This window comes from Amblyomma maculatum, chromosome 1 (assembly GCF_055883805.1).
Source record: "Amblyomma maculatum isolate TAMU_Amacu chromosome 1, ASM5588380v1, whole genome shotgun sequence".
In the NCBI taxonomy this organism is placed as follows: domain Eukaryota; kingdom Metazoa; phylum Arthropoda; class Arachnida; order Ixodida; family Ixodidae; genus Amblyomma; species Amblyomma maculatum.
Window position 1 is genome coordinate 242,130,081 of NC_139344.1, and position 72,089 is coordinate 242,202,169.

The window sequence follows — 72,089 nt, forward strand, 5'->3', positions numbered from 1 at the left end:
TCGTGACAGTACTACGAGAAATCTAATCTTTATCCTTCTCTTTGTCGGAATTCTCTCAAAGTTCGCCCGGATGCGTGTCTTGCGCTCTCTGTAAAGAACAATTTCTGAGAGAGTGACTTTTATGGTTATTGTGATAGCAATACTGCGCCAGGTTTCGAGCCGTCGCATGGTACCGGCGTAGGCCACGCTTGACCTCGAATAGCCGAGGAGGAGGAGCAGAAGAAGAAGAAGACTGGTAACTTACGCCCTCGCGTCATACTCATAAAGGATGAGCTTAAGTGTCCCCAATAATGTAGTACCTTACACTGTTAGGGTGTGATATGGGAATAATGTAGCAGGCAAAAGACGCTTCCACCGTTGATATCACAATTCAACTAGGGTTAACCAGAGTTAAACCACAACTAATTTTTTAAATGTTATTCGGGGTTATTGCAGACAGGCACGCATAAGTACAAAAGAAGCGTATATACTGCACGTTAGGAACACACAGTTGCATAAACATGTGTACAGAGCACTTCAGTATATAAATTTATTTTACAAAACTGCTGAATAATGGTATGTGAACAAAAACAAAATATAGCGCAGTTGTTTCTTTTGGTGGCGATCGTGCTTTTGGACTTTTGCTTTTGGAAATGCTTTTGGAAGTGCCACGTCAGCAAGCCCTGGCTTACCCATCATATTACTCACTATAGACATCTTAACGTGATAGCGTTAGCACCCGCATGTTGAAAAAAAACAATATTGTCCGTCGGTGTCGACTGTCCCAAGCCTGACAGCCTTGTAATATTACGAGTATGCTATCTGAAATGCTTTCAATGCCAGACTGACGGCAAAAATTGGAAGGGAACGACGAAAAACAGCGCTTACAGACATCACAGGAGAGAAGGACGGAACACATGCAGTGAATATAGCAATCAAATGGTTTATTGCGAAAAGATGCCAGGAACGTAAATGGGCAGGCGAGTTAACGCATACAAAACCACATTTGGCGGCGAAATCATAATTGCGCCATACATACTTAGGCCTATAAAAAAACAGTAATCTATTAAGAAATGCAGCTCTTGTGAGGATAGAGCCACCGAAGGTTGGCTGACACACGTGTCACCGAATTTATGAATGTGAAACGCTTCTGATGTCAGATGTGAGGCAGTTCGAAATGTGTGCTTCTCTCCGCTTTCAACTTATACATCTTTGAATATGTCGGCGCCTAATTTTTATATGTGCTGTGGTCTGTATATGCCGAAATCTCAGCCGTAGCAGAAGCCACATCTATAGCACTGTCTATAAAACACTTTGATAACATCGGTTCCCCTTCCCACATGATCATCGACAACAAGCTTACAGCGATTACAGGACTGGCCGGCCACCCACAAGAGCGACGATCATCCTAGGCTCCCGCTTCACTGAACATCAACACATTGCGTGGACCCCTGGCCACGGGGGCCTCGAAGAGATAAAGAGGGTCAGCGCTTTTCTTGCTAACAGAGCGGAGCTGTTTACATCAAACGTCGTCTCTATACCCCACATCGGATTTATCCGCCATCCCATATAGACTCCCCGAGAAGAGGCCATATACGCCTGCGTAAAATTATATCGCATTGCTTTCCAAACTTTTCAAGACCACAAAATTCACCCCACTGAATATATAAATGCTTGTCCTTGGTGCAGCGCTAGGGCGACACTCTTTCATATGCCTTGAGGGTGCCAAGATAAAGCGCAATATTTACAGACAACGAGCTCTAGCTCTCGCAGGTATACAACTGGCCAGCGTCATCTTAGAGAGCCAGCGAGCTCTCATTAAACTGGTGCTTTCTTCGGCGAAGACCATCCTAGACTGAAGACTCAAGGGGGTCCTGCAGTGAGGACTCCAACACATAGCTCAGTCAATATCCTTTTGCGTGGTGCAGTAAATGTTTTTCCTCCTCAACATCCTCACTCATGTTATCTATATGTGAATATACATGCAACCAGCATCTCATTTTAGTGCTGAGTGTGAGTGCAGAAGAAGCTCAAAGGGTAGTAAATGGATGCAGTTATAACGATATTATAGAAGCCTTTAACACGGCATCAAAGTTCCTGAGGTCAGCAAATTCGCAAAAAAAAATAAAAAAAAAATAAATAAATTTCGGTTAAAACATTGGTAACTGCAAAAACTTCGCACGTGTTGACGAGAGAACCTGTTTGCGTTTCTAGTCGTAAGTATTGCGAATTTTTATTGATAGAAGTCTGCCCCAGTGTTTGGGCAGCAAAATCTGCACCTAAAAAGGAGTGCGCTAGAGAATAGTTCACTCCCTTACTAGGTAACCTTTCTTTACAGCATTTCACTGTCTTAACCACCGCGCCCACTTCAGCATCACCGCGTGCATGTACAGCCAATCAGACCGAGCCTAAGGCAGTATAGAGCGAAACTGAGGCGACGGGCCAGTTACCGACGGGCCCAAAACACTCTCTCCGCACTTATTCGTGAATCGTCCAAGAACGAAATCAGGCGGCACCAGCACGACTTTCTTCACAACGTTCTCCATTCCCTCCCCAGCCAGAGGCGCCACGAAACCTCGAGCTTCGCTCTCGACCACACACTCCGGACGTCACCAAGCACGCACGTTTACTTTTTTTTTTTTTTTTTTTTTTTTGCTCCCGGCACTCTGATGGCCCTTCTGCCCTTCAAGTAGGTCCCACCTGAGCAACATATGCTCAGTGTCCGTCGGGTCCTTCTTTCAGGGCAGACAGATAGGCGGAGTGATTTTTAATAACTTGCTAAACGTACAAGGAAAACGTATACGAGTTTGAACACTTCAAAATTCAAACATATTCAAGCCTTCAGGTGTTTCTCCCTACTGTTTCCACAGCTTATCCAAAATATTATTTTGGACACCTGATCCCCATTTTTAGAGGCATTCACACTTGCGACTCGCAGCGGTCGCCTCACCGTTTTGGTCGAAAAGCGACTGTCGAAAATGGTCGCATCGGTAGAAAAGCGACCGCCGCGGGCCGTTCGGGCACTGCTCGATTGCCAGCCGCGCGACTGCTGGTCGCAAACCGTTAAACCAATCAGCGGCTCAGCTGACGTGAACGTAAGTTAGCTTTATTCTGTGCGGTGAACAGTCAAGGTAGGCACGCACGACGTGGAAAGCAACCTGCAAGTCGCATTCGCTGACGTGAACATCGGTTGCGCTGGGCCGCTCTCTGGTCGCATGCGATTGCCGGTTGCGCGCCCTTCGCGACTCGCAAGTGTCAATAGACCTTGTTGCAAGAATGTAGCGGTAACCCGGGCCAGTTGGTACATGCATAAAGCTAACAGCGCAACAGTCAGCTTCCTAAAAGCCAGCACATAAATATATTTATTTTTGATTTTATTGTTTTCGATGGCGCAATGATGCTTGTCTGCGCAACGCACCGGGCTCTTACTTGGACCTCATCGCACGAAATTATTTCCTACACGTTGTGTACATGGCCTGTTTCAAAAACCTTCGTTCGTTTCCTGATTGCGCCCCGAAAGGATTTTGCAACCACATTGAGCTCCAAACCCCGCCTCTACAATCAGCGACACACCGCTGACAGGTGACATCCCTGCGGAGACGCGGAGGGAGCCTTCATGTAGGGACGAGGAACCGGCCGCGCGGTGCTCAGTCAATATCCTTTTGCGTGGTGCAGTAAATGTTTTTCCTCCTCAACATCCTCACTCATGTTATCTATATGTGAATATACATGCAACCAGCATCTCATTTTAGTGCTGAGTGTGAGTGCAGAAGAAGCTCAAAGGGTAGTAAATGGATGAAGTTATAGCGATATTATAGAAGCCTGTGGCGGCGCCCAGCGGGTGCAGATTGCATATACAAAGATTTTGTGTTGCGCATTGTGTTGTATTGTGACGAAAGATCTTTTAAATTGCATATCTGGCGTGCCTTGTAACCAACCTAGCTGTTGATCACGACTATCTATTACGAAGTTAAACGGCTGTGTCACATCTGGGTCGGTATTGCAGAAAGTGAACGCGAACTGAACGCTTTTAGGCGCGGTTCAGGTGTCCACAGAGCAAGTGTGACAGATACTGCGCCTTTCCTTTCCTGTGAACCAATTATTATTAACTGAACGCTTTTACGTCACCTGATACACACTTCCGGTGTGTAGTTTTGCCGAAGGGAAGAGATGCCGTGACGTAAAAGCGTTCAGTTATCTGGTGGAAAAAAAAAGTTACGAGGGAATGATTTATAAAATTGATTGATTTATAGGAAGGGAAAGGCGCGGTAACTGTATCACTTGTTTATGTGGACACCTCAACCGCGCCGTAAGGGAAGGGAGGAAGGCGGGAGTGAAAGTGGAAAGATAGAAAGAGGAACCGTAGTGGAGGGCTACGGAGTAATTTCGGCCACCTGGGGATCTTTAACGTGCGCTGACATCGCACAGTACGCTTTAGCAACTAAAGTAATGAAAGGCGAAAGCTCATCTTGTCTAGCGTTCCTGTCATCTGCAATCCCACAATTGAACGCGCGCCAAGCGACAGGGCAGATACTGCGCCTTTCATCCAGAAGTCTCATCGTGTCTATAGCATTCCTGCCACCTGCAATCCCACACTTGAACGCGCGCCAAGGAACGCCACGCGACAGCCGCCGCAAAAGCGGGACACACTTTGTTCACAACAGTATGAGCCATTAGAGGCTTTCGCCTTAATTAAAATTTGTTTACAGGAAGGTAAAGGCGCAGTATCTATCACACTTTTTCCGGCAAGTTTGCCTGGACGGTGCACCATCGCTCCTGTCGAGTGGCGTTCCTTGGCGCACGTTCAAATGTGGCATTGCAGATGGAATTGGGACGCATCCTGCCTCGGCCAATCAGAACACCTCAAAAGCGGGACACACTTTGTCCACGACAGCATGAGCCATTAATGGTTTTCGCCTTAATACGCCTTAATAAAGTTGTTATCACATCACCTCCGAGGCTTTGAGCGGAAGTGCTTCCAACCAATCACAGAGCGTTCCGAAACTGAACACTCTGTGATTGGTTGGTCAAGGTTGCTATGTGGAGCTGCGCCCCCCCCCCCCCCCCACCGGCGCAGGTGGTTGCTAGGGAGATAGGAGGAGTGCGTCGATAATGCGGGGAGAGGCCACAGCTGGCACCGTTCCAAGGAACGGACGGACGGACCTCGCGTGTATGAGCCAAAAACAACAGTGTTCCGAGGAGGTGTGAAGGGTGGATATTCCTGGCCCTACGGGGCTGGGACAGTAAATCAACGCCGCTTGCGGCGGAGGCTAGCCAGCCACCAATTTTATCTGTTGTAGGCCGTCATTGCACCCGCCACCGCTTAGGTTGTGGACGACGGCTGTTGCGGCACGCGTCTTTCTCTCCCTCTTCTTTTTCTTTTATTCTCTACCTACTCGCTTTTGTCTGCACGAGGCAGCGGAGGTGGCTCAGCTACAGAGCCAGTAGCAGGCCCGTGCATTTTCTTCTTCTTCCTCTGACCTTTTTTTTTATTTATTCTCATTACTCACTTCTGATCACTATCACGCATTTAGTTAGAAACACATCCACTTCGGGTTGGCGCGAAGTCATATCGCTTGGAAGTCGGCTGTTTCGACGTCTGATTGATTTTACTTTTACATTTTTGGCTCTAATTAATCATTTTTCTGTACCATCCACACATCATCTATCGATTACAACCATACGTTTGATCCTCTCCTCTGAGAACGACACAATTGCTTCTGACATGTTCTGTACACGCGACCTTGCCGACATAGTCTAGCTAGGCTTGTGCCTTAAAAATGGCAAATGAGTACAAAGAGTCGCAGGGAAGGCTTTCGCCTTGCCGCTAAGTGCATCCAATGAATGTTTTGAGCCTCGGTATCTTCGCAACCTCAACCGAGCGCCGCCATCTTGTGCTTGGAGGAAAACTTGTTTAAATGCGAAAGCTTTGCTAGCCTCGTCGAACCAAAGACATTGGCTGGATAAACTTGAACTCAGGCGCGGCGTGAGGAACCGCCACCGCGCGCTTCTTCTTCTCACGGACGGTACGCGGAGCCGACGGTTGGTTGGTTGGGAACTTTGGGATATTCACGGGGGGAGGGGGGGGGGGGGGACCGGACACGGGTTATGCCGGCCTAATGTCGCGGCGGCACTCTTGGTGTCCGGGGGATGGGGAAGTGGGATGTTGGGAGGGGGGGGGGGGGGGGGAGGGAGATCGTCTTGTCGTCGTGGCCCGCACCAAGCAAACAGCCCGATGAGCGTCGGCAGGTCGGTGGTCCGGTGCGCAGCCTCCGGTGCAGCAGCGCTTGCGGGTGGTCCAGGCGAAGCCTGGTACTGCACAGGAAGGACTGCTGGTTACAGCAGGACACCACGGCGATTGGGGCAACCGCCTTAGCAGGGGGAACCGCGATAGACTGCTGCCAAGGCAGCAGTGCGGCGGGTGGCGCTGTGGAGACCGTCCGTAAACAGCGCGCCGAGGCCCGCGAGCAGGGAGCCCACGAGAAACTGTGTCGCTGGAGAATCCGGGCGGCAGCAGGGAGGACCGCTGATTTACCTCTGCCGTGGCAGAGGTGCGGCGGTTGACGCTGGAGAAGCCGCTGGCAAGGCGGCGCGTCGAGGGCCGTGAACACAAGGCCCACGGGAATGCTGGCGAAGCAGCGGGGGGACCGCAGGAGCGGCAGGGGACGCGGGTGCGTCAGGGCCCGCGGACCGTGAAGTCCGCGGGAGACTGGCGGTGGCCAGCAGGGCTGCGCCCGCGGAGGAGCTGCAGTAAGCCGCCACAGTAGCCATGAGCCCGGTCCAACGCAGGGGCGCGCCGCAAACGTGGAGGCAGCGAGGAGTGTGCCGCGGGGAAATCCAGGTCACCGGCACAGCACTGGGTCGACGCCTCGAGGGCGGAAGGGGCGCACTGTGAGGGTCCGGTGATCCCGGAGTCGGTTGCAGCACTGGGTCGCACCTCTCACGCTGCAGCTACGAGGTGCGCGAAGGAAGTCACGGGTCCGGGGCACCACGGCAGCAGGAAGGTTGGCAGAAGCCAGCGAGATGGTGACGATGGCCCAGGGAATATGCACCAGCGGGCTGGAGCAGGGAGGACTGAACCCTCGAAGGGGGCGAGCAGGACGCACGAATACGTGAGGGACGGTCAAGGCTGACGAGAGCGCGGCGAGAGCGGGAACGCACAAGCTCGCCGGAGCGAGCGCCGCACGCACCCGCTCTCGCCGAGCTCTGAGAGGCGACTGACGCGGAACGCGCCTCGCTTCTTCTGCTGCGTCGCTTCTTTTACTTCGAACGCCTACTGCTGCTTCTTCATACATCTCGCAACCTTTATTCGTACCGTTACATATCTCCACATATGCAAAATTGCCTGACACAATGCCACAGAGCCTTCCAGTCCCCTGCCTACCCTCCCCCTCCACCGTCATCGCTGACCTCTGGCTCGCCTTTTTGGACCTCGCTTTCGAATTTCCGTCGACACCCTCATATGGTCTAGACGCGGCTATGCTTGTCCTTACGGTTCGCAAACAGCCACGGAGGAGGCGCGCGCTGGGAACAGTAATTCGGCTGCGTTTCATTGGCGTTCACAGAGAGCTGTAGAGGAGTTAAACCAAAGAAAACTATGTCTGACCAAGCTTAATCGACTTTCCACTTTTAAGCTAGATGCAGGGCTATACGTCGAACCTGACTTAGCTACACAGCATAACCAAACATAACAAAGCCTTCGCTTGCATATCCGGGTTTAGCCGAACTAAGCCGCGCCGCTATTTTAGTGAGAAAGCACTGTTACGGACACCCCAACAAAGCAAGAGGCTTGTCAACCGTCGTTGTGCCTGACTCCCAATAGCCCCTCAGATCGTGACGCCACAGTGCACGTGCCCTGGCGCAGGTAATTCAAACAGTGCTTTCGTACGCATGGTATCATTGGTCTAACCAGATTAAAAACCGATCAATGTATTTCAGCTTGAAACCTCGAACTCAGTTAAACGCGGTGAGCAAACACGCTAATGGGAAAAGCTTGCAACGTGCTGAGAGATGACCCTCAATGCACTCGCGGCTTTTGCCCTTTGCGTTTTCACTTTTGCGCGGGCGCGCACACACCTTGGTGGCGAGGGCAGATAAATACTGACAGCGGCCCAAACTTATACTCCCAAATTTACCCGGATAAGTACATTCGTATATGTGAATTCTGCCGTCATCTAGTTAGCCTTGAGTATATGATGTGGATTACCCAGATCTCCCAAAAGACGCAGTGTCGTCATTCAAATCAGCGGTGTGCGGCACTGATGATCAACTCAGGTAAAGCCGTAGAAGTGGGAGCTTGCGAGTGGGCTGCGAAGGACGCTGGGCTCAAGGACTTCCGTCTGCCTGATGCTATCAACATTCTTCTTTAAATCTATGGGAAAATAAAATCTTTAGCAACCACAACAAATATCCCTCCCGTTCCTCGGTCGCCTTTTGCTTCCCGCGGTTGCCCTTAGCAGCAGACGGAGTTTGCGCTGGAAACGATAATGCGGCGTCTGCTCTTGCGCCCGGTTAGCTAAACCTGTTCGTCCAGCGTTATTGTGCTCGTTTCTAGGATCATGGCCCGTCACTTCAAGACACAGTTGGCTAAACGTGGTAACGGCTTGCCAAACAGACGGTTGGGGCAGCTTGGACCTGACGCTTCCTAAGACGTCGCCCATATCTTGGCAGCTCTCCTAACAAAACTTCGTCTGAGACGGCAGCTCCCAAATGTGAAACTCAGTTGTTGCCTGCGCCGCTGTCGCTACTGCGAGGCATCGGTAAAAGGCATCTGTAGGTACTAGGTAGAATACCTTGGCGGACTTTACATTCGCTTCCCTGCTACAATAGCGCCACTGGATCCTGGGTGCGGCACGTGAGGACAAAATTGCCGGCGCCATGCCCTACTGAAAATATTGTGCGAGGCTCTGCGTGATTATCTGTGCGTGGTTATCGACCCGCACAGCGCGAGTTTGTGCGTGCGAGGATGTGCGATTCGAGAATGTGCGAGCGAGGATGTGCGATGTGTGCACGGTGGGAGAACGTGCAACGTGTTCACGGCGAGAAGGCGTGCACACTGTGAAGATTTTTGTACCCGTGTGTGTGTGGCAAAATTTGTGCATAGCTATCAACATTCAGAGTGCATGGATGTGGGCACTCACTTAAGGCCCCAATATAGTCCGACGTAACGCGCGCGCACGTCGCCCTCCGCGACGTTACGTCGGCGAAAAACCGAGGTCTATAGTCCAACGTCACGGCGTGATGGACGTAGCGAGCGCGAGCCGACGCGGCCCAACGTCGCTGACGCGCAAACAGAATCTCGCCTATTTCTCGCCGACCGCCTCAGCCGCGTCGGCCATCCATCCCAGCATTCCTCACGCGCAGTGAAGATGGCGGCTTGCATGTAGACAGAGACTGCGCTATAACCACGCGCGCATTTCAGACACTGTTGCGGAAAAGCTGCTAGAAGGAATTCGAGGGCAGCCCTGCGTTAATGATACCAAGCGGATTGACTATACACAGACGTTCAAAGGAAAGAAAAATGCCTGGGATGCAAACTGTCAGTAGTGCGGCTGGGCACAGCTGTGAGTTCTTCGCTGCGGTGTGTGTACCATGCTCGTTTTAATGCATTGCTCTAGAAGGTGTAACGATGGTGTTGTTTCACTTATCTGCAGTACATTCATTGGAAGAATACCAAAAACTGCGGAAGCGGCTTCGCACAGAGTTGTGACCGGTACACGCCGGAATCGAAGGCCGTACTCGATTTGGCCTCACGGAACGTCAGCGGCTCAACAACCAGGGAATTCGCGAAATTTATGGAATTCTACAGGAGCTGCAGCCAGCCGAGAATGTGATCCTCATTACTGTGTAATCTCTAACTCCTCTGTAATCGTACATACACTTAAATTTTGATTAGTTTTCAGTAAAACACGCACGTACACAATCATCGTTCCGTCTGCAGCCGTCGTCGACGCGGGCTCAGGCCGTTGCTGGGCTGGACGTCTCCACGGCTGCCTGTAAATGCTTTGTGCCATTTGAACATTCGCAGTAAACACATCGCGTCATTGCCTTCATCACAATAGTAATTAGTGCCTTGATAGGCTGCAGCCAGGTCCCTGTAGGTGCCCTATCGTCTGCTCGAAAATGCACCCCAAAAATGTACCAGCCCTCGAGGGCGTCTTGTGCGCATGCGCGCCGCGGCATCGGGCACGCCAGCCGCGCCATCCTGTAGAAGCGGCAGTTTTTTGACGCGCCTGTCATGGCCGACGTGCCGTGGCTGACGTCGCAGACTTAGCCAGTTGCGTCGAAAACGTCGGACTATATTAGGGCCTTTAGTGCAAGGAATGAGTGCACTCTGAAGGTGCAAGACATTAGTCTGATCTCAAACGATGAGACATTCGGCATGGGAATGCTACCATGCTATGGTGATACTCTGCATGGTTGCAAGGCTCCTACATCACACCTCATGTTTGTGTTGTGCATAACACTAATATGCCAGCTTTAGGCCTTGTGCAAGGCCTCAATCAGTTTCTGCTACAGTTATGACACAAAATGTTTTGCAGAAATGATGCTCTCCATGAGATGAGTCTCAAGTGCAAAGAATGCAAGCTTCCAAAAGATACATGTGGTCACCTGGATTGGCTTTATTGGCTGATACAGTGTGGTCACAAAACATCTGCTTTCGGTCCACCAGGTTCGAGCTTGGATGCAGGTTTCCTTCTTCAGCTGCTCTTGGCCTGTTGGATTCGAGCTTGGATACAGGTTTTCGCTGTGCGACATCTGCAAAATGCAAAAAAAAAGCAGGACTATATTCCAAAATCCGAAAATTCAGCTGTCTTTACAAAACATTCTGAGAAAGGGGTAATTAGGTGCTCTATTTTTAACTGATAACAATTCAAAAAGTTTCGATTCTGAACTACAGAAATATGACGAACTGACACAAGAATACAGGCGTTCAGCATCAGTCCATCACAAAATCTAATACCTTAGTCGAACAGATATTTCAAGGGTCTTTGAACCATATCCTATCAATCAAAGACATCTGAGCACTGCTTCATGGAAAGCTACAATAACTAGAGTGAACAGAGCAGTCCAGAACTGGAGACTGGACTTTGAGAAATAGAAGTGTGCATTCTAGATATGGCTTAGCACACAGAGCTAGGAATAAAACCAAACCTGAAATGAAAGATTATGCAATTCTACATATATGGTCATAGAAGAAAAACAAAATTGCACACAGAACAGTACGGAAAGTATATCATCATTGCAACTTGTACAAAAACAGTTGATAACACATCTTCAAAAGTGCACGAGTATTACTTGAGCCCAGCAGCGAATTATCAATGGCAATAGCGGGGTACAAGAGCTTAGTGAGATGATAGAATCTTTCAATGGTGATCGAGAATGCCATGTAGAAGTGGCACAACTCTCCCCAAGTTTACTAAAAGCTTGGTTAGGATTCATGACGGCCCCTCAGCCTTCCTTCCAATAAGGTCGAGAAATACCCTAACCACCCGAGGCAGTGGAAACAGTGCATAGGGATCAGGTTAACTGATATTCACAAACATGCCTTGACTAACACCTTTACTCCAAGTGGTCCTCGAGGCCCTTTTTTTTTTTTTTTTGAAATGAAGCTCCACTTGAATTGCTCCTCGAGTGCATGAGAAAACAGAGCATCTATAAGTGGCAATGACACTACTATGGGGACACCTAGACTTCCACTTGCAAACATGGGGCATCGCAGCTTTCACACACTGTGCAGACTTCGTTCTACTGCATACCAAGCCTTTCATGAAAGTGGATACAATAAGGATTCACAGACCCACTCTCTGAAGCATTGGCTCCGAGAACCTCAATCTGACGCGAAAATACTGAAACATCGTTTCAAGTACGACCAAGAAAAGCCTCCCAAGTTTCTGCGGCTGACGTTGAGCATGGATAACTATCGTCAGTTGCAGATTTCAATGCTGTAGTTGATCATCGCATTATGCTATTGTGGTGTAAACACATTTCAAGTCATCACCAGATACCTTAGCAACATTTCAGAGCACGCCGAGTGCCAAGTTGCAGAAAGCATTTGATGGCTAACAGCAAATGAAACATGTGCAGTGGTTTCTGTGAACCACTGTGGACAGTGGTGCAATCGTGGGGAATGTCATATTGTAAATAGGAAGACAGCGAGGTACCGGAGGTGCAGTTGTGCCATGCAACACCTGTGCTGCACACATCAATGGCTTTCTGATTGCCTCAAATATACTTGTATGTCTAGATGCAGTGCTAAAGGGGGGGGGGGGGGGGGGGGGGGTCAATTCTGTCTTTTTAGCTGTGGAGAGATATTTGCAGTTGGTGGAAGGCATGGCTTTTCAAGTGCGCTTAAAATTAAAGCTCCTAGCTTGCTTGGAAACAGAAGCGGCATTTGCTTCTGGAAAGACAAATTTGTTGGCTTGGGTGCATGCGCTATAACATGCTTCTTTGAACCTCACATGTGCTCAACGCTCGCTGCTGAGCACTCAGAGGGCAAATATGCAACTAGGTCACTAGAGTTCACAGCAGTTCGAGCAGTTCTCAATGCCTAAATCCTGTTCTACATCAGCCATATGTCACTGGCAGTGAATGTTGATAGATGTGAATTGTTTTCAGCCATTTTTCACAGCTGACTTGTTCATGCAGTCTGCAAAACATATTTTACTAGGCTGCGACTTTTTTTTTAACGTCCAAAAGCGACTCAGGCTATGAGAAATGCTGTAGTGGAGGACTGCAGAAATTTCAACCACCTGGAGTTCTTTAACGTGCAGTGATGTCGCACCGCACATGGGCGCCTTGCTTTTAGTCTCCATCGAAAAGCGGCCGCCACAGCCTACTAGCCTGTGACTCTTGAGGCAGCTTGTCGATGCTGTTCACAAGGACTTGGCATTAGAAAATGAGCATGTTACACGAAGTGGCATGCACTTTCCGGGCCAAATTTTGGCCTTATGGCCCATTCGGTTGGGGGGACGAGAGCAGAGGTGCCGAGCAGTACAGAGAAGTACAGGAGCACGCCGAGCGAGGGTGTAATTTTCCTCCCACGGGAACGCTCTCTGCGTGTCGAGAGCAGTACGCCACGACCATTGTGACCGCACTTCCCTCCCCAGCATTCTCCGCCTACCCGCAGTAGCAGCAGTTGCAACCCGAGAAGCAAACACTCCATGTAGAACTGCTTTGCATGCCTTTGTTCTCACAGCGCGGGCGATCTGCCTCCTTTGGCCCTTTCGATGCCAGCAGTGACTCTCAAACCTGAGCAATGCTTTGCAGCCACCATTTAGAGCGTCACCAACTTGAGAAAAGAAAAAAGATGGTGCGGATACACCGCTTTATGTCATGTGACTTCCTCTACACTCGCTTTAGATGAGGGAGCAGCCGGGAGTGCATTCAGGTGCTCTCAGCAAAGGAAAAGACCTCCTCCTCTACCATTGGAAGCCAGTGATTCTACTCCTGCTCTACCACTGGAGGGCACCCACTTGTCTGAGAGCACTTTCGAAGTGCTCTCGAGGGCGCCTGCTCTCCCGCTCGAATTCGCCATTAGTCTTGCCCCGTATGCCACTTGTGCTGTCTGGAGTGGAGAAATATTTCTGAAGGGTAAGTCGGAAGAAATGCTGAAAAGCATTCAAGAATCTGAACTGAACCTTAAGTAGAGAAAAGACTGTTTTCTGCACTTTATGGAGCTGAGGTAGCGTCGAGTGGAGACATGTTTTTGAATTTGGCCACAAGGGTAAAATTTGAATTAACTATTCCACACGCAAAACACTCATGTCCTAATGTCAAGTCCTCTGAACATTCAGAAGCAAACTCGATATTCACAGGCTAACAGAACGTTTCCCAGGCTGCATGAAAAGGCAGCTGTGAAAAACAGCTGAAAACGCTTAATGTTAGGCAAAATGTCGCTGCTGCTGTGATATTGTTCATGTAGAGCATGACATATGCATTGAGAAATGCTGTGAAATTTAGTGACCAAATTTGTTTATTAAGATTTGATTTGAAGTTGCTGCTACACTTGATCTTTAAGCTTGCAGGGCTCAGGGGAGAGGGAAGAAAATATGCGTGCTTCTTCGCTACATATACACCCCAACCAACGAATTCAACTCGCTGATTTCAGTTTCCAAACAAAGCTTGGAGCCACAATGGTCACTGCACTTGAAAAGCCATGCCTTCTGCCTACCGTGAATACGTCTCCACAGAACAAGTGAACCAACCGCTTTGACAGCACCGTGTGTCCGTAGAGTACATAGTACCCTGATGTGACAAGCAAGCCATCGATGCCTGTAGCACAGATGTTGACATTGTTCACAAGGCTCAATCGCGCTACTAGTGGCCCCAGCTTCCTTTACACGTACTTCTTCATCATCATCATCAGCCTGATTATATCCACTGCAGGGCGAAGGCCTCTCCCATATTTCTCCACTTAACCCGGTTCTGTGCTAGCTGCGTCCACTTGACCCCTGCGAACTTCTTAATCTCATCCGCCCACCTAACTTTCTGCCGCCCCCTGCTACGCTTTCCTTCCCTTGGAATCCAGTTTGTTACCCTCAGCGACCATCAGTTATCCTCTCTTCGCACTACATGTCCTGCCCATGTCCATTTCTTCTTAATTTCTACTAGAATGTCGGTAACTTGAGTTATTTCTCTGACCCACTCTGCACGCTTTCTATCTCTTAATGTTACCCCTACCATTTTTCGTTCCATAGCCCTCTGGGTTGTCCTCAACTTAAGTAGAACTCTCTTGGTTAGCCTCCACATTTCAGCCCCATAGGTGAGTACAGGCAAGATGCAACTGTTGTATACTTTCCTCTTGAGCGATACCGGTAAGCTGCTAGTCATAATCTGAGAGTGCTTGTCAAATGCGCTCCATCCCAATCTTATTCTTCTTATTATTTCCTTTTCGTGGTCCGGATCTGCGGTTACTACCTGTCCTAAGTAGACACATTCGCCTACTACTTCCAGTATTTCGCTACCTAATGTAAACTGCTGTTCCTTCCCGAGGCTGTTGAACATTACCTTAGTCTTCTGCATACTGATTTTCAACACGTACTTGCTAAGACCAAAAATGGGAAGACTGCAAAAATGGGGGGGGGGGAGGCAGCATTTGTGTACAAAAGGGGGAGGCGGCTGCTACTTTCAGGCAGTGTCTGATGCGTCCTAATCTAAACATCCTAAGCATAAAAACATGCAGCAGCAAGCATGCAATGCATGTCTAAAGGTGTGCGTCCGTCGAGATATCTGCAGGCCGCCACCAAATGTTCTCACTACGTCTCTATAGCCAGCGCAAAACTGATCTGCATGCCCACCACCAGTTTTCTCTCAATACCATCGGAGTGCTGTTTAAATTTTTTAATGCAAAACCATAACTAGCCCATTTACACGTAATTTCATCCGTGACCGTCGTTGGCTGCGTTGGTTCCGAAAAAAAAAGAGCAATCACGCCATTGCTGAGCATAGAGCAGCTTAGTAACATAAGACATGCGGCTGAGCTCAATAAGAAGGATCAGATAACATGACATTTGGGCAAAGCCTTTAACCTCAAGTACACTGAGTGGCTGCCCTTAGCTGAGATCGAAAGCAAAGCCAGCACAGCATCTATATCTACTGTGGCTGCATTAGCTGTGCATCACTGCCTACAAGAAGCGCAGTACACCAACTGTTCGCAGCCAGCGACACCTACTCTTGCTCGGCTAAAGTCTGTTTTGATTGATTTCCTGCTTAGCCAATGATGCCGATGGTGCTAGTGTGGCCTCTGATGGAGATGCTTGAAATTATAATGCGGCTGCTGATTCCTCGGTGCTGGTTCCGCAAAAGCCATTCTTTGCAGGCAGAAGCCCCTTATCGGAAGATTTAGGGCAGTGATCGTGCAATCAGAAAGTTTGGTCAAACATCTGAAGTCTTCTAAAAAGTCGGAAGGGTTGGCTGCAGGTATGTATGCAACATGCCTTCCCCACAAGTGTGTCCTTGTCTGTGGAAGCCACCAAGCAGAGCAAACTTACTATTAGTCCTCAAATTGTGTTGTGTTGTGTTGTGTTGGGTTTTATGGCGCATAAGCAACTAAGGCTATCATGCGCCAAGAGCGAGGTTAATGTATGTTCTGGTTGCAATAGAGGAAATGGATATGTTTAATCTATAGTTTATTTAAAAAGCTTCCTTCTTCTAGGAAACTGAGAACAGATGCTAGGTTTACAAGTGCTCTTTCTCCTAAAAGCAAGGTGGGATGGAATGGGATGGTATGATTGTAAAATATAGTAAAATGTTTTCTCCGTAGTGCCTCAAGTTTTGAGCATGTAATTAGAATGTGGTTTACAGTGAGTATCTCGTCGCATTCTTCACAGGTCGGTTTGTTATGTTTCATTAGCAGAAAGTTATGTGTTAGATGTGTATGTCCAATACGAAGACGGCATACTATCACTTCCATAAAACGTTGTTGATGTGTGCTCGATTGCCATTCTCCTAGTACAGGCTTTATGAGACGCAACTTATTATTTTCTTGGTTGTTCCATCTGGACTGCCATTTATTCATCTGTTTATGTTTTATTAATTTCAAGCAATCACTATGTGGTATGTTTACTTTCTGAATCAATTTGTTGTGGGCAAGTGCAGCACATTTGTCTGCTCTTTCATTGCCGTCAATGCCTACGTGACTAGGGACCCAACAGAACACTATGTTATATCCTTGTGTCGTGATCATTTTTACATTATGTATTATGTCACCGATTAGAGGCATGGCAGCATTTTTGTGATTTAAAGCCATCAGTACACTCAACGAATCGGTGTAGATGACACTGTTCCCAATGCCTTCATTTACTATTTTTTCTACAGCTGTCAGGATAGCATAGGATTCAGCTGTAAAGATTGATGCGCACTGAGGAAGCCTAATTATTTGTTCCCAGTTCTCTTCAACTACGGCACAGCCAACATAAGTAGAAGTTTTTGATCCATCTGTATAAAACTCTGTATAATTACTGTACTTTTCTTTTATTGTGCGAAATTCTTGTATTATATGCTCTTTAGGAGTTTGGCTTTTGTTGAAGTGTGTTAGAGTGAGATCACAGACATTTGGAAGTTTGTACCATGGGGGTAGGGGGCTGTTTTTTGGTGCAGTGTCGGGCAAGGTGTCCAGAATTTCTAACTCACTGCAAATGTTTTCGAAACGCATTATCAGTGGCCTCGTCGCTTGTGGTTTATTTGTGAAAATTACTCGTGAGCGGCATGTTGAGACTATTGGATAGCAGAGGTGTTTTTTCTGTGACCTTATTCTAAGGACATAAGCACATGTAAGTGAAGCCCTTCTATCTTTCAGCGGAGGCTCATTCGTCTCTGCATACAGACTATCAACAGGGGATGTTCTGTAAGCGCCACAAGAAAGGCGTAAACCTAGGTTATGTACCGGGTCCAATTTCCTTAGGTATGATGGTCTAGCTGACCCGTAGACTATGGACCCGTAGTCCAAGCTAGACCGCACAACAGATCGATATATATGTAGAAGACACGCCCTATCAGACCCCCAGTGTTTCCGAGAGAGAACCTTTAGGATGTTTATGTGAGGCAGGAATGTTAGTTTTCTGTCGAACGTTACACCCAAAAATTTATGTTCGCTCTTTACTGGCAACTCAATCCCATTTAAGTGTAACTTGGGATTGATCTGTATACCTCGTTTCAGCGAGAACATTACTGCCACGGTTTTCTGTGGGGAAAATTTGAACCCATTTTTAAAAGCCCATGAGTCTAGTTTATTTAGTGTTAATTGTACTTGTCTTTCACAAATTGATATGTTTGAGGATGTGCAGGCTATTTGAAGGTCGTCGACATACAGCGAGAACATAATGGATTTTGGGATTACCTTGCTAATAGAATTCATTTTTACAATAAACAAAGTTGTACTTAAAATGCACCCCTGAGGTACCCCATTCTCTTGAATAAAGTTCCTCGAGAAGGTGGTACCGAGACGTACTTGAAATGAACGACCTGATAGAAAGTCCTTCAGAACATTTAGCATCCGGCCTCGGATGCCAAAATCTGCTATATCGCGTAGGATCCCGAACCTCCAAGTCGTATCGTATGCCTTTTCCATGTCAAAGAAAACGGCAAGGCAATTTTGTTTATGTATGAACGCTTCCCTGACAGTATTTTCAAGACGCACTAAGTGGTCGGTCGTTGCACACCCTTTTTTAAAACCACACTGATGAACATTAAGAAGTTTATGAGATTCTAAGATGAAAGTTAGTCGGATGTTTAAAACACTTTCAAAACATTTTGCTAAACAGCTGGTCAGAGCTATGGGTCTGTAACTGCCCGCTGAGGTCGGCGGCTTTCCTGGTTTCAGAAACGGAACAATAACGGCTTGTTTCCAAGCCTCCGGGAGTTTACCCAGAGTCCAAATTTTGTTAAAGAATTTCGCAAGTGCCTCTACAGAGGATTCGGATAAATGAGCCAGCATTTCGTAATGAATTTCGTCAGGACCAGGCGCAGTCTGTTTTCCAGCAGCAAGGACGTTCTTTACTTCTTGGAGTGTAATAAAACTATTATATGATTCATTTCTGCCACCACTTGTTGGGAGTTTTTGTTTCTCAGCTATGTTTTTGTATTTTAGGAATGTTTCTGTGTAGTGTGACGAACTTGAAACGTGTGCGAAATGTTCGCCTAGTATATTGGCCTGTTCTTCTATGCTAGTCTGAACACCAGGGGCTGTGAGGATGGGAATTGTAAACGGGGAAAAGTTTCCACAGAGTTTACGAACTTGTTCCCACATTTTCTTAGACGTCATTGAGCTATTTATTGACGTTACATACCTCTGCCACGATTCTTTTTCAGCCTTTCGACGAATAAATCGTGCTTCTGCTCTCGCCTTTTTAAAAGCTATAAGGTTTCCTTGGGTTGGGTACCTGCGGAAAGTTCCCCAGGCCTTATTTTGTTTCTTTTTTGCATCCCGGCATTCTTGCGTGTACCAGGCTTTGTTACTGCTATGCACAACTCCCGAAGACTGTGGAATAGCTAGTTTTGCTGCACGTATTATGCAATTAGTAAACCTTTCATTCAATTCATCTACAGTGAGCTCCTCTGAGAAAACTTCTTCCAGATTGGCTTTGGACTTGAAAAGTGGCCAGTCGGCTAAATGGAGCTTCCATCGTCGCGGTTTGCTTGGGGTGACTTTTGGTGATGATGACATGCGGATTAGTACTGGTAGGTGATCACTCCCATATGGATTCTCTAAAACTTCCCATTTAAAATCATTAAAGAGAGAAGGTGAACAAAATGACAGGTCTAAAACACTCATCTTTCCCGTGCTCGGAGAGCAGTAGGTCGGTTTACCCGCGTTTAGTAAGCAAATGTTGTTAGATAGAATAAAATCTTCAATAATTAGGCCTCGCGCATCAATTTTTTCGCTTCCCCAGAAAGGAGAATGTGCATTAAAATCACCAACTACCACATAAGGTTCCGGTAGTTGATTTATAAGGTTTTCTAAGTCATTGAGAGCTATTTTTCGATGTGGCTCAACATACACGCAGCACACCGTGATTCTTTTAAATGTAAGCAAGGTGGCTGCCACTGCTTCAAACTGAGTGTCAAGTTTGTATTCACTAGCTGCAATATCATTCCTTACAATGATAGCAACACCACCCGAGAGCCTGCTAACGTGCTCTCGGTCGCGGCGAAAAACTTTATATTTTTTTAGTATGTTTTTATGCTGCGCACCGAGATTGGTTTCCTGAACGCACAGCGCTGCGGGTAAGAATGAAGCAAGAATGTCTTTTATATCGCTGTAGTTTCTTAAAAGTCCTCTACAGTTCCAATGAACTAAGAACGCCATTTTATATGAGGAAGGTAGAGAGACTAAGTTTTTTCTGGCCCGGTGATTCGGGCCTTTTCTTTTCTAGTTCGCTCCAAGGAGCTCCGTCGCCTGTCAGATGTTGACGGCCCCGGACAGTCGTCGTTTGTTGTGTCCATTGCGTCCTCGGACGTGCTGGACGATTGTGCAGACTGCACAGACACATTTGTGGTAGATCTCGCCGTTACTGGAGAGACCTTAGGGCCAGCTGACCTAGAGGCCCGCGCAGCCTGCTTTGGGGGTGGTGGAGCAGCCCCAGCTACTTCCACCGGGGACGTAGAGGTCCCTGCCTTAGGTGCACCGTGTGTCACCTGGGCAGGTTCCAAAGACTGTTGTGACGCCGCCCCCTTTTGCGTCACAACAGAATAAGTTGGGGTGTGAGTGGACGTGAGTTTCTTACGTGCCTCCCTGTAAGTGAGGTTTTCTTTGACTTTTAGTGTGATGATATCTTTCTCTTGTTTCCATGTTGGACAGGTTCGTGATTAAGCAGCGTGGCTGCCCTCACAGTTGATGCAAAGATGCGTTTCGGATTCACAGTTCTCAGTGGGATGCTCGTGGGAGGCACACTTCGCACATGTAAGTTGGCCTCGGCAAGTCTGTGAGCCGTGGCCATACCTTTGGCATTTGAAACAGCGACGCGGGTTAGGTATGTACGGTTTCAGTTTTATCTTCGTGTACCCTACCTCCACAGCCTCGGGCAGTGTGCTCGATTCGAAGGTAAGGACTAAGTGTCTGGTCGGTATCTCTTTGTTATCCCGTCTGATTTTAATTCTGAACACATTGATGACATTTTGTTCTCTTAGTCCTTCAAGGAGTTCTTCTTCACTTAGGTACTTTAGGTCGTCATCTGAAATGACTCCCCTCACCATGTTTAGAGAGCGGTGTTTGGTGACATTAACTGGGCATTCCCCAAAGCTGGTTACTGTAGGAAGTTTTTCATTTTGATGATGGTACATAATTTCCAAGAGTAGGTCGCCATTTGGAAGTTTTTTGACATTGTATCCTTGGCCTATTGCTTCAGTCAATGTCTTGGTCACGACAAAAGGAGATATTTGCCTAGCTGTTTTTTGAGGGTCTTCACTGTGCACCACGTGGAAGCGTGGGAATCTGTTTGCATTCTTTAGAAAGAAGTTTGCAGTTTCATCGGTCCGTCCCCTTTTTCGGGAACGATCATTGGAGAGCAAAGAAGAAGCCATGCAGTAAGTTTTTGTTCAGCCGGGGTGGCGGCCACCCACCATGGAGCCCAACGAGGGGACGGGACAGGAACTCGCAAAGCAGACCTGCCCGCGCCAGCCGTACACCCCGACTATAACCAGATATGGCATAACGCAGGGTGGTTAGCCACACAAGGTTAACCCTCGCCGCCTGGAAGTAGGAAGAAACGAAGAAGGTAAGAGAAGACAGGACAGTTGTAAGAGAGAGGATAGGAAAGTGAAAGATGGAGGGGAGGACAGGAAAAGGCGACTGCCGATTTCCCCCGGGTGGGTCAGCCCGGAGGTGCCGTCTGTGGGAAGCGTGGGCCAAAGTGGTGTGTTGCCTCCGCCGAGGGGCCTTAAAGGTCCAAACACTCGGCATCGGCTCAACCACCAGGATCCCCTTTTCCCCAGACACGGCGATGCCACGCACGGCTAAGCGTGGGTGCTCGGGGTCCGTGGTGTCGCACAGTACACGCAAACATCTGCTTTAACAGATGCCCCCTGCGGGAATTAGTCCTCAAATTTGTACCGTAGCTCTGCACTAAGTAGGTTCTGAAACACTGCTCATATACAGCGACAACTTAAAATGTGCAGCACCACAGAAGTATGTGATGATCAACTACAGCACTGGAGTTAGTGATAGACCATGATTATGCCTACTTGGTGTCAGAAGCTGGGATGTCAGGAGGAATACCAAAGCCATACCCAGAAAAAATAATGTGCTAGAAGTTCTAAGTTAACCAGGTTTGACTTGGGCTGTCACTCAGCCAATGCTTCAGAGAACAGATCTGTGCATACTCACTGTATCCACTTTAGTAAAAAGCTTGTAAACCCGCAGAACAAAGCCCACAGAGAGAACAAATGATAAGATGTCAAGTGTTTACAAGTTGAGTGCCAGTCTATGAGCCCTCAAGGTCACATAACTGCCAATAAATGAAAAGCAGGCATTCAGGGCTACGTGGAGTTGAAGTCAATGTATTCTTATGAAGTCAAGATTTCCTGTCACTATACTCAATCTCACAAGCTATCTGCTGCACCTGGCCCATTCGAGATCATATAGATCATAGTAGGTAATTGTGCTCTTAGGTGCCTCTCACCCCTTGAATTGACCAGGGAGAAAGTAGGAGCACAATGACCTACTTGGACCCTTTGCAAAACTCAATGCGTCACCTATATTATATAGCAAAATCTTTGTGGGAGAATATTTTTGCACATCTTGGGTGCACAGTCACGTGATAAATGGGTGATGTAGCCTATATGTCACATACACATATCTCCTAGATTTTTTTTTTTTACAGAGGCATGCTGCTTAGTCAAAAGACGCGATGCGCGGGAGTGTAGTGCGCACCGATTCTGTGCGTTTGCAATTTTTTGTTTTCGTTCTGTTTCTTCCGATAGTTTGGTGGAACGGCTGGTATGCAATGCGATGCGGGATTCTGGAGTCGTGAGTCTGTTTTTTCAAAGCATGTCACCGGGATGGTGCGTTTGCTTTCTGCAGTCTAAAAAAAATGTGCAAGAGTACTTGCCGTGTGCGGGGCTGCATATATATTGAGTACCAGAGTGAGAGTTATTTGCACACACGCATGCCCATACGTGCCCATACACATGCAGTTTTGTAGTGGCGCAAAAAAAAGTAATTCTGTCAAGACAGAGCATCTTCTAAAGGGCACGTAAACTTTGACGTTTGGATTAAGCAATGGAATTATACAAGATGTTTCACATAAGGTTTGCTTTATGGGGTTTAACGCCCCAAAGCGACTCAGGCTTGTATCACATGGGGGGCTTAACTCAAGGTACAAAACCAGCCCATGTGCGGACACAGAAGCAGTCAAACCTTCGGTGCTACAAAAAAAAAAAAAAAAAAGCAAGCATGCACACTGCTCTGTGCTTTGCCGAGGCAGCTCCAAGCCATCACTCACTTGAAACCGTGCTGCCTGCGTTGGCCAGCCTGGCCCCCCCCCCCCCCCCCCCCTCGATTCATTAATTTTTTCCGCACTGCTAAATAAAAAAAAAAAGAAAGCATGCATACTGCTGTGCGTTTAGCTCGCAGGACAGCTAGACTCCCCTCCCATTACCTCCACTCCCCCTTCCCACCCGCCACTCATTTTGAAGGACCAACATCCCAGCACCCTTGCGTCCTTCCCGCACAGACCAGGCAACCCTTTTCTCACTCTCTCCCAGTAGAATGAAAAAAAAAAAAGCCCATGCAGGACATGCAGGAGTGACATAGCCACGTCACTTTTGTTTCAATGAGGTTTGGGTTGCTTTGACCTGAGCAGCAGTATAGGGAGCGCTCAAGATTTGATTGCTTCTGTGCGCAGCACGTTAGAGCACAGGGCTCGATCGGCCACCCTTGTACCTTAAGTTAAACCCGTTGTGTGAAACGATAGTGCCGGAAAATTGTTGGTTCATAAGCTAAGCCACATCTTTTATGAATTTACAACTTAACTTCAAACACCAACGTTTATGTGCCCTTAGAAGATGCTCTCAGTCTTGACAGTTATTTCTTTTCTGCCACTGCAAAACAGCATGTGTGTGGCGTGCGTGTGTGCAAGTAACTCATGCACTAGCCTTGCATGTTTTCATTACAATGAGGAAAACAAATGCACAATCCCTGCAGCGCACTGTGAAGAAGAACACTCTTGACTCCGTGTCCTTGCATTGCTCGAATACCACCAACGCCACTAAACCACCGGAAGAAAAAGAATGAAAGCTAAGCAAAAGATAGCAAATGCACAGAATCGGCGCTCACTCTAAATTCCCTTGCATCATGCTTTTTGACTGAGCAGCGCTTCTCTCTCAAGGAAAAAAAGAATACAAACTCCACAAGATATGTGTACGTAACACATAGGCTATGTCACTGATGTATCACATGATTGTGCACTGAAGACATGCAAAAATATCCTCCCAATTCCCTTTGGGGCAGAAGTTTGGTGCAATGCTGAATATTTCTGTATCAAACCTCATGTTATGCACGAATCTGACGAGAAGCATGCCTTCACTATTGAAAACCAGAAGGGCGGAAGTGGGGGAGGGGGGGGGGGGGGGGTTATGAATTTTGTTACTGAGTGGAGCAGGTAATGGATGTGGTCATTGTCACAAGAAATGTCTCCTGGCAGCCACCTATTTCTGACCCCAAAACAGGTTTGGCCGCCACAGTGAAGGGGTTTGCGCTGAGCAGAGAAGCATTGCAGAAATATTCTGCCAGAAAAACCCCATACTTCATTCATGGTCTATGATTACATATGGCATAGTATTATCAATAACACTCCCCTGTTTTCTCTTTTCACTTTACATACAAATTATATTCGCACTCAGTTTAGCTACCAAAAAAGTGCAGGGGGGCCTTTTAGAGAGGAAATTTGTCAGAGCTGATTTATAAGAAAGCAGCCATCAACGGGTCTAGTTGAAGACAGGAAGACCAGAAAAATAACCCTCCAGAAAGGTCTTCAAGGAGTTCCAATTTGAGAAAAATTTATTCACAGTAGTTTTGCATAAATGTGTGAAATTTAGGAAAACAAAGACAAACATGCTGAAAAAAAGAAAAATTAAATAGGGACAAGAGAGGTGGCAACTGCGAAAAAGAGAGCCACCTGTAACCATGGTCTAGACGCATGCCAGGCTGTCACTTTGGGTTTATATTATATAGGCTCATGCTCTCTTCGATTGCTCCCTCTGAAGTGCACTTTTAGTTTTCATGTAGGCTTGCTTTTAGAGAAAAACCATGCAATTTTTTTGAGAATTTTAAGCAGCAAATAATTTCAGGAGTTCCAAAGCTCCTTGAAATAGTTCCTGAAAACCAAGCGTACTCAATGATATCAAAGACCTGGGTAAACCACACTCCATGATCATCATATTGAAGGGAATGGCTTACCAGCCCAGCCTCTGGGGCCTGTGCCCAATAAAGTATGGATGCATCATGTAGAACTTATGAAATCAGCTGGTAATGACATCTGTTTCAAAACTTCTGGCTTTTCCTATCTTAAAGTAAGCTCGCATTTTCAGTAAGTAGCACTTTAGTGGATAGAATGCAGTAATTTATAATAAAAGACAGCTTCAGCTTGTCCTCAATGTCCTTTTATTACTCTAAAGCTGAACATGAGCTATGAGAGACATCAAGAAGGAGGGCTCTGGGTTAATTTCCAGAGCCCTCTTCCACAAAAGTTCTTCAAGCTATGCAGTGGCACCAAATGTGGGCAGGCAAATTTGCATTTTGCCTATATCAACAGGCCACAGGCACCATTCCACTCCGCATTCTCAAACTCAACAGCCAAATGTCATAGCCAATAAGCAACGGCAGCAAGCAAAGAAAACACTGAAGAAACCTAAACTACACATACTGAAAAATGTCTTCAGTACTTACATCAATGTCCTGCTTCTTGCCCACCACAGCACAGCACAATTCCGGCAAAGGGTATAGAGCTTGAAGGAGCCATTGCTTACGAAGCCACATGGAACTTGCTGCAAGGTAAAAAGTACCATGACCCAAGAAATTAGTGAAAACGTAATATGGTGCAACACGTACATGCAGAGGCTTTGTGAGCAAGAAATAAAGGCACAGAGTAGGAACACCACAATACTGTTTTCTTTTCTTGAAATGATGCACGACAAGCTGGTGCAGGTCACTGCATGAAATTTGCCTCTGCCTGCTAAATAATCTTAAATTATTATTTTTTTAATTCAAACTTTCACTTTGGGATTCAATTAGTTGAAGGGCGATTGCCTACAATGCCATAGAAGAAACAATGTTGACATCACCCGAGACATACCAACAGTGAAATAAAATAACTCCTTTCACTCCATCTCGTCGCCAGCCTGGCAAAAGAGCAAGTCAGGTATCACAGTGCCCCTAGTTACAAATAAAAAAGCATTTACTTGACCTTAACTGCAAGTGCATTTTAACAGCCTATCCATAATCCACCAGTTCCCACTAGGTTCGAGATCAGACAAGCCCTCCCTTTCTTTATGCTTTACATCGAGCGAGCACCTTAATTGATACTGCAGGGCCTAATACATGCCTGCGACTACAATACTACTTTTCTAAGAGATGTGGAACTTCATTAAAATTCATTTTATGACCGAAGTAGCAAAGATTGTATTTTATCTTGAAAGAAGCAGCAAGAAAAAACAAGGGTATGAAAGGAGACAATACAGGCACTAGCTTACAACTAATGTTTATTGAAGCACACATGAAATATATAGAGAAGACGAGCAACAACGCAAACCACTCAATCACTGATAAGCAAAAAGCAAGACATGAATCACTAAAATTTAAGAACAGTTCCCTATCTAGATAACCCAACTCACTGCATGGTAACATGATGGATGGCTCACTAACACATTCATTACCTAGTTGTAAAATATGTCTAGCTTCAATGATTTCTCAGCTGATTTGCAATGGATGACAGCCAGAATGTGCACAGCAGAAAGAAACTGAAAGCAACCAGTGCATTCTTACAATGCACAGCCAAGTTGACCTCTACCTATATCTACTCAAATGGAACCGTTCGGAAGTTTTAGTGATTCATGTTTTGCTGTCTGCTTATTGGTGACTGAGCGGTTTGCAGTGTTGCTTGGCATTATATATTTCTTATTTGCATCAATAAACATTAGTTGCGAGTTAGCATCTGCTTGCTTCTTTTCACGTCCTTGTTTTTTCGTGCTGCTACTTTCAAGATGACACCTTACCAACTCACCCAAATTACATCCTTATGATTGTATTTTAGTCAGTGAAATTTTACTTCATGTGACACTAATCAACACACATGACCACGTTTCATGGAACTTAAAGCCAATCAATGAGAGCCTCATCATAAAGCATGAAAGTTGGCTCAGATATGCAGCTCTCCATGCCAACACAGCTTGCACAGACATGATTTTCTGTGGTAAACAAAACACTGGGCTGCTGCAAGGGCGGTACAGAGCAAGCAGAGGGTGCTCTGACACTGAGAAGAAATGTGGCATTGAATCTTGCTGTACATGGAGGCAATGTTTTGGGGCTATGCAGCCGAGTCTAGGTACGAAAGAAAAGGAGAAAAGTTTCTGTCCCCTTGCCGTGAAGAGTGGTTTGCTCACTATTTGGGCTAGGAGTGTACTGGGCTGAAGTGAAGGGAGGAAGTTGGAGAGTTAATGCAAGGTCACTAGGGCTGAAGTAACCCACTCTACATGGCAAGGGGAAAGAGGTATGTTGCCTCTTCCTTTCTGCCTAACTTCAGCTGCATAGCCACAGTTATCCCCGAGTATAGTGATGAGCTACCGTGATCAAGACTTGTAGAACTGAAAACTGAAAGTAACAAAGGGGTATGGCATGATTAAAATATCTATGGTGTCCAGGTGAATAGCACGCTGCACTCCAGGGTTGCTGACTGCGCATTTACTTATTTTATATTAAAAAAAAAAACAGTAGTTAGTGAACCATAAATATAATACTTCTGCTATTATCAAGATTCCACAGCTCTGTAAACTGCATGAAGAAAGTGAAACTCAATAGCTTGCACTGACAACTCACCAGGCACCCACTGGTGAAATAAAAGTGGAGCAAAATGTCATCTGCATTCACCACATTCATCATGAAGGTATTGCAGACACTAAGCATAGCTCACCATCATAGCACTTCTGATATCATATCCAAGCCATCTATAAAGCTACCTAGCTTGTTACATGAACATATCAACAGATGACTTTTCAATGGTCATATGACTGGACCAAATTCTCATGAAAAAAAAAAATGTTTATGACTAAATCAGCACTTTTCTCAGAGTTCACTGCATGGGAGTGAGTTCGTCAACTGCTAGTGTTTCAGAAAAAGGGGTCATCAAACTGTAAGTAACCTGAGTTGAGTTGCAAACAACAAAATTTCGGAGAGTGGTGAGGAGCAGACTTTGTGGCATTACGAAGGTCATCTACTAACGCTAACAGTAGGCAACCTTAATTTGATGACAGGGTTCAACATGCCAAAGAAACTTAGACAATGAGGGTCAGCAATAGTAGGTAGCTCTGGATAATTTTGACTATCTGCACTTCTTCAATGTGCACTGACACTGTACAGCACATGGGGACTTAGCGTTTTGCTACCACCGAAATGTAACCACCCCGGCTCAGACCGAGCCCGCGTCACCCAGCTCACTAGTCAAATGCCCTAAACACTGAAACCACCACAGTAGGGTGCAGGCAGCCTTGAAGAGGGTTACATTTGCAGGCATGTTTTGTACAAGCCAAGCTTATATAAGCTGGGTATGGCCAAGCTGCGGCTAATGAGTAGCATGAGGCTCCTTGCAAAGTGCAGATACCGACAGCTTGGCACCTGTCCACCACCCACCATTTGCAGTATTTCTGCCTCTACAGCCAGCTTCTCTGTTCTTTCTCTTTTAAGTTCCAAACCACCTATTGTTTAGAATTCTTTTGAACAATGAAACAATATGCCACCCTTATGGACATACATCTAACAGAGCTGCTCATGACTGTAACCATGCTCATTCGAGAATTTCAATATGCTTGCTTTACAAATGGGGCAGTAGAGGCATATTAACAATCGTGGCATGAGTTCTTCACTGTGACCACCAGCTTTGTTAAATGAAAAAAAAAAAAAAAAAAAAAAAGTCATTATCATTTACTTTGCTCTTTGTAAAATGATGCCTTTTTAGTCAAGAGTTCTCATTAAAGGTATGGCAGCAGTTGCGTAGGCCCATAGCTAAAGAGCTCTCTGACATATGCCCGCATTGTATTAGCTTGCTCGTACATTGAACTGAGCCTTAGCAAGCTTCGCGGTGATGCAAAGAGATGTTTGCCCATGCTAACATCTCGGCATTTCCATAATGGCGCAGATCAGTGTCTTCACTCTACTTGTGCTATGAGCATTCCTGTCATTAGCACATATTGAAAGTAAAAAGGATGACAGCAGGCAATGCGACATATGCCAGCAGAGACACGTTCACCTGCTTTTCCTCTGCACATACAGTGAATTACAATCCCAGAAGTGAAGTGGTCTGCCTGCTCCGCAAAAGAGCACCTGCATCCAGTACAGATTGTGTCCCCATTGCGTTTGGAACTCATGCTTGCGCAAGTAGGTGGTGCCCATGAACTGACAGAAGAATTGCCTGTTATTCTGTGTGCTAGCCCGTGCTTCGTCTACACGTGCCAGCTGTTTTTAAACCTGTAATAGGTCTGCATTTCTCCCGCTGCTTCTTGGGATGGCATTGACATCAACAGTTTATGCCATTCTTTCGTATAGCCGAGTGCGGGCAAGCAGGGTAAAATTTCTTTGGCACTATTCTCAAATAAAAGGAAGTCGCAGTTCACCATTTTCACTGTTTCAGAGTTCAGGAATGGCTTTAAGATCATGAATAGCACATAAAGATGATTTCCGCACAAAATCTTCTAGTCACACTCCGAGCTGAGGTCTTTAAAAAAGATTATTGCATAATACTGCTACTCTTAGACTTGCTGTCCTCAAGAGTAAGCACTAGTTCATGACAGCAATTTGCATTCATAGCAGTGGCAAGTAATAATCATCTATTATGGAGCACAGAGGGCACAGTCAGCACAGCAGAGCATGCTACTGGAAATAGAAGGTGCAACTGAACAAATACTCAAGCAAACTTCTAGCCGGTTCTGTTGATTTCGGAAGAGCAATCCACTGCTCCAGGGACCGATCTTGGCTCAGCAATCGCTCCCCATCTGCATTGGGAAGATGGGACCTGTGTTCCGGATCTGCATTTGGAATACAGTTACTCCAAAAAGAGCAGAAAATAATGTTCTGTAAGTCACTAAACCCTGTGATTGGAATTGACTATTAGTAAAGTCTTGTCATCTATCACCTCGATCTGCTCATAATTTAAGTAGCATTATAAAAGTCTGCGATTCTGCAGGAACCTCTGATCTCACACCACAAGAATTCAGTGCCCATAGCAGGCACAACACGCATCTAGAGATGCCAGGTAATGTAACTCGAAAGAAATGTTATGCTAACTCTTCTTTACCTACTAAGAGAGCAAACAGTATTTCTGTCATCGAACCTTCTTTTAAACACTATTTCATGGCAATGGCAAAAGGCATTTCGAGTCAACTGGAGGTCTAACCTAGTACAGTGGCGATGAACGAGCCCCTGAGCCTGCCATGTGCCAAGGTGTAAATGCACTTCACTGCAATGTACGAGTAAACAAGTGGAAGGCTGGAAGCTTGAACAATCTGTTTCCAGTAAACAGTGACGTTTGGGTGGTTAGGTTGGAATACCAAGCAAGCACTCTGCCCATAGCTTTATCTACTAGATTTCCTCTCAAAGGTATAACCAGCAAACAATGCCTGCAACTTAAGCCAGGAGTACAATCCCAGCATGTTCTGAATGTTCTGAAGACTTCGATCATCACATTTACTTTTTAATCATGCCAGTCACCTCAACATCAAATCAAAGCAATATATGTGGCAGCTTATGGAACCCTCGCACATACAAAACGCACAGAGAAATGCAAGCCAGTCAGTCTAAAGGCAGCCTATCATCAGCATATTGTTCATGGCCTTCACAGGGCCACCAAGTTTGCTCCCTGACCACCCTATGAACATGCAGTGTTTGCACCCCAAATCGGGTTACAGAAAATGTGGCGGCTCTTTAAATGAAATAGGAGCAGTGCACCAAGAAAGGCAAAAGTTCGTTCCTAGCTCCCATTATGTCAACTGAAGAATGTGCAGAGTCAGACAAGAAATATGGATTTCTGAAAACATGTATTCTGTATAGAAATATGAGTGATATCTAGGAATCTAGGAAGATAGTGGTACCAGTGCAGTAAGCAGTCTGCCCCTTGTGCATCATGAAGGGCCAATGCTCTCGAACTTCCCAACCTTTTATCATGCCAAAACATGCTCACCCGATCAATTATGAATTGTGAAAGGCTACACACTCTAAAGTGGAAACAGTTCCATGCAAAAAAGTAAAAAGAAGCCAAATGCAGAATGTGATGTGACTGTTCAAACAATGTCTGGAAGTGCATGTGGCAACCAAGCAATTCATAAATGTGGTAGCCATTCATAATCTAGATCCAGACACAACACTAATTCCATATCAACATCTACCGTTGCTTCTACAAAACATGCATAAATTTAAACAAAAACACCACAACTGAATGATACTTTAAGCAAAGGCTTGCTTTGCTTGGAATTCTGCATGCACTCTTCATTTTGAAACTTGCATGAATTTCATATTCTCACATCTGTGATGAATCAGTGGTATACTGAGTACAGAAAAACTGCACATTTTGATTCACATTTCATATTAGAGAAGATGAAAATGGGGCATCTCAGCACTAAGATTTTTTTTCGCTTCATTTGTAAATAATTAAACAAGAAAATCAATACTATTGGTACTGTTGAATGCATAATTACCTTTACACCTTACTGACATTTCTGGACTGAAGGTCTGAGTTTGGTGTCTGTCATTTATATGCGCTTAGTAGTTTTTGGGGATTACTTCAGTCACGACCAAAGTATGAAAAAGAAAATATCAAGCCCAATACAGGCGAAAAAATTCAAAATAGCTCAAAACTTTTTTTTTTCCCCTTCTGCTACCCAAGGCTCGACAATGGAGTTTAAGTACGGTTGCTGCTGAATCATACTGCCGTCGCATGGTCGCCGGCTCCATATCTCGTCATCCGCAATATTTATGGAACATAAGAATAATGATCTAGCCCTGTTGTAACGCAGGTAGGTTTTACCACTTATTCAATCCGTGTAGTTGCAACTGCACAAGCGCCGGATCTTCAACTGCAACGCAACATAAGGCCCGGGTCGAGGCACTTGGAACTGGCCCATTCTAAATTCTTGCCGAAGGCTGAATTGCAGTAGGCGCCAGCATCGTGCACCCCGCAATGGTCTTACGAGTGATGATTTGTACGGCATATTCTACTCTGAGCGTGCAGCCCCTGGCACTAACTGTCTCTTTTCCTAGACACTGCAAACGCATTCACCCTTCCCTCGTCAGAAGCAAACTACCGTATGTTATAATGACATGCGCGTCTTGATGTTTACGAACTAGCGCTGTGTTGGCATGCATCATCAGTTCTGCGCAAAGTTTTTAGGAGAATGTACAGGGAAGATGGAAATTAACTTACCTCCGAGATGTCAAATGTATGCCGAGTGGTGGCCGCCCTCCAATAGTCCCGTCGTCAGCGTAGTGTTTGCAGTGAGAGCGCACAAAGGAAACGCACTACCTGTCGGGCACGCGAGCACACTTTTTGCACAGGTATGCACACAACCTTACCACGCTTCTGCACATCGCACGAGCTATTTTGTTCTGTGCCTCGTATATCTCGAAATAAAGAGCCGCCAGCAGCAAGGCCCCCAACAACACACAAGAGAAAAAGGCGCGACGCCACCAACTCATAATGGCTACGGCTAGCACTTCGATCCGCTTCGGCTGCCTCGTCTGGTTGGCCGTCGTTGCTGCGACCCGGTTGGAATAAGCTAGAAGCTTGATGCAACCGGGTGAAAATAAGCAAATCGTTATTGCAACCCATGGATTGGCTTGGCTTTGTTTATTACTTTCGGATTGGTGTTTTTGCAGGCCGGCGTTGCTGCGACCCGGTTGGAATAAGCTAGAAGCTTGGTGCAACCGGGTGAAAATAAGCAAACCGTTATTGCAACCCATGGATTGGCTTGGCTTTGTTTATTATTTTCGGATTGGGTTTTTGCAGGAAAGCCAAAGGCAGATCACGTGTCGTGTGTTTGTAAACGACGTTTGGAATGTGTGGTCGTGTGAATCGCGATTTTTGCGTCGTGCACATTTCGTGCCTCAGTGCTCATTTTGAAGTTTCTTCATGGATTACGTTAGTAACGACAGAGGCGATAGACGCAGTAGAGGCTTCGTGCATCCACGGAAGTTGAAAGAGTGCTCCTACCTGCGAACCCCGTCGGTCTCTCCGTTCATTCTGCAACAAATCATATTTGCGTGTTGCTTCACGAACAGGGCGTCTTGGATTTATTTTTGAAGCATGAATGGTGCACAGTACTAGAAACCAAGAGCGTATGTAAAAGGCCTGTGTTGGGGGATCGTGATTTGGTTTGTGCTGCCATGGAAGAAGAATATTCTCAACGTGTAGGTGGTCTTGGCTTTCGTTTTGAAGGTTGCGGTGTTTATGTAATCACCGTATGTGATCGCTTGGCTGATTCTGGAAGGGTGTTTATGTGCTCTTTCTTTTGCAATGCCGGGCACTCCAGATAAAACGAGTCTTTTCGAAGCTGCGAGCAGTTCTCCCAAAACTGCCTTAGCGAAGGGACACTTCTATTTCGCGTTATTCACGAGGTGTGCGCGTTCGCGTAGTGTACAAGAGTGTGTAAAAAATATTTAGCATTCACCCGTTCCTACGTTCCCTGAATCGCACAGGGTATAGGCACTAAGATGGAGCCGAAATGGTGCCTTTCGCCCTCAATATATCCCAATATTAACTTCGAAAAAAATATCCAGCAGGTTCGGTACTCGATTTTCTTTTACCGCTTTTCCCAAGTTGCGTCGTCTGTGTGCACGCATTTTTCACGTTGCCCGCATTCTGCTGAAGCTGCCTGAATTGAACAAACCTCTATCCACTAGTTTGATCCAAGGCTTTCTGACCGACCGCTCGCGGTTTGTTACTGCTAATACCCAGTCCTCTTTTTCAGTTTTCTTTCAGCTATGTGTTCCACAAAGCACTGTCCCTTACTCTTAACGATCTCCCTTCAGTAACTTCTACCATCCACATTTTAGTTGACTGTGTACTTCGCTGCTCTGTAACCAACTCGTCCGACGCTTCTGCCTTATATCTATATCTAATTCGCATACAATAGTGATGTACTATGTGGCGTCCGTCCCTGAGAAGCTTTAGACTGTTGATTTCTTCTCACCACTGCCAAAACAACACATCCTACTTACAAAATTAACACTAGTACTACTTTTTCAAAGAATTTGTTTAAGTATCTTGGTGTTGACCTCACTAATGGCTTAACATTGTCTTGCCTTGTAAGCCATGTAACTAATTACTCTAATAGAACTGTTGGATACCTCTATCGTAACCTACCTATGGCTGGCACCTCCTTGTGTAAAATTACTAGATTACAAAACCCTTGTGTGATCACAACTTTAATATACCAATGATATAGTTGATCCACTGTAACTTTACTGAACCTTATGAGCCTGTTCAAAACCATGCCACCAGTTTCATTCCCTCAAATACTCCTTCAGCATCTCTGCCATGAAATCTGTTACAGTCTCCGTTCTTGTCACTGTACTTCATGCCCCTGCCTTTATCACAAGCTTTTCATACAAGACCTCATGGCAGTCGTCTCGGCTAACCTGTGTATAAAACACCTCGCACAGGTCATCGTAAAAGTGGCGTTTCACCGCATGCCCGCACAACTACATTTCATGAGTCATTCTTCGCAAGCACTGTTCACAACTGGAATCATCCCTCATCAGTGATCCTGTAAGCTTCAATACTGCCATCGAAGAACCTGTCTAATCATAGCCATGTATACCACTAGCCTGTCGCCATTTATCACTGTGCACAAGCCCATTCCTTCTGTAAAGTCTTGCATTAGGACCTTTGAGGTATCAATAAACACATAAATAAAAGCATGGTTGATAAAGATTCCTTACAATATGGGAACTGTGATTATGTTCGGCAGGAATATATATATATATGTAACAGGATCATGTTGAACGGTGTTAAGCTTGAGCTTGGCACAATTGTCTTTCCTGTGATATTAAACTTAGAAATTAGGATACTGAGTGATAACACTGACATGGTGGCTTGCCTTTTGAACTTAGAATGAACTTAGAATTTAGAATTTGATTGCAGTATTCCTTTCTTTGCATTCATCCTAAATGCAGGGGTGGAAGTGCTGCTTCATTCTGCTCCAGCCTGCTTTCCCTCCTCCAAAATTGCTCCAACTCGACTGCATCAATGTTCTGACATTAAATTTAGTCGAGCACGGTTTTGCCGCACAGTGGGCCATTACTGGTATTGGCAGCAAGAACCGCAATCCGAGACAATTAAGTTAAGCGACTATGAGAAGCGCAGCTGGGCAATGGTCTGTTATGAATTCTGTATACAGGGTATGTGGCTGGTGTAGTCAAAACAATGGCAGCACACTGGTAGCAGAGGTGTAATGCATCTCACCCGAGCCTAATACGTATAAAATTTTAATATTACTTTTAGTATGCAGCATAATGTTTGCTTATAAGCAAATTTGAGGAATTCGTTACGGAAAATGTTCTGTGCACTTGATATAGCACCTACTCCTGGCCTTTTGAATCGCCTGTGGTGAGAGAGAAATGAGATCAGCGAGTGAAGCAGGCGCACCAAACTACTACGAGGTAGCGAAGCACTGGAAGTGGTAGACGAGTATGTGTACTTAGGACAGGTAGTAACCGCAGATCTAGATCATGAAAGGGAAATAACTAGAAGAATAAGATTGGGATGGAGTGGATTTGGTAAGTATTCTCAGATTATGACTAGTATCTTACCGGTATTGCTCAAGAGGAAGGTTTACAGCAGTTGCATCTTACACTTACTCACCTATGGAGCTGAAACATGGAGGCTAACGAAAAGGGTTCTATTTAAGTTGAGGACAATGCAGATGACTATGGAATGAAAAATGGTAGGTGTAACGTTAAAAAATAGGAAGCACATAGAGTGAGTTAGAGAAATAACTTGAGTTAATTACATTCTAGTGGAAATCAAGAAGATGAAGTGGGCATGGGCAGGGCATGTAATGCGTAGAGAGGACAACCGATGTTCGCTTAGGGTATTAAACGATTCCAAGGGAAGCAAATCGCCGCAGGGGACAGCAGAAAGTTAGGTGAGTGGATGAGGTTAAAAAGTTTGCAGGAGTAAAGTGGATGCAGCTAGCACAGGTAGAGGAGTATGGGAGAGGCCTTCACCCTGCAGTTGGTATAGTCTGGCCGATGATGACTACGAGCCATTAGAAACTTGTCCAGCTGCAACGAATTACACGATTTGTTTGTAGCGATTCTGCTGTGAATACATGCAGGTGCTTCACCATCTAGCCTGTCATGCCTACGACAGACAAAAGCACACTTGGAACTCTTATGGAGGTGATGCCACTTAGGTGCCAGTCACTAAATATGTTTTCAAAAGTGTTGGAAAGTCATACAGGGCCTATCGCCAATGTGTTGAAACTAAGATAGCTCAAGCAATAATTTGAGCAGCCACAGAGGGCCATAAAGTAATGAATTTGAAGGGGAAAAAGGCTATACTTAAAGTGCCACCTATCTTCCCTGAAGGCGTTACTGGCCAGTACCCAGAAATTTATCGGCACAGGCGCAGGGTCAAAAAGAATATGCGCAATATAGAAAGCAGAAATGTGCTGTTCATTGATGTGAACTTCAAACTAGTGGTAATACTTGAGCGCATCAAAGTTGTAAAGTCCACCTTTGAATCTTAGAAAACAGTATAAATCTCTTAGTTAAACGATCTTCAATTATGAAGTGTAGAAGGCAGCATTCCATTTGCTGCTATTTAACCCTTTGACTGGTTTTGCCGTACAGGTGCTGCGGCTGCATGCTGTCCCGCGGCGTTTTTGCAGTACGGGTATTGCGCTAAACGCATAGCGTTTCAAATAGTTCGACACTGGAGGTGATTTTTTTTTTTTTTCCGGAATATTCGACAGTCAAAGAGTTAAGTGAGGAAGCTAGAATTCTATTATTAAAAGAGAGTCTAGAATCTTGCTCCAAGACATAATGTGATTGCTCCGAAACTCTAGTTTTATTGCTTCAAAGCTGCTCCGAAGTTACTTTATTACTGCTCCCTGAGCTGTTCTAAAATGCTTGAGCCTGCTTCCTCCTGTGTAAATATGATTACTTTCTTCCTCTGTACGGCGCTTCAACCAAGAAAAAGCTCGGTTATAATTTCTTTTCCGTGTTTTTTTGTTTGTGTGACTAAACTATTTAAACTAATATTCTGCCTTAAGGTCAACCAACTTAATAATCTCCTTAATAATAAGCGAAGCATATAAGCAGAAGGAGCGATCACTTTCACTTTGACATTAGATGTTGCAGAAAGTCAAGTTCATCATGGTTGACAGCAAAGTCTTATTCATTGTAATAAATTTATGGCTGTATCAATACTTGTGCATGTTACTTTTGGAATGAGGTCTTTGAGATTGAGATAGATGTGGTCAGAGGTAGGGAGATGAACACAGCACTGACTGTCAACTGAGGTTTATTGGAAAACAGAGGAATTTATGCACATTTTCATAACATGTGACTCAGCCGAAGTCAAAACGTCTTATACATGTATACCAGTTTTCTCTCCTAACAAAGCATTGACAAAAAAAAAAAAAAAAAAAGTAACAATAAACAAGAAATCACAAAAATCCAAAACGCAAGTGAAGTAGTATACACCATGAGCAAGCACATGCCTCACCGCTAAACATTCAATGAAGACAAATGAAAAAGCCAGGTTGGGCTGTATATGGGCTTCTGTTGTCAAAATGTAAAGTATGAATGAGCAGGATTAAGTCGTGTCGTTAGCCTTAAAAACTACCAGATATAGAACCGAAAACTGCCATACAAGCAAAGATATAACATACTAAGCGTTTTGAGTAAGCCTACGCTACTTACAGGATCTCAAGTTCTTTTTCACTGAGCATTATTGAAGGTGCACTGACGCACAAGCCCTTTTTCTGTTTTAATGACTCTTGCCTCCAGAATCTCTCTTGTAATCTGCTTGTTGCTTCTACCAATAATCTTTGTTTTGTGAAGCCCAGTGCTTAAAGTCTGGCTCAATCGGAGGGGGTCTGTAGTGATTTGAGCATTGGTGGAAAGGGAAATAAAGAGAAAAAGTGGCTGGTTGCCTGTTTTGCAAATCGTTTTATACAAAGGGGAGAAACCATTACTTTTCTCCATCTCTGGTTTTTATTAATACTCAATGTGATACTGTTGAAACGGTAGAGAAAAAATCTTCCAATTACACCACTGGCAAGAACAAAACAATGGTTACCTGGTTTGTATTCTTACAGTCCTCATGCTTGAATTCAAGCTTGTGGGGATCTCGGACCCCTCTTAAATATTATGGGGGGGGGGGGGGGGTCTCTAACACACCCCCTGGCTTTAAGCCCTGTAGAAGCCAGGGCATACAACCTGTGCACCTGCTGCAGTGCAAAGCAACGTTTCCTTTGCAGATGTTTCTTTTTTGCAAGTTTTTCATAGGTATAATTGTGTTCTCAGAGCCGTTCATTGAGGCATCTACCCATTTGTCCAATGTAACGTTTCCCACAGCTTAATGGGATCTCATACACCGCACCTGTGCTGCAGGGTACAAATAAAGTCTGGTGTTCTATGCTACATGCGCGTCGCTGCACACCACAAGTTTGAGTGATCCTACAAAGCTTCGATAACTTTTCCGAAGCTGTAAAAACTACTTCGATATTTACTTTTTTGCCTATTCGTTTCAAATCATGCGATATGCTGTGCAGATAAGGTATTGCAACCAGATTTTGTTGTTGTATTCTGTCCACTGTGTTAGGCATAGCATCCTTGCTGTTTGTTTTCATTTTTTTATAGGTTCCTTTAGCAACTGAGATGACACCATGTTCCGGATAGCCGGCTTCTTTCAACCTGTCAATTTGATGAATGAAGCTGCTTTCCAGGCATTTTCGAGATTATCTCATTCTTCTTTTGACTCCTCTTCCTTTCTTCTGTCACTAAATCTCATGTCAAACGTAAAATGGGAACAAATTTTCTCACCATCCCGGCACATTTCATTTTCCTCACTTTTGTTTCCCGACCTGGTGGGCTTGACTAGTCTTGCATCAGCTGACGGACTGGTTGGCCTTGGTGACCCGTACTCAGGACATTCTCGGTGCCTAATACTCCGTGTCATTAAAGTTTCTTCCTCCTCCTCCCAGTGCATTCCTTTCGTTACCGTTTCCACCTAAAGCATCTTGTCCCAACTATATCTCTCATTTGCATTAACCTAGAACACTGCTTTTCCTTTGCACCATTGCCATTCAGTCCCCCATTTATCTTGACTCTCCTCCTTTTAATTGGTGTACCTGGCTGGAGTCCTCCATGTCGAAGTGACAGATGGCCCTGGTTCTACAAGTTGCAAACCTCTTTGGCACTCATTTTTGTAGCCAAATAAAGTTTATTACTACTACTTCTACTAGGTATTGAAGTACAGTTTAAAGAGTTGAGGAAAGGTCTACAGGCACCAGCATAGCTGAAAGCGAAACTTAAAAAACACAATTAGACCTTAAACGTGGGTCATTTTATTTTGCAGTTCATAACTTATATTTTGGATAGTTCCAAAGAAGCTCTGAATGGTCGCTTTTGATCGTGCTTCTATACCTTAACATTTCTAACTGAAGGTATGAATGCATTCTAGAAAAGAAAGCAAAAGCCTTCAGGGCTAGGCTTTTTTTGTGCTTCTAAGTGTTGCAATTTTTTAGAAAAATTTGGCATTGGCAGAACAGCCAAGTTGAGTATTAAATTTGGGTAAAATGAATTCTGCTTTAACCATACACTCTAAAATTGCCCAGTACTCTTGCTGAATTTTGGGGGTGCTATTAAAATCACTTGTTTTGACATTTCAAAAGCCTTTTTCTGTTTCTTCTTTGGCTGCATATACTGCAGCTAAGTCTCTTGATTTTAAGCGAGTATCTCAATTTTAAGGCACTTTTGATGACTCGGTACTCGTGCCTTTTCCTTTCTTAGAAATTTTTGCCTCAAATTCAAGTTAGTTTTTATTTCATACAAAGAGGAAGCAGCCACAGTTAAGCAATTACTGTAAGTGTCTTGATGAGCTGGCCCATCAGGTGATGAGGAATGCTTTGTATATACTGATTCACTAAATGAGAAGCATGGGCATGTTCAACTCAAATAAAATTAGCTACCTTTTCTTAATCTTCAAAAAGCATTTGATACAGTGACCCCTAAGATTTTAACTACCAAACTGAACTACTTAATTGTCTTCTGCTGTCCATTTATTGCTATTCTTATGAATTTTTGCATCAGATTAAACAACCAAATCAAACCTTGTATCAGTAAAAGGGGGTTGTAAAGGGTGGGGTTTATTCCATCTCCCATACTTTTTTCCTTAATTTAATAGCACAAGACTCAAAATTTAAACTTCCACGAGTTTGTCCTTCTAGAATGAACAAATTATGTCACTAAGTGTTCTGACAATGCAATTTCAGTGAATAAGAATCTGTTGGCACCATGCAGGGGGTCATGTCGACGCCCATGTCAGTATCTATATCAGTGTAAACTTTCCCAAAACATAATTCTGTTGGTGTATTTAACGCAAGAAATTTTTATGCGCGGGCTAAATTGAAACCACTGTGATGATCGAGCGCGTACCTGGCCATAACCTTCTCTATTTTTTCGACCTGGCTCTCCTATGAGCCCGTTTCATATGTGCGGGTATACCTTGCTCTCGAAGCTTGCCGTCCCTCCTGTGCGCTAAGAAGGAGCAAGTGACAACTTCGGAGCAGTACGCTGCCATCTACGCTACCTGCTGGGGTAGTTCCGGCCGTACACAGGCGAAACCGAAACTATACAGCGGGTGAGCGCAAATCGCCACGCTAGTCATGCATGCTGATCTTTACGATTCAATACGCGCCACGCACGGCCGCGGGTGTCACTCCTTTCATAATGTTCGGGAGCGCCCGGGAGGAATGGCTAGCGAAGCGATCGTACAACGTGCACCCGTACATATATATGCCGCGCGCACTAAATTATCCTCGACCGAGAGGTTTCGTTTTCTGCCATACGCAGCCTAAATTCGTGTGCTAAAAGCGGGGACGATAATGGTGTTTCCAAAATTTAAAAGACTGATATAGATATTATAATTGCGACCTCAGCAAACCTATAGCTGTTAGTAAATGAGGCGCTAGTGCGCATGACTAGTTAAAAAGTATTATCAGTTATATACCAGCGCCTGCTTAATTAATTGTTATCGCACCGCGCATACACGGGCACAATTAAAAGCCTCCAGCCAAACCAACCCGTGAAACTGCATGTTAATTCTGCAATGCCCGCAGTCCCGGCATAGTTTCTTTTTTCACAACTCGCACCCGCAGCAGCGGAGGCTGCAACGAATTGCATGCCGCCCGTAAGCGTGTACGTGGCGTCGATCGGCATTGCAGTGCACCGTTGTGATCATTTAAGAGCCAACAGATCCCGTACGTCTTTGTTGGCCAGCGTGTATAAACGAACTGTCTGGCGACTCGAGCAGGGTAAGCCATGCTAATTTGACCAGGAGGCGACTTCGTGCCAGGAATTGCATGGTTGCGATTTTATAGGAAGTCGAGATTGAATTGTGATGTCCCAGTGGAAGCTAGGTGGAACGGGACTGCATGGCCATGTCACAAAAACGTAGCAGCCGCGGGCAAAACCAAGCACCCAACAACGCAACAGTGTACGTCTTCTCCCTCCCCCGCTGTGCTGGTGCAGTTGACGTACTCGACTTCTGTGTCCAAGGGTGTGGGATTCAATCCTGAGTGGGGTGACTGCTTTTCAATGGGAGCGAATACTAACAAGGCGCCCGCGTGTACTGCACGGTACGGTAAAAACCCAGCCAGATGGTCGAAATTCTCGGAGCCTTCCACTATATACGGCGTATCTCACAGCCTGATCGAGTTGCTTCGGGACCTCATAAACCAAACCATCTTTTGCAGTGCAGTTTAATTCGTCCCCCACGTACCCACCTCGCATACACAGCATATGTAACGCGACTCATTCGAACATTTGACCTCGAGAGCTATTATTCGAACTGAAGTGGAAGCGCGAATTTTCATGTGGCACTTGATCTCAGTGCGTGGTTATGCATATGTTTGTTGTGAACATAAAATATGGAAAAATAAGTAAAATTTTTGACTATATATTTTGCGCGGCCGGATTTAGAAGCAATGGTACATCCAGCAGCCAAATGACCGTGTATATCGAACAATTTGTTTAAATTATTCCATGGTCGTCTCTAACAAATCCAATGCGTGAGATATGCATCAGAGTGCATCGCCGAACTTTCTTCCTCTGATGTGCTCTTTATTCGCTTCGCTGGTTACGCGACTGCCATAGGGCTGCGCTATAAACTGAACTCGATAAAATATTTTAATTATGTGCTCAATTAGTAGAGCTGGGCTTACCTGCTTAGTACAATAATCAGCGAAAATTGGTGGCCATTAGCAACCAAACTGGAAAGAGGGTTGAATCCGTGCCGCGGAGGGCGTGGCGTCGCTGGGAGAATCGACGGCGACGATGCGCCAGCCGACAGCTGACAGTCGATGACCAGACGCATAGCATGCTTGGCTTGTAAAGGTGACCACTGCACAAGTGCTGCCGATACTTTACGTCGCAGTCGACAAGAGAGAAGTGAAAGCGATTAAGTTGACTTACGTTGCACTCTCTCCAGGCGTTTTAATTGAGCAGTAGCCCGTCCATGTTTGGTGTCAGTGCTGCGTTTTCATTTTTAGTATCAACCAAGCAGCTCGATCAGACCACTATTATTTGTGCTTGAGGAAGTATATATGACAAACACTAAGTGACGACTAGATATATCAAATTTTCTTTATTAAAAATAGTAGTTGGCAGGGCCCTTACCTGCAGGTATACGTAAAGCCTGATAGCATCTGGTTTAAGCACCCTTCCATATATATTTCATGGAAATCAGGTTAAGCCTAGCTGAGTCCACTTAGAAAGGTACCCTCTCGCAAAACATGGCTTGCCAGTGCGAAAGCACGAAGGTGCTGTATAAAAACTAGCAGATGTCGTCCTTACATGACGGAAACTGGCAGCTTGAAATATGAAATCTATGTGTGCCAGGAGGAATTCTATGTAATATTAAGCATTGCAATACTTTGCTTGAAAGCATATGCTTTTTTTTTGCTCATTAGTTTCATTCACAGTGCACATGGGGTGTCCACTCAGAGACATCTACTCTATTTTCCTTTTCCAAAAGCTTGCTTTGTCCCTGACACAGTACTGCCAAATTTTTCACTTTTTTGGGCTAAGAAATTTCTCACTGCAAAATTGGAAAGTGTACCAAGCAATTAAGTAAGGCAACAATGCTATGCTTCAGAATACTCAGGCTACTAGAGGCATTAAGCTGAAGGTTTCATCATTAAAATCTTGTCAAACATGAGGATAGTCCGAAACTGAATTGATAAACTACTGAAGTTAATACTGCATTTATGGTTCCAAAAATGGCTGGGATCACAGGTGCATGCTGAACTTTTGCTGCTATACGTACCTTAATACTATTTCTCAATCTTTTGGAACGCTGTCATCTTGGCAATGCTATTTTTTTAACTGCTGATTTTACTTACAATTACTGTGCCTAAAGGTTAAAGGTGTGGGAAAGGTTATACCAGAAACTGAAATACACCTAAATTGAGCAAATGCAACAAATATTTCGGGGGCACTTCTGCACCGCTGTTAAGGAAAACATGCCACAGCATTTACGACTCCTGTATCCTCATCCCTGTACATTTAGTTGGCTACTTGTTGACTCACCAATCTTAGTTTGCGCTTTTATCACACATGCCAATTTGTAAGTTTACTAATTATCACATGATGTGAATGAACTCGCAACTCACACATCTGACTTGGGATTCTGAAAGGCAATGAGTTTTTCTCATGTCAAAGGAGCTGCTTGGGTAGGCAGCTGGACCATACCATGGTCCCCACATCACCCAGACCAATCCATCCGGTCATACCATCTGCCAGTCATCCTTGTCGCTCAAATTGCCTTTTTTGGTAAATATGGCCCTTTTAATGCAATCACATTAAATTAGGCGAGGGCTTCAACTATTGTTACATGGCAAGAATCACTGCACACGCTTTTTTTTATGCCCTTTTAGTATGCTGCCTCACCATCCCAGTAGCATAGAGGCACAGCAATAGCGTATTGAGAGGGTATCCAAGGTTAGAATCTCATTGCTACAAGCATGTCACCTCGCTATTGAACACAATTCACTTTGAAGGGCCAAGATTACAATATTTTAGTAAAGTGATTAGCACTGCCAAATGTTTGAGCATTACATGAGGTGAGAGTATGGGTGTATCCCAGACAAGGGCATTGCAATTAAGTTGCTGCTCATCTGCAAAATACTGAATTAAACCAATCTTATGAAATTCAACAAACGCCGACCACTTTGCCATTTTATCATCAGTCCCTGCCTGCAGTTCGAAACATCTTCATTGGGCTTACCTCTAAAAATTGTCTACGAAACATATCTGTGAACTTTTCTTACTTCACTGGTTTTGCGGATTATTTCCAGTCTCAAAAGGAATAACAAATACATGTGGTTCTATGACACATACAGTAAATACTTACCTTTCTAGGTAGGTTACAAAAGGGAAGTAATGCAGAAGGTAGGCAGTCTAAACATAAATGAGTGTGTCAATATGGTGTTTTGGCACTGGAGTGTTTATTACTCCAATCATGTGCGTTAATAATGAATGAAAAGGCACATAAGTAGGAATACTTTATTTTGACACAGAAGCTATGGCCAACGTGTGTGTGTTGCCATTACGCTCGTAAGTGAAGTGCAGACTTGTGAGTACACTGTTGAGCCAGTAGCACAGGGAGCAGTCAACTTGGGCCAGGGAATGCCATGCTTTGAAAGGTGGGCAGCTGTTGTCATCTCTCGACTAGTATCAGTCACGTGCAGGATCGGCTGTCACGGGGAGAAAAAACAAAAGAATGCAAGCTCAGAACAATAACAAAACACCCAGAGAAACTCAGAGATGTACCAAATTTAAATAAAAAGATAGCAGGACTGCAGCTAATGCAGCAGCTCATATATTCTAATAGTGGATTTGCATATGGTCACTCATCATCATCATCAGCCTGATTATACCCACTGCAGGGCGAAGGCCTCTCCCATATTTCTCCACTTAACCCGGTTCTGTGCTAGCTGCATCCACTTGACCCCTGCGAACTTCTTAATCTCATCCGCCCACCTAACTCTCTGCCGCCCCCTGCTACGCTTTCCTTCCCTTGGAATCCAGTTTGTTACCCTCAGCGACCATCGGTTATCCTCTCTTCGCACTACATGTCCTGCCCATGTCCATTTCTTCTTCTTAATTTCCACTAGAATGTCGGTAACTTGAGTTATTTCTCTGACCCACTCTGCACGCTTTCTATCTCTTAATGTTACCCCTACCATTTTTCGTTCCATAGCCCTCTGGGTTGTCCTCAACTTAAGTAGAACTCTCTTAGTTAGCCTCCACGTTTCAGCCCCATAGGTGAGTACAGGCAAGATGCAACTGTTGTATACTTTTCTCTTGAGCGATACCGGTAAGCTGCTAGTCATAATCTGCGAGTGCTTGCCAAATGCGCTCCATCCCAATCTTATTCTTCTTGTTATTTCCTTTTCATGGTACGGATCTGCGATTACTACCTGCCCTAAGTAGACATATTCGCCTACTACTTCCAGCATATGGTCACTACACCCTCAAAAAGGAAAGAAGCACAAATGCTGAATTCATGACTCGTCAAAGGAACCAGACAAGAAGAAAAGTGTGCACCCTGTAGCATAGCCCAAGAATGAGAAAAGCCAAAACAGCGAAAAGGTTACCCTAAGTAAGGCCAGTACTAGTGCTCTCTGCATGCGTGTGACAATGTATCACTGCAGTGCACATGCACAGCAGAAATGGACACCATGGGTGGTAAAGAACTTTATCAACACTGGCCGCAGACATCAGAACAGACAGCTGATTGTACTTTGGTATAACGCAAGCGTGCGGGCTTTGGTAGGTTGTGAAGCATATAAATAAACGTTGAGACATCTTGAAAACCATGAGTGCACATTTTCATTTGCTGCTGCATCCAAGAAGTTTCGCTTGCACTGTTCATTAGACGACATGCGTTGCTCTCGGATTGTAGCGTTTGTCGACTACACAGCATGATTCCAGAATTGCGACTAACTCAGCTGTGAACATTTCATTTTTCTAAACTTGCGAAATTCTTCCTATGGGCTGTGAAAAAGAATGAGGAACTGTTCCACCGAAATGTAGTCGCTCGCCCTCTATAATGCACATGATGGCAGCTATAAGTCATTTTGTGCCAAACAGTAATTTCCATACAAGTAACAAGAAGTTCTCAAACTATGTGACAGGACCATAGCTATTTACTTTGAGGGTGGCCACAGCAAACGGGCAACAACCACAAGATGGCCAAATCCCTCACCGAACTACAGCACCACAACAGTTGCTACAATGCTAGCATCATAAAACCTCTGGCTGTCTGATATATGGTCCTCATCACAAATACACCAGTTCATGTTGTTAAGGAGGCTGTCCATGAGCATCATACTTCTCAAAGCAGCTAAAAAATATTGCAAACAGAGACCAACACTTGATTTTAAGTGCAGTAGCAGCACTACTAACATTCAGTGTGTTAATGGAGTATGGACACCCTGAAACAGATGACAAAAATTCAATTATAAATTATTTAGCAGTTGAAGATAAAAGCCAGGTGATGACCTGTACAGAGTAATGTTTTGCATGTCGTTAACAAGCAAAATGCGACCAAAATTAGGTGCATATGCTCCTGTAAGATGAAGTGCTGCACTGGCCTAGCCCAAGCAGTGCGAGTACCTCGAGTCAAAACGCTTTCAAGTGCCATCATCCATGAGATGGTTGCCCAATAGCAATCGGAATTTTCATAATGCAGCGTTCCTTATCTTCGGCTAGCATTTTTCACTCTTCCCAATGGATGCAACCCTCCCCCAAAACTCCAAATTGAAGACATCAATTCAGTCATGCAGAATTGTCAATAATGACTTGAACCACAAACCAACTTGGAGAGGTGGAAGCAGGCTCGAGCACTTTGAAGCTATAAAACGGGAGTTTTGAAGCACGTTTCTAAAGTCAAAAGATTTTATTAGCTGAATTTTTTATACCTGACATACCAAAATAACCTTTTTGATTCCTTTTTATTCAAAGATCAATGCATTGCTGAAAATGCAAGACTAACAGCCAAAACATGTATAGATGTTTAAAATAACACAAATGACCTTAGCAACAATTTGGAACAAACTAGTAGAAAATGCAATGCTTGTTAGCTTGAGAAATGTGGACTATACCACTAAGATGTGCTCAAGCACCACTAGACTAGTTCGGAGTTCACATCAATAAGCAGCACATTTCCACTCTCTATCTTGTGCATATAATTTTTTTTTATCCATGCCTGTTCTGATAAAATTTCCAAGTCACTGATCAGTAATAACTTCAGTGAGGATAGACTGCACTCAAGGATAGCCCTTTCCTCCTCCAGATGCCCTACTCCATGGCTTTCTGTCAGTGGCTTCTCATGTTTTCGCTTGAGTGGCACCGGAGCTTCCTTAATTTTAACATGTTAATGATGGGCCCTCCATGCCTGCCCAACACTTGTGACATTTCTAATGATTGACACCTTCATGGTGTCACACCCATAATACTGTATGTTTTTGTCTGACGTATGTTTGACAAGCTTATTATTAACAAAGAGGTTCAATGAAATAGATCTATGACTGCCAGAAACGAGGCTCATGCTGGTCTGGCTTATGGGATTTAATGTCCCAAAGCAACACAGGCTATGAGAGGCTCATGTTCTTCTATTTAGCAGAAAAGGAAAAAATTGAGGAAAGCATATAATTAACTAATAAAAATAAAATCTGCATTGGTGATGAATGGCAATTAGAAGTGTATCTACTCTCAAATGAGAAATAACTCATTACAAACTAGGAAAACAAAACAAAAACAAGAAACATGCCACTGTTGAGGTCCGAGACCTCCACATTATGCATCCCATGCTTTACAAACTAGCTACAATAATGGCTGTGCAATCTTTTACTTTCAAGCTATTTATGTTGCATGTATCCCAACATAGACAGAGTTCATCAGTGCTAAACTAAACCACAGCAGCAGACATGGGAATGCCCTGTAAATACAGCAATAAGGTTAACGACTGGGCGAGTTGGTAATCATTCATTTTAAACCAGCCAAAAGACGAGACACAGAAGCCAGCCTCATCTCGTTCGCTTCTATTCTCTGTCTCGTCTTTTGGCTGGTTTAAAATGAAATACAGCAAGTGCCAAGTAGAACATGATGTGAAGCGTGGTGTCTGAAGGGTTGTGTATGAACGAGCCACGCCGGCGTGGCACGCCACTGCTCGTAGTGTACCCAACCTCCGACAGGCAGTGAGACCCACGGATTCGGGCAGTACGGCCAGTGTGACTCTTTTGTCTTCCCATGATAACTCTAGACTGTTAGAAATTAGCGGAAAACGAATATATTAGTTTAGGCCGTTTACAGTCTCCAAACACACCACGAAATATGTCAGCTGTATTGCATTTCGCTTCTGCTTAAAGGGGGACATGGCTCTTAAAATTATTTTCCAATTTTTGACCAAATTTGATAAAACCTGGCATTCTGATTCAGTTTCTTGCACTGATTTCAAACATGCAACCATTTTTCCAACTGGCCAATTAGTTCAAGAGATAATGAAATTAATTGTTCATAATTTGCAGAAACAATGAAAAAATAACAGCACTACAAAAAAATTCACATGGACACTTTGCTAGGTACTAGAAAGCATAATGAATACAATGTTAGGAGCATTTCTTTTTTTTTTTTAACAAATATTAGCGATGTTATAGCAGTTCAAAGTTTTCAATTTTGCTCTAAATCAGACAGGAAGGCACTCACATTTGGAGCAGTGAATTTTAAACTGCTATAACATCGCTAATATTTGTTATACAAAAGTGCACGTAACATTGTATTTGTTATGCTTTCTAGTACCTAGCAAAGTGTTCACGTGAATTTTTTGTAGTGCGGTTATTTTTTCATTGTTCCCGCAAATTATGAACAATTTCATTTTATCTTTTGAACTAATTGGCCAATTGGAAACATAATTATATATTTGAAATCAGTGCAAGAAACTAAATCAGAATACCAGGTTTTATCAAATTTGTTGAAAAACGTAGGAAAAATAGTTTTAAGAGCCATATCCCCTGTTAAGGATGGCGACAACGAGACAAACGCGAGAGCTGCCGCTTTCAACTATTGTGACAAGAATTCCCCACCGGAAAGGAACGCGGGGTGTTTGGCCAGACGGCGACAGCAGCCCAAGTCGGGCCATCGGGAAACAAAATAGGTTCAAGTGAATCCCGGCGTCTTCCCGCCTGGGTCAGTACCCTCAAGCCGGCCACGCGGTCATCCCCTTCGTCTGGCTGACAGCGCGCAAAGGCCCTTGCGACGCAGACGGTGTGGCCCAGACCAAGTCCTCGCTAGCCATCTACCCTACGCTTCTCCAATTCGTCTTGCCGACAGCGCGCAGTGGCGCGTTCGACATGGTTCGACGCGGGAGTGCCCCCGACATCGACGCAGGTGTGTGCCAGACTGTGAGACGCCGGCAGTCAGTGAGCTCCTCGTGTGCTGCCCTTTACACTGCCACAGCGGCTTCCTCCTTCCCCACCAAGTCTAAACTTTCGAGGGGGGCCCCGAAAAAAAAAAAAAAAAAAGAGAGAGAGAGAGAGAGAGAGAGAGAGAGAGAGAGAGAAAGTAATCGGATTTCTTGTGAGGAGGCTTTAATATTTAGACACCGCGTGCAGCAAAATATAACATTAAAATCTCGAGGAAACGCAAGGTAGCCAATTGCATGTGTATGTAGTCTTCACGCCATGCCAAAACGGCCGTTAGTCAAGCGTAGGTATCACCTCCATCAAAGAAAGAGAAAACCAATATTCTTCCCAATTTAGTGTATCTGTGAACTGGAGGCGACGGTGGTAGAAGAAAGACAAGAAGCTCAGGCGGCGTGCCCGCCCTGTGGTGTGCGAGAGGCGCTGTTATATCATAGCTATATTTATCGCACCGCCGCCAGGGCCGGCATGTGTTCTGGCTGCAATGCTCTTCGCTGATTCTGCATGTAGAAGGGCCCCCCCGCCTCCAATTTCCCCTTTCGAGAAAGATGGCGCCGTTGCGGCAGCAAGACTGTATCTGTGGCTGAGGCGTCCCGAGTGTTGAACAGCAACCTTGGAAAAGGCCAAACCTCATAAAGCGTTCAGACGTTGGCCCTTCCCAGTGGTTTGTATGAGGTTTCCAGTTCCTAGTCTCCAGTGGTATACAAAACTGATCATATGCGGAAGCACCTTATCGCAGACCAGACTGTCTGTGCTCGCTGATAGCTTAAAAAGCCTCATCCTGCGCTACTCTAATTTATTAGGCGAATGCCACGCTGCACCACACTAGAGTAACCCGCACATGGCATTTTAAGCTTTAAAACATGCAAGAGCGGTGTCTGACTGCTGCTCTTCAGTCACAGAGGGGAGTAATTTCATATATTCGTTTGAATCGTTCAATGTGGCCCGCGCACATCTAATTGCTTACAACATTAATTGACTCATTTAAACATTGCTCATTCAAGATTTATCTTATTTCAACGTCAAGGAGATTTCTAAACTCTATCAAGCCTTTGCGGCTATTTCTGTTATGAGACGTTCCAATCAACAGCTAAAAATGAAAACCATACCTACGTTTGGTTTTGAATTTTCTCACAACGAAAAAAAAAAAAAGTGTACATGACATGAAAAAAACAAGAGAGCTATGTCTGGAGTAATGGTCCCCAACCGGCTCAAGGTATGAGGATGCTGTAGCACAGGCGTTCGCATCACTTCGGCCACATGGGGTTCTTCAATGAAACTGTCATCTATAAGCATATGCCTGCCATGCTTTCAGCTCCGACCAAAATGCTGTCTCCCAATTAGGATCAGACTAGGGTATCCCAGCTCAGTACTCGAGAGCTTTAATGACTAAGCCACCGCGGTGCCGTAATAAGTAAATAAATAAGCTATGAAGACTAAACCTTTTTCTCGGAGCGTACCAGTTATTTCATCCGTTTCGTTGCTGCGCCGCCGCGGATTTTTACTCTGACAAAGTGACTATAAATCGGACATCGGCTCTCTGTGTACAAGCCCGAATCCGGCTCGGGCCCGCACGTTTAAGTCCACCCCGGGTCCAGTAAAAATGTTCACGAGTCGGCCCAGACGACCCGTGGGCTGAGCCGCACCCGGCTTTTGGGCCGGCCCATGCCCACGCAGTATCGTGTGAAGCACGTGCTACCTTCACCCGACACTTCTACACAAGGTTTGACGATCTTCTATTTTTTCGGTTCCTGGGGCTGCCTTTCAGTGGGTCGCTTTCTACTTTTCGAAGTCTGAAAGGTAGGCAAGGCCGGCAGAAAATATCGTAGGGACCGCTTCCTTTGCTAGCAACGAGCAACGCTTTGTAGCACATGCCCATTTAACTCTGTCATCCATGTTTTGGACACAAACCTGGGCTTCAAATGCCCCTCACAAAGAGTGACTGTATAGCTCGGTCCTATCTTGGTATGCCGGCCGCCATAGCTGAAGCTGTTCGACATCTTTTCGCACCGAAAAAAGCTGACATTTTTCATTGCAGAATACGTAGCCTGTATCGCAGTGGAGAACAATGCACGTTTTTTCCACATTACATTACAACTTAGAATATACCATGATCGAAGAAAGGCGTGGAGCGGGGGCGTCAGCGAAAGTTGAGAACTGACTGCAATTCCTTGCGGCAACCAGCGAACCCGCGGCCACCAACAGTCAACGCAGTCTCTCGGCAGCCTACAGAAATCAGCGCATCGGTATCGCCACTTACTGCTTGGTGTGGAGCAGCCCGCTCACGCACTTCTATTCTAACACCATGATGCGGAGGTTGTGTTTCCGGGCCGACCAGTGGCATATGGTAGTTTTTTGCTTGACAATTACCTCAGACAAACTCATTATGAAATCCATTGATAGCCAAGCCATTATGGGCATAGAGCAGCGGTCTCAAACTCATATTGCTACGTGGGCCGCATTGACAAAGCCTTTTCTGTCATGACCCAGGAGCCAGAAAACAAAACAACAGGAAACAAAGTACAATAAATAATGATAAAATGAACAAAAATAAGCAAAACTTTTTTTTTCCAGACCAAGCCCTTCCATTATTGCAAAAGAAAAGCAACGTGTGCTCCTTTCCGCTTGAATGCCGGACAAAAGCAGTTTCAGGATCACTCGGAGAGAGGTACTGAAATGACATACCTGTTAATAAATACCACACTTATAATCCTCAGCAAGAAAAAAAAAAAACGCACACTTGGAAATAAAAGAAAAGGCAGGATGTCTGGCTCCTTGCTTTTGAAGGCATAGTGATGTCAAATGAAAGTTCATGCAGATTAAGTGGTCAACGCCTTATCAAAAATGAATGTGTACTAACTGGGTACTAAGTCTGAGCTTATTTTAGTTCGAAATCAGGGCTGGTGGTAATGCTTTCAAAACGTAGGCTAAAAATTGAGCTGGGCAGACTGCACCACGCAGCTTCGCTGGCCGTGCTCTAAGACCCCTGGCATAAAAGGATCATCTCTGATGAGTGGAAAGAGACTGCCCAGCGCTGCTGCGCCAGAAGATGCAGGAGATGACAAAGCAAGTGAGTGCGAGGGCATGCTCACAATTCTTGCTGCTACAGTGAGCCTCATTTGCTAGGCTGCTTTGATTAATGTGAAGCAACCCTGCCACAATCGGCTGGTAGGCATATCAGTGCCCGGAGAAGCTGTCACTGTTTTTAGCTGCTCAACGGCCCTGATAGTAACCAAATAAATAAATAAATAAAGTTCTTGCAGCAACTTTGTCACACGCACAAAAAAGCGACACAACCAATCTGTGTAGAATACCATTCGTTAAAGAAGGCAGCTTTGCTAGTTTCTCACAGCGAATTGAGAAGACAATATAGCGTGGTTTGATCTTCCATCTCGTGCAAACATTTGTTTGTTTTTGGAGCTAGTCTGGTTTTCTTAGTCTGAATCAACTGGTACATTGCACACTGTTTGCGATGCATTAATTGCAGCCGAGAAAGAAAGGCTGCGAACTACAAGCTGGACACCGCAACTGCAGCAAGCTGCAGGGATGCTTGCTTATTTGAATCCTTCATGCACTCTATGCAAACTGGTGACCTGTGCCATGTTCCCCATGTAAAAATTAAAACAAATGACCAGTCCCGGTGGCACAGCAATTGTTTTGAAATTAAGTACAGGGCTCACCTTGTGGCGTTGGAGCATATGCTGCCTCCGCCTTTCATAGTCCCATTTGTTCAGCCTCAGCAACCAGCAAGCCCATGCTAGACTCCAAAACACATATCAGGAAGGTCCCTGCGTACAAATATTAGACGTCAGCTAAGCGATGTTTACACACACAAAAGAAATTAAGACAAGTACAAGGCGAAATCGCTTACCTCACCGTAATTAGAAACTGGCCCTGCATACACTTGACAGTGCGCAGTCATAAAATGAGGTATGAAATCATTATTCTACACCGCGTCATTACAATGCGGGTCACACAAAGGGTCACGTCGCACAAATGGTTAGTACGTCGTGGTGCACCGAAACAAAAGCTTCCCACACAGGCCTGTGTGATCCTCGCCTTTCCTGCTTCTACGCGTTGTTTTGTCATGTCCTAGTATCTCCTTAAGTCCCTCCATCAGCTCAAAGACGTTACAATCAATAAATATTCATCCAGACCGCTGAGGAAAGCTCACCCAAGTTTCCCGCCCTTTTTAGGCGCACGCAAGACTGGTAGTCAGGCGTGTTTTACATGACTGAGACTTTTGTGCGGTTGGCCTAATAAACGGTATTTAACCGCATGTTCCTTGGTGTAGAACTACGTTGAGCTTTCGATTGAAACTTTCTATAATACACCTTTGGGCCGTTCGGGCCCACTGCCGGCCAAGCAGGCTCAATGGTCGTCAACAGAACATTTGGGCGCAGGGAAGTTGAAAACTAAATGTAGAGTTCCAGACAGCGGGCAATGACTCAATACATGCATACTGAAATATCTAAAAAATAGAAAAAATTGCTTACGTACCGTACAACACGAGAGCGCACGGCTGGCACGGCGACGCAGCTCCCACGGCTCCGACGACCAGCCATTCTGCTACTAAAAACAACCACCTACCCACAAAACAATAGCCGGACGTGACGTTTTTCTTAAACCGGATAAGACGTCATGGGTTGCAGCAAGCATTTTGCTCCTGCAACCCGGTTGCAGGAAGCATTTCGCTACTGCAACCGGGTCGCAGCAGACGGCGCCGTTTTTGCAGGAAAGCCCAAGGCAGATCACATGTCGTGTGTTTGTAAACGACGTTTGGAATGTGTGGTCGTGTGAATCGCGATTTTTGCGCCGTGCACATTTCGTGCCTCAGTGCTCATCTTGCAGTTTCTTCATGGATTACGTTAGTAACGACAGAGGCGATAGACGCATTAGAGGCTTCGTGCATCCACAGAAGTTGAAAGAGTGCTCCTACCTGCGGACCCCGTTGATCTCTCCGTTCATTCTGCAACAAATCATATTTGCGTGTTGCCTTACGAACAGGGCGTCTTGGATTTATTTTTGAAGCATGAATGATGCACAGTGTGGCATAGTAGAAACCAAGAGCGTATGTAAAAGGCCTGTGTATGGGGATCGTGATTTGGTTTGTGCTGCCATGGAAGAAGAATATTCTCAATGTGTAGGTGGTCTTGGCTTTCGTTTTGAAGGTTGCGGTGTTTATGTAATCACCGTATGTGATCGCTTGGCTGATTCTGGAAGGGTGTTTATGTGCTCTTTCTTTTGCAGTGCCGGACACTCCAGATAAAACGGGTCTTTTCGAAGCTGCTAGCAGTTTTCCCAAAACTGCCTTAGCGAAAGGACACTTCTATTTCGCGTTATTCACGAGGTGTGCGCGTTCGCGTAGTGTGCAAGAGTGTGTAAAAAATATTTAGCATTCACCCGTTCCTACGTTCCCTGAATCGCACAGGGTATAGGCACTAATATGGAGCCGAAATGGTGCATTTCGCCCTCAATATATCCCAATATTAACTTCGAAAAAAATATCCAGCAGGTTCGGTACTCGATTTTCTTTTACCGCTTTTCCCAAGTTGCGTCGCCTGTCTGCACGCATTTTTCACATTGCCCGCATTCTGCTGAAGCTGCCTGAATTGAACAAACCTCTATCCACTAGTTTGATCCAAGGCTTTCTGACCGACCGCGCGCGGTTTGTTACTGCTAATACCCAGTCCTCTTTCTCAAAGTTTTCTTTCAGCTATGTGTTCCACAAAGCACTGTCCCTTACTCTTAACGATCTCCCTTCAGTAACTTCTACCATCCACATTTTAGTTGATGACTGTGTACTTCGCTGCTCTGTAACCAACTCGTCCGACGCTTCTGCCTTATATCAATATCTAATTCGCATACAATAGTGATGTGCTATGTGGCCTCCGTCCCTGAGAAGCTTTAAACTGTTGATTTCTTCTCACCACTGCCAAAACAACACATCCTACTTACAAAATTAACACTAGTACTACTTTTTCAAAGAATTCGTTTAAGTACCTTGGTGTTCACCTCACTAATGGCTTAACATTGTCTTGCCTTGTAAGCCATGTAACTAATCACTCTAATAGAACTGTTGGATACCTCTATCGTAACCTACCCATGGCTGGCACCTTCTTGTGTAAAATTACTAGATTACAAAACCCTTGTGTGATCACAACTTTAATATACCAATCATATAGTTGATCTACACTACCGTAACTTTACTGAACCTTATGAGCCTGTTAAAAACCATGCCACCAGTTTCATTCCCTCGAATACTCCTTCAGCATCTCTGCCATGAAATCTCTGTTACAGTCTCTGTTCTAGTCACTGTACTTCATGCCCCTGCCTTTATCACAAGCTTTTCATACAAGACCTCATGGCAGTCGTCTCGGCTAACCTGTGTATAGAACACCTCACACAGGTCATCATAAAAGTGGCGTTTCACCACATGCCCACACAACTACATTTCATGAGTCATTTTTCGCAAGCACTGTTCACAACTGGAATCATCCGTCATCAGTGATCCTGTAAGCTTCAGTACTGCCATCGAAGAACCTGTCTAATCATAGCCATGTATACCACCAGCCTATCGCCATTTATCATTGTAAAGTCTTGCATTAGGACCTCTGAGGTATCAATAAACACATAAATAAAAGCATGGTTGATAAAGATTCCTTACAATATGGGAACTGTGATTATGTTCGGCAGGAATATATATATATGTAACTGGATCATGTTGAACAGTGTTAAGCTTGAGCTTGGCACAATTGTCTTTCCTGTGATATTGAACTTAGAAATTAGGATACTGAGTGATAACACTGACATGGTGGCTTGCCTTTTGAACTTAGAATGAACTTAGAATTTAGAATTTGATTGCAGTATTCCTTTCTTTGCATTCATCCTAAATGCAGGGGTGGAAGTGCTGCTCCATTTGCTTCATTCTGCTCCAGCCTGCTTTCCTTGCTCCAAAATTGCTCCAATTCGACTGCATCAATGTTCTGACATTAAATTTAGTGGAGCACGGTTTTGCCGCAGAGTGGGCCATTACTGGTATTGACAGCAAGAACCGCAATCCGAGAAAATTAAGTTAAGCGACTATGAGAAGCGCAGCTGGGCAATGGTCTGTTATGAGTTCTGTATACAGGGTATGTGGTTGGTGTAGTCAAAACGATGGCAGCACACCGGTAGCAGAGGTGTAATGCATCTCACCCGAGCCTAATATGTATAAAATTTTAATATACTAAAAAAGTATGCAGCATAATGTTTGCTTATAAGCAAATTTGAGGAATTCGTTACGGAAAATGTTCTGTGCTCTTGATATAGCACCTACTTCCGGCCTTTTGAATCGCCTGTGGTGAGGGAAATGAGATCAGCGAGTGAAGCAGGCGCACCAGACTACTACGAGGTAGCGAAGCACTGGAAGTTGTAGACGAATATGTTTACTTAGGACAGGTAGTAACCGCAGATCTAGATCATGAAAGGGAAATAACTAGAAGAATAAGATTGGGATGGAGTGCATTTGGTAAGTATTCTGAGATTATGACTAGTATCTTAGCGGTATTGCTCAAGAGGAAGGTATACAGCAGTTGCATCTTACACTTACTCATCTATGGAGCTGAAACATGGAGGCTAACGAAAAGGGTTCTATTTAAGTTGAGGACAACGCAGATGACTATGGAATGAAAAATGGTAGGTGTAACGTTAAAAAATAGGAAGCACATAGAGTGAGTTAGAGAAATAACTTGAGTTAATTACATTCTAGTGGAAATCAAGAAGATGAAATGGGCATGGGCAGGGCGTGTAATGCGTAGAGAGGACAACCGATGTTCGCTTAGGGTAATAAACGATTCCAAGGGAAGCAAATCGTCGCAGGGGACAGCAGAAAGTTAGGTGAGCGGATGAAGTTAAAAAGTTTGCAGGAGTAAAGTGGATGCAGCTAGCACAGGTAGAGGAGTATGGGAGAGGCCTTCACCCTGCAGTTGGTATAGTCTGGCCGATGATGACTACGAGCCATTGGAAACTTGTCCAGCTGCAACGAACTACACGGTTTGTTTGTAGCGATTCTGCTGTGAATACAAGCAGGTGCTTCACCATCTAGCCTGTCATGCCTACGACAGACAAAAGCACACTTGGAACTCTTATGGAGGTGATGCCACTTAGGTGCCAGTCACTAAATGTGTTTTCAAAAGTGTTGGAAAGTCATACAGGGCCTATCGCCAGTGTGCTAAAACTAAGATAGCTCAAGCAATAATTTGAGCAGCCACAGAGGGCCATAAAGTAATGAATTTGAAGGGGAAAAAGGCTATACTTAAAGTGCCACCTATCTTCCCTGAAGGCGTTACTGGCCAGTACCCAGAAATTTATCGGCACAGGCGCAGGATCAAAAAGAATATGCACAAGATAGAAAGCAGAAATGTACTGTTCATTGATGTGAACTTCGAACTAGTGGCAATACTTGAGTGCATCAAGGTGGTGAAGTCCACCTTTGAATCTTACAAAACAGTATAAATCTCTTAGTTAAACGATCTTCAATTATGAAGTGTAGAAGGCAGCATTCCATTTGCTGCTATTTAACCCTTTGACTGGTTTTGCCGTACAGGTGCTGCGGCTGTATGCCGTCCCGCGGCGTTTTTGCAGTACGGGTATTGCGCTAAACGCATAGCGTTTGAAATAGTTCGACACTGGAGGTGATTTTTTTTTTTTTTCGAAATATTCGACAGTCAGAGTTAAGTGAGGAAGCTAGAATTCTATTATTAAAAGCGAGTCTAGAATCTTGCTCCAAGACATAATGTGATTGCTCCAAAACTCTCGTTTTATTGCTTCAAAGCTGCTCCGAAGTTACTTTATTACTGCTCCCTGAGCTGTTCTAAAATGCTTGAGCCTGCTTCCACCTGTGTAAATATATTTACTTTCTTCCTCTATACGGCGCTTCAACCAAGAAAAAGCTCGGTTATAATTTCTTTTCCGTGTTTTTTTGTTTGTGTGACTAAACTATTTAAACTAATATTCTGCCTTGAGGTCTAAACCAACTTAATAATCTCCTTAATAATAAGTAAAGCATATAAGCAGAAGGAGCGATCACTTTCACTTTGACATTAGATGTTGCAGAAAGTCAAGTTCATCATGGTTGACAGCAAAGTCTTGTTCATTGTAATAAATTTATGACTGTATCAATACTTGTGCATGTTACTATTGGAATGAGGTCTTTGAGATTGAGATATATGTGGTCAGAGGTAGGGAGATGAACACAGCACTGACTGTCAACTGAGGTTTATTGGAAAACGGAGGAATTTATGCACATTTTCATAACATGTGACTCAGCCGAAGTCAAAACGTTATATACACATATACCAGTTTTCTCTCCTAACAAAGCACTGACAAAAAAAATAAATAACAATAAACAAGAAATCACAAAAATCCAAAACACAAGTGAAGTAGTATACACCATGAGCAAGCACATGCCTCACCGCTAAACATTCGATGAAGACAAATGAAAAAGCCAGGTTGAGCTGTATATGGGCTTCTGTTGTCAAAATGTAAAGTATGAATGAGCAGGATTAAGTCGTGTCGTTAGCCTTAAAAACCACGATATAGAACCGGAAACTGCCATACAAGAAAAGATATAACAATACTAAGTGTTTTGAGTGAACCTACGCTACTTACAGGATCTCAAGTTCTTTTTCACTGAGCATTATTGAAGGTGCACTGACGCACAAGCCCTTTTTCTGTTTGATGACTCTTGCCTCCAGAATCTCTCTTGTAATCTGCTTGTTGCTTCTACCAATAATCTTTGTTTTGTGAAGCCCAGTGCTTAAAGTCTGGCTCAATCGGAGGGGGTCTGTACTGATTTGAGCATTGGTGGAAAGGGAAATAAAGAGAGAAAGTGGCTGGTTGCCTGTTTTGCAAATCTTTTTATACAAAGGGGAGAAATCATTATTTTTCTCCATCTCTGGTTTTTATTAATACTCAATGTGAAACTGTTGAAACGATAGAGAAGAAATCTTCCAATTACACCACTGACAAGAACAAAACAATGATTACTTGGTTTGTATTCTTACAGTCCTCATGCTTGAATTCAAGCTTTTGGGGATCTCAGACCCCTCTTAAATATTACGGGGGGGGGGGGGTCTCTGACACACCCCCTGGCTTTAAGCCCTGTAGAAGCCAGGGCATACAACTTGAGCACCTGCTGCAGTGCAAAGCAACGTTTCCTTCGCAGATGTTTCTTTTTTGCAAGTTTTTCATAGGTATAATTGTGTTCTCAGAGCCATTCATTGAGGCATCTACCCGTTTGTCTAATGTAACATTTCCCACAGCTTAGTGGGATCTCGTACACACCTGTGCTGCAGGGTACAAATAAAGTCTGGTGTTTTATGCTACATGCGCGTTGCTGCACACCACAAGTTTGAGTGATCCTACAAAGCTTCAATAACTTTTCCGAAGCTGTAAAAACTACTTCGATATTTACTTTTTTGCCTATTCGTTTGCCTATTGCATGACAAATCAGCATATCGCATGATTTGTCATGCGATATGCTGTGCAGATAGGGTATTGCAACCAGATTTTGTTGTTGTATTCTGTCCGCTGTGTTAGGCATAGCTTCCTTGCTGTTTGTTTTCATTTTTTTATAGGTTCCTTCAGCAACTGAGATGACACCATGTTCCGGATAGCCGGCTTCTTTCAACCTGTCAATTTGATGAATGAAGCTGCTTTCCAGGCATTTTCGAGATTATCTCATTCTTCTTTTGACACCTCTTCCTTTCTTCTGTCACTAAATTTCATGTCAAACGTAAAATGGGAACAAATTTTCTCACCATCCCGGCACATTTCATTTTCCTCACTTTTGTTTCCCGACCTGGTGGGCTTGGCTAGTCTTGCATCAGCTGACGGACTGGTTGGCTTTGGTGATCCGTACTCGGGACATTCTCGGTGCCTAATACTCCGTGTCATTAAAGTTTCTTCCTCCTTCTCCCAGCGCATTTCTTTCTTTACCGTTTCCACCTAAAGCATCTTGTCCCAACTATATCTCTCATTTGCATTAACCTAGAACACTGCTTTTCCTTTTCACCATTGCCATTCAGTCCCCCATTCATCTTGAATCTCCTCCTTTTAATTGGTGTACCTGGCTGGAGTCCTCCATGTCGAAGTGACCGATGGCCCTGGCTCTATAAGTTGCAAACCTCTTTGGCACTCATTTTTGTAGCCAAATAAAGTTTATTACTACTACTTCTACTAGGTCTTGAAGTACAGTTGTACAGTTTAAAGAGTTGAGGAAAGGTCTACAGGAACCAGCATAGCTGAGAGCGAAACTTAAAAAACACAATTAGACCTTAAACTTGGGTCGTTTTATTTTGCAGTTCATAACTTATATTTTGGATAGTTCCAATGAAGCTCTGAATGGTCGCTTTTGATCTTGCTTCTCTTAACATTTCTAACTGAAGGTATGAATGCATTCTAGAAAAGAAAGCAAAAGCCTTCAAGGCTAGGCTTTTTTTGTGCTAAGTGTTAAAATTTTTTATAAAAATTTGGCATTGGCAGAACAGCCAACTTGAGTATTAAATTTGGGTAAAATGAATTCTGCTTTAACCATACACTCTAAAATTGCCCAGTACTCTTGCTGAATTTTGGGGGTGCTATTAAAATCACTTGTTTTGACATTTCAAAAGCCTTTTTCTGTTTCTTCTTTGGTTGCATATACTGCAGCTAAGTCTCTTGATTTTAAGCGAGTATCTCAATTTTAAGGCACTTTTGATGACTCAGTACTCGCGCCTTTTCCTTTCTTAGAAATTTTTGCCTCAAATTCAAGTTAGTTTTTTATTTCGTACAAAGAGGAAGCAGCCACAGTTAAACAATTACTGTAAGTGTCTTGATGAGCTGGCCCATCAGGTGATGAGAAATGCTTTGTATATACGGATTCACTAAATGAGAAGCATGGGCATGTTCAACTCAAATATAATTAGCTACCTTTTCTTAATCTTCAAAAAGCATTTTATACAGTGACCCTTAAGATTTTAACTACCAAACTGAACTACTTATTGTCTTCTGCTGTCCATTTATTGCTATTCTTATGAATTTTTGCATCAGATTAAACAACCAAATCAAACCTGGTGATAATGTATCAGTAAAGGGGGTTGTAAAGGGTGGGGTTTATTCCATCTCCCATACTTTTTTTCCTTAATTTAATAACACAAGCCCCAAAATTTAAACTTCCACGAGTTTGTCCTTCTAGAATGAACAAATTGTGTTCTGAATGCAGTTTCAGTGAATAAGAATCCTTTGGCACCATGCAGGGGGTCATGCCGACGCCCATGTCAGTATCTATATCAGTGTAAACTTTCCCAAAACATAATTTTGTTGGCGTATTTAGCGCAAGAAATTTTTATGCGCGGGCTAAATTGAAACCACTGTGATGATCGAGCGCGTACCTGGCCATAACCTCCTCTATTTTTTTCGAAAAAATAGAGGAGGCTATGACCTGGCTCTCTTATGAGCCCGTTTCATATGTGCGGGTATACCTTGCTCTCGAAGCTTGCCGTCCCTCCTGTGCGCTACGAAGGAGCAAGTGACAACTTCGGAGCAGTACGCTGCCATCTACGCTACCTGCTCGGGTAGTTTCGGCCGTACACAGGCGAAACCGAAACTATACAGCGGGTGAGCGCAAATCGCCACGCTAGTCATGCATGCTGAATACGCGCCACGCACCGCCGCGGATGTCACTCCTTTCATAATGTTCGGGAGCGCCCGGGAGGAATGGCTAGCGAAGCGATCGTACAACGTACACCCGTACATATATATGCCGCGCGCACTAAATTATCCTCGACCGAGAGGTTTCGTTTTCTGCCATGCGCGGCCTAAATTCATGTGCTAAAAGCGGGGACGATAATGGTGTTTCCAAAATTTAAAAAACTGATATAGATATTATAATTGCGACCTCAGCGAACCTATAGCTGTTAGTAAATGAGGCGCTAGTGCGCATGACTAGTTAAAAAGTATTATCAGTTATATACCAGCGCCTGCTTAATTAATTGTTATCGCACCGCATACACGGGCACAATTAAAAGCCTCCAGCCGAACCAACCCGTGAAACTGCATGTTAATTCTGCAATGCCCGCAGTCCCGGCATAGTTTCTTTTTTCACGACTCGCACCCGCAGCAGCGGAGGCTGCAACGAATTGCATGCCGCCCGTAAGCGTGTACGTGGCGTCGATCGGCATTGCAGTGCACCGTTGTGATCATTTAAGAGCCAACAGATCCCGTACGTCTTTGTTGGCCAGCGTGTATAAACGAGCGACTCGAGCAGGGTAAGCCATGCTAATTCGACCAGGGGGCGACTTCGTGCCAGGAATTGCATGGTTGCGATTTTATAGGAAGTCGAGATTGAATTGCGATGGCCCAGTGGAAGCTAGGTGGAACGGGACTGCATGGCCATGTCACAAAAATGTAGCAGCCGCGGGCAAAACCAAGCACCCAACAACGCAACAGTGTCTTCTGCAGTCCCCCCCCCCCCTCCCCCGCTGTGCTGGTGCAGTTGGCGTACTCGACTTCTGTGTCCAAGGGTGTGGGATTCAATCCTGACTGGGGTGACTGCTTTTCGATGGGAGCGAATACTAACAAGGCGCCCGCGTGTACTGCGCGGTACGGTAAAAACCTAGCTAGATGGTCGAAATTCTCGGAGCCTTCCACTATATACGGCGTATCTCATAGCCTGATCGAGTTGCTTCGGGACCTCATAAACCAAACCAAACCATATTTTGCAGTGCAGTTTAATTCGTCCCCCACGTACCCACCTTGCATACACAGCATATGTAACGCGACTCATTCGAACATTTGACCTCGAGAGCTATTATTCGAACTGAAGTGGAAGCGCGAATTTTCATGTGGCACTTGATCTCAGTGCGTGGTTATGCATATGTTTGTTGTGAACATAAAATATGGAAAAAGAAGTAATTCTTTTTTACTATATATTTTGCGCTGCCGGATTTACAAGCAATGATATATCCAGCAGCCAAATGACCGTTTATATAGAACAATTTGTTCAAATTATTCCATGTTGGTCTCTAACAAATCCAGTGCGTAAGATATGCATCAGAGTGAATCGCCGAACTTTCATCCTCTGATGTGCTCTTTATTCGCTTCGCCGATTACGCGACTGCCATAGGGCTGCGCTGTAAACTAAACTCGATAAAATATTTTATTTATGTGCTCAATTAGTAGAGATGGCTTATCTGCTTATAGTGCAATAATCAGCGAAAATTGATGGCCATTAGCAACCAAACTGCAAAGAGGGTTGAATCCGTGCCGCGGAGGGCGTGGCGTCGCTAGGAGAATCGACGGCGACGATGCGCCGGCCGACAGCTGCCAGTCGATGACCAGACGCATAGCATGCTTGGTTTGTAAAGGTGACCACTGCTCAAGTGCTGCCGATACTTTACGTCGCAGTCGACAAGAAAGAAGTGAAAGCGATTAAATTGATTTACGTTGCACTCTCTCCAGGCATTTTAATTGAGCAGTAGCCCGTCCATGTTTGGTGTCAGTGCTGCGTTTTCATTTTTAGTATCAACCAAGCAGCTCGATTAGACCACATTAATTGTGCTTGAGGGAGTATATATGACAAACACTAAGTGACGAAGATATATCAAATTTTCTTTATTAAAAATAGTAGTTGGCAGGGCCCTTACCTGCAGGTATACTTAAAGCCTGATAGCATCTGGTTTAAGCACCCTTCCATATATATTTCATGGAAATCAGGTTAAGCCTAGCTGAGTCCACTTAGAAAGGTACCCTCTCGCAAAACATGGCTTGCCAGTGCGAAAGCACGAAGGTGCTGTATAGAAACTAGCAGATGTCGTCCTTGCATGATGGAAACTGGCAGCTTGAAATATGAAATCTATATGTGCCAGGAGGAATTCTATGTAACATTAAACATTGCAATACTTTGCTTGAAAGCATATGCTTTTTTTTTTTTTTGCTCATTAGTTTCATTCACAGTGAACATATGAGGTGTCTACTCGGAGACATTTACTCTATTTTCCTTTTCCAAAAGCTTGCTTCGTCCCTGACAGAGTACTGCCAAATTTTTCAGTTTTAAGCTAAGAAAATTTCTCACTGCAAAATTGGAAAGTGTGCCAAGTAATTAAGTAAGGCAACAATGCTATGCTTCAGAATACTCAGGCTACTGGAGGCATTAAGCTGAAAGTTTCATCATTAAAATCTTGTCAAACATGAGGATAGTCCGAAACTGAATTGATAAACTACTGATGTTAATACTGCATTTATGGTTCCAAAAATGGCTGGGATCACACGTGTATGCTGATGGTACAGTGTAGCAACTTTTGTTGCTATACGTACCTTAATTACTATTTCTCAATTTTTGGAACGCTGTCATCTTGACAATGCTATTTTTTTAACTGCCGATTTTACTTATAATTACTGTGCCTAAAGGTGTGGGAAAGGTTATACCAGAAACTGAAATACACATAAATTGAGCAAATGCAACAAATATTTCGGGGGCACTTCAGCACCGCTGTTAAGGAAAACATGCCACAGCATTTACGACTCCTGTATCCTCATCCCTGTACATTTAGTTGGCTACTTGTTGGCTCACCAATCTTAGTTTGCACTTTTATCACACATACCAATTTGTAAAATTACTAATTACCACATTATATAAATGAACTCCCAACTCACACATCTGACGGGATTCTGAAAGGCAATGAGTTTTTCTCATGTCAAAGGAGCTGCTTGGGTAGGCAGCTGGACCATACCATGGTCCTCACATCACACAGACCAATCCATCCGGTCATACTATCTGCCACTCATCCTTGTCGCTCAAATTGCCGTTTTTGGTAAATATGGCCTTTTAATGCAGTCACATTAAATAAGGCGAGGGCTTCAACTATTGTTACATGTAAAGAATTACTGCACATGCTTTTTATGCCCTTTTAGTATGCTGCCTCACCATCCCAGTAGCATAGAGGCACAGCAATAGTGTATTAAGCGGGCATCCAAGGTTAGAATCTCATTGCTACAAGCATGTCACCTCGCTATTGAACACAATTCACTTTGAAGGGCCAAGATTTCAATATTTTAGTAAAGTGATTAGCACTGCCAAATGTTTGAGCATTACATGAGGTGACAGTATGGGTGCAAGTAAGCATTGCAATTAAGAAAGTTGCTGCTCATCTGCAAAATACTGAATTAAACAAATCTTATGCAATTCAACAAACACCACCCACTTTGCCATTTTATCATCAGTCCCTGTCTGCAGTTCGAAACATCTTCATTGGGCTTACCTCTAAAAATTGTCTACGAAATATATCTGTGAACTTTTCTTACTTCACTGGTTTTGCGAATTATTTCCCGTCTCAAAAGGAATAACAAATACATGTGGTTCTATGACACATACAGTAAATACTTACCTTACTAGGTAGGTTACAAAAAGAGAAGTAATGCAGAAGGTAGGCAGTCTAAACATAAATGAGTGTGTCAACATGGTGTTTTGGCACTGGAGTGTTTATTACTCCAATCATGTGCGTTAATAATGAATGAAAAGGCACATAAGTAGGAATACTTTATTTTGACACAGAAGCTATGGCCAACGTGTGTGTGTTGCCATTACGCTCGTAAGTGAAGTGCAGACTTGTGAGTACACTGTTGAGCCAGTAGCACAGGGAGCAGTCAACTTGGGCCAGGGAATGCCATGCTTTGAAAGGTGGGCAGCTGTTGTGATCTCTCGACTAGTATCAGTCACGTGCAGGATCGGCTGTCATGGGGAGAAAAAACAAAAGAATGCAAGCTCAGAACAATAACAAAACACCCAGAGAAACTCAGAGATGTACCAAATTTAAATAAAAAGATAGCAGGACTGCAGCTAATGCAGCAGCTCATATATTCTAATAGTGGATTTGCATATGGTCACTACACCCTCAAAAAGGAAAGAAGCACAAATGCTGAATTCATGACTCGTCAAAGGAACCAGACAAGAAGAAGAGTGTGCACCCTGTAGCATAGCTCAAGAATGAGAAAAGCCAAACCAGCGAAAAGGTTACCCTAAGTAAGGCCAGTACTAGTGCTCTCTGCATGCGTGTGACAATGTATCACTGCAGTGCATATGCACAGCAGAAATGGACACCATGGGTGGTAAAGAACTTTATCAACACTGGCCGCAGACATCAGAACAGACAGCTGATTGTGCTTTGGTATAACGCAAGCGTGCGGGCTTTGGTAGGTTGTGAAGCATATAAATAAACATTGAGACATCTTGAAAACCATGTGTGCACATTTTCATTTGCTGCTGCACCCAAGAAGTTTCGCTTGCACTGTTCATTAGACGACATGCGTTGCTCTCGGATTGTAGCGTTTGTCGACTACACAGCATGATTCCAGAATTGCGACTGACTCAGCTGTGAACATTTCATTTTTCTAAACTTGCGAAATCCTTCCTATGGGCTGTGAAAAAGAATGAGGAACTGTTCCACCGAAATGTAGTCGCTCGCCCTCTATAATGCACATGATGGCAGCCATAAGTCATTTTGTGCCAAACAGTAATTTCCATACAAGTAACAAGAAGTTCTCAAACTATGTGACAGGACCATAGCTATTTACTTTGAGGGTGGCCACAGCAAACGGGCAACAACCACAAGATGGGCAAATCCCTCACCGAACTACAGGACCACAACAGTTGCTACAATGCTAGCATCATAAAACCTCTGGCTGTCTGATATATGGTCCTCATCACAAATACACCAGTTCATGTTGTTAAGGAGGCTGTCCATGAGCATCATACTTCTCAAAGCAGCTAAAAAATATTGCAAACAGAGACCAACACTTGATTTTAAGTGCAGTAGCAGCACTACTAACATTCAGTGTGTTAATGGAGTATAGACACCCTGAAACAGATGACAAAAATTCAATTATAAATTATTTAGCGGTTGAAGATAAAAACCAGGTGATGATCTGTACAGAGTAATGTTTTGCATGTCGTTAACAAGCAAAATGCGACCAAAATTAGGTGCATATGCTCCTGTAAGATGAAGTGCTGCACTGGCCTAGCCCAAGCAGTGAGAGTACCTCCAGTCAAAACGCTTTCAAGTGCCATCATCCATGAGATGGTTGCCCAATAGCAATCGGAATTTTCATAATGCAGCGTTCCTTATCTTCGGCCAGCATTTTTCACTCTTCCCAATGGATGCAACCCTCCCCAAAACTCCAAATTGAAGACATCAATTCAGTCATGCAGAATTGTCAATAATGACCTGAACCACAAACCAACTTGGAGAGGTGGAAGCAGGCTCGAGCACTTTGAAGCTATAAAACGGGAGTTTTGAAACATTCAAATTGTTTTGAAGCACGTTTCTAAAGTCAAAAGATTTTTAGCTGAATTTTTTATACCTGACATACCAAAATAACCTATTTGATTTTTATTCAAAGATCAATGCATTGCTGAAAATGCAAGACTAACAGCCAAAACATGTATAGATGTTTGATATAACACAAATGACCTTAGCAACAATTTGGAACAAACTAGTAGAAAATGCAATGCTTGTTTCTATACTTGATGCCCGAACGATAAGTTTGACTAAAAACATGACTCTTTTAGCTTGAGAAATGTGGACTATACCACTATGATGTACTCAAGCACCACTAGACTAGTTCGGAGTTCACATCAATAAGCAGCACATTTCCACTCTTTATCTTGTGGATATAATTTTTTTTATCCATGCCTGTTCTGATAAAATTTCCAAGGCACTGATCAGTAATAACTTCAGTGAGGATAGACTGCACTCAAGGATAGCCCTTTCCTCCTCCAGATGCCCTACTCCACGGCTTTCTGTCAGTGGCTTCTCATGTTTTCGCTTGAGTGGCACCGGAGCTTCCTTAATTTTAACATGTTAATGATGGGCCCTCCATGCCTGCCCAACACTTGTGACATTTCTAATGATTGACACCTTCATGGTGTCACGCCCATAATACTGTATATTTTTGTCTGACGTATGTTTGACAAGCTTATTATTAACAAAGAGGTTCAATGAAATAGATCTATGACTGCCAGAAACGAGGCTCATGCTGGTCTGGCTTATGGGATTTAATGTCCCAAAGCAACACAGGCTATGAGAGGCTCATGTTCTTCTATTTAGCAGAAAAGGAAAAAATTGAGGAAAGCATATAATTAACTAATAAAAACAAAATCTGCATTGGTGATGAATGGCAATTAGCAGTGTATCTACTCTCAAATGAGAAATAACTCATTGCAAACTAGGAAAACAAAACAAAAACAAGAAACATGCCACTGTTGAGGTCCGAGACCTCCACATTATGCATCCCATGCTTTACAAACTAGCTACAATAATGGCTGTGCAATCTTTTACTTTCAAGCTATTTATGTTGCATGTATCCCAACATAGACAGCGTTCATCAGTGCTAAACTAAACCACAGCAGCAGACGTGGGAATGCCCTGTAAATACAGCAACAAGGTTAACGACTGGGCGAGTTGGTAATCATTCATTTTAAACCAGCCAAAAGACGAGACACAGAAGCCAGCCTCATCTCGTTCGCTTCTATTCTCTGTCTCGTCTTTTGGCTGGTTTAAAATGAAATACAGCAAGTGCCAAGTAGAACATGATGTGGAGCGTGGTGTCTGAAGGGTTGTGTATGAACGAGCCGCGCCGGCGCGGCACGCCACTGCTCGTAGTGTGCCCAACCTCCGACAGGCAGTGAGACCCACGGATTCGGGCAGTACGGCCAGTGTGACTCTTTCGTCTTCCCATGATAACTCTAGACTTAGAAATTAGCTGAAAACGAATGCATTAGTTTAGGCCGTTTACAGTCTCCAAACACACCACGAAATATGTCAGCTGTATTGCATTTCGCTTCTGCTTAAAGGGGGACATGGCTCTTAAAATTATTTTCCAATTTCTGACCAAATTTGATAGAACCTGGCATTCCGATTCAGTTTCTTGCACTGATTTCAAACATGCAACCATTTTTCCAACTGGCCAATTAGTTCAAGAGATAATGAAATTAATTGTTCATAATTTGCAGAAACAATGAAAAAATAACAGCACTACAAAAAAATTCACATGGACACTTTGCTAGGTACTAGAAAGCATAATGAATACAATGTTAGGAGCATTTCTTTTTTTTAAACAAATATTAGCGATGTTATAGCAGTCCAAAGTTTTCAATTTTGCTCTAAATCAGACAGGAAGGCACTCACATTTGGAGCAGTGAATTTTAAACTGCTATAACATCGCTAATATTTGTTATACAAAAGTGCACGTAACATTGTATTTGTTATGCTTTCTAGTACCTAGCAAAGTGTTCACGTGAATTTTTTGTAGTGCGGTTATTTTTTCATTGTTCCCGCAAATTATAAACAATTTCATTTTATCTTCTGAACTAATTGGCCAATTGGAAACATAATTATATATTTGAAATCAGTGCAAGAAACTAAATCAGAATACCAGGTTTTATCAAATTTGTTGAAAAACGTAGGAAAAATAGCTTTAAGAGCCATGTCCCCTGTTAAGGATGGCGACAACGAGACAAACGCGAGAGCTGCCGCTTTCAACTATTGTGACAAGAATTCCCCACCGGAAAGGAACGCGGGGTGTTTGGCCAGACGGCGACAGCAGCCCAAGTCGGGCAATCGGGAAACAAAAAGGTTCAAGTGAATCTCGGCGTCTTCCCGCCTGGGTCAGTACCCTCAAGCCGGCCACGCAGTCATCCCCTTCGCCTGGCCGACAGTGCGCAACGGCCCTTGCGACGCAGACGGTGTGGCCCAGACCAAGTCCTCGCTAGCCATCTACACTACGCTTCTCCAATTCGTCTTGCCGACAGCGCGCAGTGGCGCGTTCGACATGGGAGTGCCCCCGACAATGGGACGCAGACAGACGCCGATCGACGCAGGTGTGTGCCAGACTGTGAGACGCCGGCAGTCAGTGAGCTCCTCGTGTGCTGCCCTTTACACTGCCACAGCGGCTTCCTCTTTCCCCACCAAGTCTAAACTTTCGAGGGGGCCCCGAAAAAAGAAAAAAAAGAGAGAGAGAGAGAAAGTAATCGGATTTCTTGTGAGGAGGCTTTAATATTTAGACACCGCGTGCAGCAAAATATAACATTAAAATCTCGAGGAAACGCAAGGTAGCCAATTGCATGTGTATGTAGTCTTCACGCCATGCCAAAACGGCCGTTAAGTGTAGGTATCACCTCCGTCAAAGAAAGAGAAAACCAATACTCTTCCCAATTTAATGTATCTGAACTGGAGGCGACGGTGGTAGAAGAAAGACAAGAAGCTCAGGCGGCGTGCCCGCCCTGTGGTGTGCGAGAGGCGCTGTTATATCATAGCTATATTTATCGCACCGCCGCCAGGGCCGGCATGTGTTCTGGCTGCAATGCTCTTCGCCGATTCTGCATGTAGAAGGTCCCCCCCCTGCCTCCAATTTCCCCTTTCGAGAAAGAGGGCGCCGTTGCGGCAGCAAGACTGTATCTGTGGCTGAGGCGTCCCGAGTGTTGAACAGCAACCTTGGAAAAGGTCAAACCTCATAAAGCGTTCACACGTTGGCCCTTCCCAGTGGTTTGTATGAGGTTTCCAGTTCCTAGTCTCCAGTGGTATACAAAACTGACCATATGCGGAAGCACCTTATCGCAGACCAGACTGTCTGTGCTCGCTGATAGCTTAAACAGCCTCATCCAGCGTTACTCTAATTTATTAGGCGAATGCCACGCTGCACCACACTAGAGTAACCCGCACATGGCATTTTAAGCTTTAAAACATGCAAGAGCGGTGTCTGACTGCTGCTCTTCAGTCACAGAGGGGAGTAATTTCATATATTCGTTTGAATCGTTCAATGGGCCCGCGCACGTCTAACTGCTTACGACATTAATTGACTCATTTAAACATTGCTCATTCAAGATTTATCTTATTTCAACGTCAAGGAGATTTCTAAACTCTATCAAGCCTTTGCGGCTATTTCTGTTATGAGACGTTCCAATCAACAGCTAAAAATGAAAACCATACCCACGTTTGGTTTTGAATTTTCTCACAACGAAAAAAAAAAAAAAAAAAAAAAAAAAAAAAAAAGCTATGTCTGGAGTAATGGTCCCCAACCGGCTCAAGGTATGAGGATGCTGTAGCACAGGTGTTCGGATCACTTCGGCAACATGGGGTTCTTCAATGAAACTGTCATCTATAGCATATGCCTGCCATGCTTTCAGCTCCGACCGAAATGCTGTCTCCCAATTAGGATCAGACTAGGGTATCCCAGCCCAGTACTCGAGAGCTTTAATGACTAAGCCACCGCAGTGCCGTAATAAGTAAATAAATAAGCTATGAAGACTAAACCTTTTTCTCGGAGCGTACCAGTTATTTCATCCGTTTCGTTGCTGCGACGCCGCGGATTTTTACTCTGACAAAGTGACTATAAATCGGACATCGGCTTTCTGTGTACAAGCCCGAATCCGGCTCGGGCCCGCACGTTTAAGTCCACCCCGGGTCTAGCAAAAATGTTCACGAGTCGGCCCAGACGACCCGTGGGCTGAGCCGGCTTTTGGGCCGGCCCATGCCCACGCAGTGTCGTGTGAAGCACGTGCTACCTTCACCTGACACTTCTACACAAGGTTTGACGATCTTTTATTTTTTCGGTTCCTGGGGCTGCCTTTCAGTGGGTGGCTTTCTACTTTTCGAAGTCTGAAAGGTAGGCAAGGCCGGCAGAGA

General features: G+C 44.4%; 3 long non-coding RNA genes across 5 annotated transcripts in view; all 3 read right to left on the bottom strand.

The window, feature by feature from the left end:
* Positions 1-10,577: 10,577 nt before the first annotated feature.
* Positions 10,578-32,364, bottom strand: LOC146206069 (uncharacterized). 3 transcript variants are annotated; one of them, XR_014704338.1, is made up of 4 exons: positions 32,100-32,364; positions 29,589-29,729; positions 25,364-25,461; positions 10,578-10,737 (listed from the first exon to the last, which is right to left on the bottom strand). It is a non-coding gene; the product is annotated as an uncharacterized LOC146206069 (long non-coding RNA). The 3 variants fall into 3 exon arrangements; XR_014704337.1 differs by having other exon boundaries at positions 29,589-29,676; positions 32,100-32,360; XR_014704336.1 differs by having other exon boundaries at positions 29,589-29,709; positions 32,100-32,360.
* Positions 32,365-44,456: 12,092 nt separating this feature from the next.
* Positions 44,457-54,048, bottom strand: LOC146206070 (uncharacterized). The gene is made up of 3 exons (XR_014704339.1): positions 53,890-54,048; positions 53,070-53,177; positions 44,457-44,661 (listed from the first exon to the last, which is right to left on the bottom strand). It is a non-coding gene; the product is annotated as an uncharacterized LOC146206070 (long non-coding RNA).
* An 11,886-nt stretch (positions 54,049-65,934) lies between these two features.
* LOC146206071 (uncharacterized) overlaps positions 65,935-72,089 on the bottom strand; it is an 8,998-nt gene continuing 2,843 nt past the window's right edge. The window contains exon 3 of the long non-coding RNA XR_014704340.1: positions 65,935-66,139. This is a non-coding gene — a long non-coding RNA (uncharacterized LOC146206071). The remainder of the gene's footprint in view (positions 66,140-72,089) is intronic.